Below are 72,089 nucleotides of genomic sequence, written 5' to 3'. Positions count from 1 at the left end.
AGACTTTAAGATAATTAAAACCTTGGCAGAATCTGTCCACACTTATGGCATAGATGCCGCTTTCACTCTCACTCAGGTAGAGGGACTTACTAGATTTTTCATGACTCCCTCAGATTGGGCTAGTCTAGTCCGCGCTTGTGTTTCCCCAGGGAAATATTAGGAGTCCAAAGTTGGCTGTTTAATGTTTCTGGCAGTACCCAAGACTCGGAGCGAGGTAGGAGGCTTAAAATTTCTGCAAATAATTCACAATTATCTAATGCTACATTACCCTCCGCAGCAGTCCGTCTCCAATCTCCGTTCCTGTTTCTTTTGGCTAATGTTACATTACAGGGGATGCTTAATTGCTCTAATATTACCTGTTATTTGTCTGAGTGTTGGAATGACTCCTGGCCTATGGCAGTGATTATGAAAATTCCAACCTTTGTCCCAATCCCAGTCACTGCGGACCCAGATAAATTCCCCATTGTTGAGCTACTTAGAGTCCGAAGGGATTTTGGAATTACGGCAGCTATAGTGACAGCTGTGGCAGTGTCTGCTGCTGCAGCGGTTACGGCCGGAGTGGCCATGGCCAGTCAAGTACAAACTGCTGCCACCATTAATCAAGTTGTTCAACAAACTTCCACCATACTTGAGTCCCAAAATTCAATTAATCAACATATTTTGTCAGGGATTTTAGCTGCCAACCAAAGAATAGATTTACTCCAAGCTCAGGTAGAAGAATTGGCCGACTTGGTGCTTTTGGGTTGTGTTGACCAACGTGCACATTTATGTATAACCTCTGTCAGATTTTATGATTCCAGAAATGCCTCCTGCATCATTGGGGAATATTTATCCGGAACCTGGTCCATGGAAGCAGAAAACTTGATCCAGTCTCAACTAACTCAGATTGCTGTTCTGAATAGCACCCGTGTAGAACCAGTGACTTTGGGTCAATTCACCAGTTGGCTATCCTCTGCCTTTTCCTTTTTTAAGGAATGGGTGGGAGTGGGCATTTTTGGTGCAATGTGTTGCTTCGGTATGTTCCTCTGTTTGTGGTTTCTCTGTCGCCTTAAGGCCCGCAGTGCTCACGATAAGGCTATGATCATACAAGGTCTTGCAGCTTTAGAAAATGGCAACTCACCTCAAGTCTGGCTTGCGCATCTTAAGCAGTAAACCTTTGTCATGGTCGTTACACCCCAAGTTATTATAACATTGCACTGGGATCGACATGACTTTCCTTGTTATTCTCTTAGTGTTGGAAAGCCCGTGCACTCTGCCGGTCTTGCTGCCATTGCACGCAGATGGGTTTCCACACTAGTACTTTTCTATCGCCTTGAAGTTCGTGCCTTTCTTTCAGGGTGCTGTCAACTTGTTTGTCATTATAAACAGTCACAGTTCAGCCTCAGCTATCCCCCTTCGTCCACCATCGTCACGATACAGGATGCGAGGCAAGGCACTGCACTTGAGTGATCTTTGACGTGGACCTCAAGGAGAGCATGTCCTATTGCATGCGGGTTAGACGCGTCCACGCCCCGCCCCACGAAGAAAGGCGTCGGCTGATATGGCCTCAGGTCTGGGGAAGGCGCCTCCTTAGGACTGAGTCATACTATGCAGCCACTTCTGCACAGTGGGATAGGACCTCTACTCTCGCCTGTATTGTTTTAAGAAAACAGAAAAGGGGGAACTGTGGTTAGCCGCTTCTGCCGTTTCTGCAGATTATGGTTGCCATTACAAGATGACGCTGGCTCCGCTGTGGTCTGTGACAAACAACTCCTTATCTGGGAAAGTTGGCACATGATTTTTCACCACCCTGTGAGAAAGCTCCACGCGGCAGCTTTGCATTGGGGCTTGGGATGCTTTATTAAGGCTGGGAGGGGCATCCGAGAAAAAGAAGAAGAAATATCAAGGGCCTGAATAAACTGTTGAAAGAAGATTCCCGAGTTGCGTCTTCCTTGCAGGCAAGGGGTCGCGACAACTGGGTCTGTATAATGTGTCAAGGAAATGATGAAGAGAAAATAAATAAAATTCAAAGGTAATTATTATAATAGGCTGTTCTTTAAAAATGCTTCTAAAATATATGTACTTGTAGGATTTCTATTAAAATTATGACAACTAGAAAAGTCATATCCATATGAACTAGTTTTAAAATAGGTTTTGCTGCTTCTGTCATTGTTGATATTTTTCTCCCTCTTGTCATTTAAATGGAATACTTGAATATTTTATACTTTCTGTACATCTGAATCTGATAGGATCTGAGACTCATTATTCCACTAGCTAATACTGTAGGCACAATCTAAAGTTTATATATTGCATTCAGCAACTGAAATCATAGAGAGGAATGACTTATTTTCTCCCCTATGGGAAATCACAGCTTTGTAAGTAAACTGAGAATTGCATTTACAATAAAGTATAATTAGTGCTATTAAATGCATTTGAAGAGTGTTGTGGGAGAACATCAGAGTGGCAGGTACTTCCTAGAGAATTGACACTGAATAAAGGGAGTCACAAAGTCACAGTCTGGTCATGAAAGGGTGCAGGGAGATTGCTGTGCAAGAGTATAGCCCACATTCCATATTCAGGAATGTGGGCTATACTCTGAAGATTCTCAGATTTATACTGAAGCCCCAAAGAAGTGTAAAGTACTATACTGTAGCTGCTTGGAGCTTTTGGTGCCATGTTGTCTAAGTAGGAATAGGAATAAGGATGACTGAAAGATAACTGTTGTTAGCACTGGGGGCACAGGCTAGCCCTTAATGCCCACTGTCTTTGGGGATACCTAACCTCAACCCCTTACCCCCTCTTCAGGAGAAGGGTGGGGCACCCACAGCAGCTAAGGAGATCTAATGATGTAAGTCTCTCAGTCTCAGCAGAACCACTCCCAAGAAGGGAGGAGGATGTTATTTGCAGTTAGCTACTGAGGTGAGATATTCTACTCAGAATAAAAAGCCAGTCCTCTGTGGAGACAAATTCATGGAGTACTGCATATATGGCATATGTTAAGGGCATCTGAGTGGCAAACCATTCCCCTCATGCTAGGCACATGAACAGCAAACCACTTACCCCATAGACACAGCCCTGGGCATGAGGCCAAGTGTTGCAGTCCCTGCACTTGCTCTATGGCTGGATCCTCAATGGGTTGTTACAAGGACAGTTGGCAAGAAATTGTATTGGTGGCTGCCTATAATCTGCCTAGCTACTGCCCAAGTATGTATACATGGTAATTATGCAATAAAATCAGACCTGCTTCCAACTTGGTCTCCGGAGGTCTAATTAGTGACTCCGCAGCTCTCACTCTCCTCTACTCTGTTCCATGCATCTCCTAGCTGGATGAGAGAGAGCCCATGCAGGCCTCCAGCCTGGGAAAGTGCAGACAACAAGGCTGAAGACACTCTGAAGTCACATAATATCATGCCACAAGCAGGCAGGTGGAGATTGACATAGAAGACCAAAAAAAAAAAAAAAACTTGATTGTAGTGAAGCATTTGAAGTAGAAATATGATTTATAAAGATCAAATAATAAATATATTTCTGATAGGTACATTACAGTTGCTGTGGCAACATGCAGAGACACTCAGAGATTATACTGTGGAGGCTTGAATATCTACTATACCTCTGAATATCAGGTGTAATTCTGACTGTGGAGTCACACTAAGAACTCACTCCATCTCAGAAACATCAGCAATGAATAACTTGTGACTTATTAACATTAGCCTTTCTTATTTCACTTTTATAACTTTGTGTATAAATAGGTTCCCTCACAGTGTTGGAAATTATTCTTTAATCCATTATTAATCACTTTTCGTCTGTAATGTTATAATGTGTTAATTAGAGATGGTTATGCTACTGTTCCTCATTTTATTATAATCTGTCCCTTGTTTCTCTCTCCTTCCTATTTTCTCTCCAATCTACTCTCTTTCCCCTTCTCCCTGGTTTTTGTTTTGTTTTAGTGTGTTTGTGCTATGCCTTTTTGGTTCTTTGGAGGGTTTTTTTTCTGATTTGTTGTTTAGATTTTTGTTTTAGGTTTATTCTTTCTGTTTATATTTTTAACTTATTTTTTGTTCTGCTTTGTTCTTTATTTTCTTGTTTTTTTTGTCTGTATGGGCTGTTTTGTTTTTTAATTTTAGTGGGGGCTGCTTATTTGTCATTGTTATCAGAAGTATCATATTAACTGGATCTACTCATTGCATCTTTTCTTTTACTATTTCCTATACTTCTACCCTCTTTTTTGTCTACTCATTATTTTATATTCTGTCTCCCTTTCTTTTCCTGAATATTTTATCTCATTTTCTTGTCTTTCTCTTTTTATTCTGCTTTATCTTTCTCTTTGACTTTGTGCCCTATATAGTATAATAGCAACTCCCCTTCTTTAATACCAACACTTTAGCTCATTTTAGTGTAGAAGAACATATGTTTGTTAAGAGGATGCATAACATTTTTAGTGAAATAATATCAGAAAAAAATTCTAAACCTTTGGAATGAGTTTTAAATACAAGTGCAGGAGTTTTCAAAACCTCAAATGAGAAGATGAAAAAGATCCACTCCAAGACATATTGTAATATCACATTAAAATGTCTAGTACACAGAACAAAATAAAACCTTCCACGAAAAAAAAAAAAGTTAAAAGAATTTACAAGTAGAAAGCCTGTATTAAAGAACATCCTGAGCAAAATATTCCATGAGAAGGAAACAACAATAAAAATCAGCAAAGGAAGGTGTTACACTAAAGAAAATACTAATCAGAGGACAAACCAAGTCAAGTTAAATACCAAAAATAAACAAATATGACCAGAAATACAAATCATGTCTCAATAATGGCATACGCACACCAATCAAAAGACATAGACATAGACAGGCAGATTGGATTTGAAAAACAAAACAAAACAAAAAAGACCCAACAATATACTGCCTCCAAGAGACTCATCTCATAGGAAAAGGCATCCACAGACTGAAAGTGGAAGGTTGGGTAAAAAAACATACCACTCTCATGGACTGTGGAAACAAGCAGGGGTTCCCATCTTCAAATCAAATAAAGTAGATTTCAAGCCAAAGTTAATCAAAAGGGATAAAGAAGGACATTTCCTACTGCTTAAGGGAACCATACACCAACAGGACATAACAATTATAAATATATATGCCCCAAACAATGGAGCATCTACATTCATCGGACAAACTCTTCTCAAGTTCAAGAGTCAAATAGACCACAACACAATAATTCTGGGTGACTTTCACACACCTCTTTCAGCATTGGATAGATCTTGCAAACAAAAACTAAACAAAGAAACTATAGAAATTAATAATACAATCAATAACTTAGACTTAACAAACATATATAGAATATTTCATCCTTCAAAAGTGAATACACTTTTTTCTCAGCAGCACATGGATTCTTCTCTAAAATAGACCATATATTATGCCACAAAGCAACTCTCAGCAAATACGAAAAATAGAGGTTTTACCCTGCATTCTATCAGATCATAAGGGAATGAAATTTCAAATCAATGATAAAAGATTTAAAAATTCTTACAGGTAAATAAGAACACTGATACAACATGTCTAAATCTCTGGGACACTATGAAGGCAGTACTAAGATGAAAGTTCATTGCATGGAGTTCATCTCTTAAAAGAAGAAAAAGTCAACAAATAAATTACCTAACATTTAATCTAAAATCCCTAGAGAAAGAAGAACAAATAAACACCAAAAGCAATAGAACACAAGAAATAATTAAAATCAGAACTGAAATCAATGAAATTGATACAAAAAAATTTTGAAAAAATTGACAAAATGAAAAGTTGGCTCTTTAAAAAGGTAAACAAAACTTATAAACCCTTAGCCATGCTAACAAAGAAAAGAGAGAGAAAACTCAAATTGCTAACATTTATGATGAAAAAGGAAATATCACAATGGACACTACAGAAATACAGAAGATAATTGGAAATTATTTTGAAACCTTGTATTCCAATAAAATAGAAAGTATCGAAGGCATTAGCAAATTTCTTGAGTCATATGATTTGCCAAAATTGAATCAGGATGATATACACAAATTAAACAGATTAATTTCAAGTGAGGAAATAGAAGACACCATTAGAAACCTACCAACCAAGAAAATCCCAGGACCACAAGGATACATTGCTGAGTTCTACAAGACCCTCAAAGAAGAATACCAATACTTATCAAATTATTCCATGAAATAGAAAAAGAGAGAACCCTTCCAAATTCATTCTGTGAGGCCAATATCACCTGATTCCAAAACCAGACAGGCACATCAAAGAAAGAAAACCTCAGACTAATATCTCTGATGAACATAGATGCAAAAAATTCTCAATAATATTCTGACAAATTGAATACAAAAACATATCAAAAAGATAGTGCACCACAATCAAGTAGGGGTTCATCCCAGGGATGGAAGTTTGGTTCAACATACGGAAATCAATAAATATAATTCGTCACATCAATAGACTTAAAGAATCATATGATCATCTCAATAGATGCAGTAAAATGCATTCCACAAAATACAGCACCAATCCATGTTCAAAACACTAGAAAAACTAGGGATAATAGGAACATATCTCAACATTGTAAAAGCTATCTATGCTAAGCCCAAGGGCAACATCATTCTAAATAGAGAAAAATCAAAGGCATTTCCTCTAAAAACTGGAACAAGACAGGGATGCCCTCTTTCACCACTTCTATTTAACATAGTTTTTTAAACACTAGCCAGAGCAATTAGACAGATAAAAGAAATTAAAAAGGATACTGATAGGAAAAGAAAAACTCAAGTTATCACTATTTGCCAATATGTGATTCTATACCTAGAAGACCCAAAAAATTCCACCAGAAAACTTCTAAAACTAATAAATGAATTCAGCAAAGTAGCAGGTCATAAAATCAAAGGCATTTATGTACATCAGTGACAAATCCTCTGAAAGAGAAACTAAGACAACTACCCCATTTATAATAGCCTCAAAAACATAAAATACTTGGGAATCAACTTAATGAAGAGGTGAAAGAACTCTACAAAGAAAATTACAGCATGCTAAAGAAAGAAATTAAAGAAGACCCTAGAAAATGGAAATATCTCCCTTGTTCTTGGATGGGCAAAATTAATATTGCCAAAATGACCATACTACAAAAAGCACTATACAGATTTAATGCAATCCCAATAAAAATCCCAATAACATTCCTCATAGAAATAGAAAAAACAATCATGAAAATCACCTGGACAAATAAGAGACCCAGAATAGCCAAAAATATCCTTAGCAGAATAGTGAAGCAGCTGGCATCACTATATCAGACCTTAAACTACACTAATAGTAACAAAAACAGCATGGTATTGGCACCAAAATAGATTCATTGATCAATGGTCCAGCATAGAAAACACAGAAACAAGCCCACACAAATACAGTTATTTCATATTATACAAAAGTGCCAAAAACATATACTGGAGAAAGGATAGCCTCTTCAACATAAGTACTGGGAAAAATGGAAATCCATATGGAACATAATTAAATTAAGCCTCTATCTCTCACCATACACAGAATTCAACTCAAAGTGGATCTAGGAATTAAACCAGAGACCCTGCACCTGATAGAAGAAAAAAGTAAGCCCAAACCTTCATCATGTCAGATTAGGCCCCAACTTTCTTAATAAGACCCCTGTAGCACAAGAAATAAAATCAAGAATCAATAAATGGGATGGAATCAAATTAAAAAGCTTCTTCTTTGCAAAAGAAACAATCAATGAGGTGAATAGAGAGCCTACAGCATGGGAGCAAATTTTTACCACACGCACATCAGACAGAGCACTAATCTCTAGGATATGTTAAAAAAAAAACTCAAAAACCTTAACTCCAAAAAAACAAATAACACAATAAATAAATGGACCAAGGAACTGAACAGACACTTCTCAGAGGGTGATATACAATCAATCAATAAATATATGAAAAAAGTGTTCAACATCTCTAGCAATTACAGATTTCATCTCACTCCAGTCAGAATGGCAACTATTAAGAAGACAAATGTCAGTAAGTGTTGAAGAGGATGTGAAGGAAAAGTCAAACTACACATTGCTGGTGGGACTGCAAATTGGTGCAACCAATATGGAAAGCAGTATGGAGATTCCTTGGAAAACTTGGAATGAAACCACCATTTGGCCTAGCTATCCCACTCCTCCATTTATACCCAAAGAACTTAAAAACAGCATATTATAGTAATGCAGCCACATCAATGTTTATAGCAGCACAATTCACAATAGCTAAAATATGGTACCAATCTAGATGCCTTTCAGTAGATGAATGGATAAAGAAACTGTGGTATATATACATAATGGAATATTACTCAACATTAAAAGAGAATAAAATCATTTATTTTCAGGTAATTGGATAGAGTTGGAGAATATTATACTAAGTGAAGTAAGTCAATCACACACAAAAAAAAAATGACAAGTGTTTTCTCTGATATGTGGATGCTGATCCATAATGGAAATGGTGGGGGGGTGAGCACAGGAGGAATGGAGGAGCTTTAGATGGGGCAAAGGGGAGGGAGGGGAAGGGAGGGGGCAAGGATGTAGGAAAGATGGTGGAATGAGATGGACATATTTACCCCAAGTACATGTATGAAGATATGAATGGTGTGCCTCTACTTTGTGTACAACCAGAAATGAAAAATTAATTGAAATGTACTCTGCTGTCATATATAACAAATTAGAATAAACAAAATTTTAAAAGGGTATTCCAAGCTCTAAAAGAAAAAATGTCAGCCAGATTGCTATGTCCAAAAAATGCTATCCTTCAAAATTGATGAAGAAATAAAAGTTTTCCATCACACCTTCTGAACAAGCAGCCTCAGACCTCTGGGTTGACAAATGAGAACTGGCTGGTGGGAACTCCATAGCAACTAGGGAGTGGCTCCTCTGCCACAGGACATATTTTCATTTTTAGAATGTTTTTAACATAGTTATTTTTCCTTGCCTTGGAGGCATCCAAAGCCAAAGAATATTGGACATATTCTAAAGCTCTGATGAAATTCAAACCAAGATTCAATGAGAAATTTCTTCACTTTGAGGGGAATACTTGGGAGGCTCCTGAGATACAGACTCCCATCAGAGATCATCCACTGCTAGACCCTAAGGGATGTGTTGATCTAATTTCTCCAGAGCAGACAACACCCAACAGAGCCCCTGGGGCCTGATTAGAGATCTAAGCTCCACCTTCTGGAACTCCCCCCATAGAACTCTGCAGAAGCTTTATCCTGAGAATTTATTGATTTTCTCTGTATGAACAAAACTCCAACTAACAGTTCTTCCTAATATATCCCACATTATACTGGCAAGAAGAGAAGCTGAGACTTATTTCAAACAACTTCATTTATAGGCCACTCCAACCGGCAACTCAGAGAGCAACACCAGAACAGGAAGGGGGTTAACAACCCCCAGCATTTGCTCTCTAGTAAATAGCTCGAGAAGAAACAGAAAGAAAGACTGTTGGGTGTGGTCAGTGACCATCCATTCTGGTAAACTATTTTGACCACCTCAGTGGGGGTGATTCTTCATTTTTCTTTAAGAATTCTCCCTCCCTCCCCTCCCCCTCCCCCTTCTGAATAATTGCTATGCTATTGATTCAGGGACATGATGCATATACATATTTGTTTCTATTTTTTCATTTTTAGAATGTTTTTAACATAGTTATTTTTTCCTTGCCTTGTCTTCTGGGGGGGTGAGCATATTTTGGTTTTATTTTGTAGTTTGTTGTTTCTTTTTCTGTCTTTTCTTCTGCTAAGGGCCAAATTCTATTGTTCTCTCTTCTTCTCACCCTTTATTTCCTTCTCCTATTTTATCTTCTTCTTCATTATAATCATCACCTAGAACATCCCTTCTCCATTCTCTCTGTTCACATTTTGCAATTATAAAATCTTTTCTACCTTTCTAGCATGTTTTCCTTATCTCCTAGTTAATTGTATTTTATCATCTTTTAGAACTAATTGGTTTATAGAACTCCTGCCCTCACAATTAATGCTGATGCAGTTATTACTGCAGTGGATGGCATATTTGACACCTGCTGTTTCTTTAAAGTTAGATCTAGTTCTTTTTTTTTAACTGCCTACAATTGCTGACCCCTCACAATTGCTGACCACACCATTCCTGTTTTTGTGGTAATTAATGTTGTAAATGTCATAGTAGGAAATGGATCTTTATTTTAATACTACATATTGTTTGCATTGACTGTTACTATTGTTAATTTTGCCCTTTTCTGTAAGGTGCTGGGAATGTATGGAGATACTACAAGTTTTTCAAGGTAGAGACTCTGCTGCTGAACTAAACTCAACCAAAAGACAGTGTACCTTTCTCTACAAACAAATTAATAACACTCAATCTTCAGCTACACCTTAATACAAAATATAGAAGAGAGAAAAATCAAATTAACCATTAGACTATTTTCTACCTCTTTCAAGTTCTAGTGACTATTGATATAATTGATGACATAGTAGATACCTGCTGTCAAAAGCACGAGTTTTTATTGTTGGTACTTTATTAAATACTGACCCCACAATTTCTATATAGGTGGCAATTAATGTTACAGATATCAAAATAGACACCAGACATCTATCTTATAGTTGCACATCTGTTGCTGATATTAGAACTACTTCTGGATCCCACTCCCTCTAAGAGGAGCCAGAAAAAGATTGAGAAACTTCTATTCTCTATTGAAGAATAGAGATCCTGAAGCTGAGAAATATGCACATCTCAACCAAGCAACAGAGAATCTCACTCTACACATAATCTAACCCAATATTAGCCCCAACATTACTCCAATACAAAGAATTAAAGAGCCAAAAGCCTCAAACTACCAATAATGATTGAAGGAAGACAATCAGAGAGGGACCTCAGGTCCCACCCATTGACATCTACTCATATATTAAAAACAGAGAGAATTATTTCGAATACATTCCACTGTCTTTCCTTTGCCTATCCCTCATCCATTCCCTCCATTTCCTATTATCTAATCTACTGCACTTCTATTCTTCCCCCTCACAACCCCACTATGATGGGTTAGCTTCCACATATCAGAGAAAAAAAATTCAACCTTTGTTTTTTTAGGACTGCCTTTCTTCACTTAGTATTATAGTCTCCAGATCCATCCATTTGCTGGCAAATACCATAAAGTCATTCTTCTTTAGAGTTGAGTAATACTCCATTGTGTATATATACCACATTTCAATGTTTATATCTATCAGAGGGCATCTAGGTATATTCCATAGTTTAGCTATTATAAATTGAGCTATTATTAATGTTGATGTAGCTGCATCACTACAGTATGCTGATTTTTAAATCCTTTGGGTATATAACAAGGAGTGGGATGATTGGGTCAAATGATGGTTACATTTCAAGTTTTTTGAAGAATCTCCATACTACTTTCCAGAGTGTTTGCACCAATTTACACTCCAATCAGCAAAGTATGAGTGTAGCTTTTTTCCCACATTCTCTCCAATATTTACTGTTACTTTTATTCCTGATAATTGCTCTTCTGACTGAAGTGAGATAAAATCTCAGTAAAGTTTTAATTAGCATTTCTCTAATTGCTCGAGATGTTGAACATTTTTTCATATATTTTCAGGTCATTCATATTTCTTCCCTGGAAAAAGTGTCTGTTCATTTCCTTTGCCCACTTGATTGGGTTATTTGGGTTTTGTATATTTGTTTGTCTGTTGTGTTAAGTTTTTGAGTTCTTTATATACACTGGAAATTAATGCTCTATCTGAGGTGCAAGTTACCAAGATTTTCTCTCATTCTGTGGGCTCTCTCTTCACAATCTTGTTTCTTTTGCTATGAAGAAGCTTTTTAGTTTAATGCCAGTCCATTTATTAATCATTGATTTGACTTCTTGTGCTTTTTTGTGTCTTATGAAGGAAATCAGTTCCTGAGCTGATATGCTGGAGTGTTGGACCTACATTTTTTTCTAGTTATGCAGGGTGTCTGTTACTACCTAGGTCCTTGATCCTCCTTTAACTGAGATTTCTGCAGGATAAGAGATAGGGGTTAAATTTCATTCTACTACATATGAATTTCCAGTTTTCCCAGCACCCGTTTGTTGAAAAGACTACCTTTTCTCCAATGTATGTTGTTAATGCCTTTGTCTAGTATGAGGTAAATGTATTTTTGTGGGTTTGTCTCTGTGTCTTCTATTCTGTTTCATTGATCTTCTTGTCTTTTTGGTGCCAATGCCATACTGTTTTAGTTACTGTAACCCTAGAGTATAATTTTAGGTCTAGTATTGTTATGCCTCTTGCTTCACTTTTCTCACTAAGGATTGCTTTGGTTACTCTGTGCCTCTTATTTTTTCAAATAAATGCTATGACTGCTTTTTCTATTTCCATGAAGAATGTCATTGGAATTTTGATGGGATTTTGCATTGACTCTGTATGGCACTTTTCTTAATATCACCATTTTGACAATATTAATTCTGCCTATCCATCTTCTAAGGAATTCTTCAATTTCTTTATTTACCATTCTGTAATTTTTATTGTAGAAGCCTTTCATCTCTATTGTTAGATTAATTCCAAAGTAGGGTTTTTTTTTTTTTGAGGCTATTGTGAGTGAATGGCTTTCTTAATTTCTCTTTTAGCTGATTCATCATGGGAGTGTAGAAGTGCAATTGATTTGTGAGTTTGTGTATCCTGCTAATTTACTGAATTCATTTATGAGTTCTAGAAATTTTCTGGTGGAGTTTTTGGGTCTTTTAAATATAGAATCATGTCATTGGCAAATACAGATAGTTTGAGCTCTTTTCTTTCCTATTTATAGTCTTTTTATTTCATTCTTTTGCCTAATAGCTGTGGCTAGAGATTTGAAGATTATGTTGAATAGAAGTGGTGAAAATGAACATCACTGTCCTCTTCCTGTTTTTAAAAGGAATGCTTTTAGTTTTTCTCCATTTAGAATTATGTCAGCCTTGGTTTATCATATATAGCTTTAACAATTTGAGGTATGATCTTTTTATCTCTATTTTTCCTAGTGTTTAATTATGAATTGATGCTGTATTTTGTCAAATGCTTTATCTGCATCTATGAGATAATCATGTGATTCTTTAAGTCTATTGATGTGATTTTTTTCCTTGTGTATATATGGATATATTTTCAACATTTTTATTGATTAAAACAATGACAGCAGAATGCATTACAATTCTTATTACACATATATACCACAATCATTATCCAAAGTACATGTATGAAGACAATAATTGGGTGTCAACATACTTTATATACAAACAGAGATATGAAAAATTGTGGAATATTGATGAGATTATTACATTTATTGATTTCCGCATGTTGAACCAATTTTGCATCCCTGGGATACAACCCACTTGGTCATGGTGCACTATTTTTTAAATGTATTTTTGTGTGTGATTTAGCAGCATTTTTTGAGAATTTTTGTATCTATGTTCTTGTAGGATATTGAAGTTTTCTTCCCTTGATATGTCTTTTTTCAGTTTTGGTATCAGGGTGACAGTAGAAAGAGTTTGAAAGAGTTCTCCTCCTTTTCTATTTAATGGACTAAGTTGAGGAGAATTGGTATTAGTTCTTCTTTAGAGATTTGGTAGAACTTGTCTGAAAATCCTTCTGGTCCTGGACTTTTCTTAGTTGGTAGGCTTTTAATTGGCTTCTTCAATCTCATTTATTGAAATTGATGTGTTTAAATTTTCTATATCCTCCTGGTTCAGTTAGGGTAAGTTATATGTTCCTAGGAATTTATCAATGTCTTCAAGATTTTCTAGCTTATTGAAGTGTAGATTTTCAAAATAGCTTCTGATTAGCCTCTGGATTTCAGTAGTGTCTGTAATAATATTACCATTTTTTAAATTTTTTATTTGTTTTAATTAGTTATACATGACAGTAGAATGCACTTATATACTTTGATATGTCATACATAGATGGGATATAATTTCTCATTTTTCTGATTGTATAGATTATAGAACCACATTAGTCATACAGTAGCATATACACATAAAGTAATAATGTCTCTTTCAATCTACTATCTTTTTTTTCTTCAGAGAGATATACTTGGCTTCTTTTATTATTGCTATGCTCCCCAGGGTCTGCTGACTCTGCCACTCCCTACCACTAGCCTGAGTAGTGAGCCTATTGTGAGAAATCTATCTACTATCTTTCTTATCCCCACATCCCCTACCTTACCCTCCTTTCACTTCCCTCTACCTAATCTAAGGTAATGCTATTCTTTTTTTTTTTTTTTTGCATTACAATTCTTAATACACATATATACCACAATTTTTGTATAAAGTATGTTAACACCCTTCATACATGTACTTTGTATAATGATGTCCATCACATTCCACCACCCTTGCTAATCCCCTGCCCCCTCCCTTTCCCTCCCACCCCTCTGCCCTATCTAGAATTCATCTATTTCTCCCATGCTCTCCCTCCCAATTCCACTATGAGTCAACCTCCTTATATAGGATAAATTATTAGGTATTTGGTTTTATTGGAATTGGCTGGCTTCACTTAGCATTATCTTCTCCAACACCATCCGTTTACCTGCAAATGCCATGATTTTGTTCTTTTTTAATGGTGAGTAAAATTCCATTGTGTACATATGCCATATTTTTTTATCCATTCATCCTGCTATAAACATTGATATGGCTGTGTCCCTATAGTATGCTGTTTTTAAGTCCTTTGGGTATAGTCTGAGGAGAGGGAGAGCTGGGTCAAATGGTGGTTCCATACCCAGTTTTCCAAGGAATCTCCATACTGCTTTCCAAATTGGCTGCACCAATTTGCAGTCCCACCAACAATGTATGAGTGTATTTTTTCCCCACATCCTTGCCAACACTTGTTGTTGTTTGTCTTCATAATAGCTGCCATTCTGACTGGAATGAGGATGTTTCCATTTTCATCACAGTTTTTTTCCACCATGCGACCAGCACACTGGTTTCATTAAAGAGGTTCTTGGCATAAAAGTTAGCTAGCGAGATCAAAATAAACACACCGACTCAATTACCTTTTTCTATGACCAGGTCCGAGATGGCTCTCACCTCTCTGGCTCACACCTCGAACCACCCGGTAGGGCAGCAAGGATTACTCAGGGCTAGCAGGAGAGAGAGGCAGAGCACACCAGGGAGTGGCCTTTTATTGGGGAACAAGAAATTCAGGGGAGAATTCCATCCAATTAAGGTCGAGGGGGCAGCACTCCAAGGTCAGGGTCAGTGATTGGCCTCAGGGTCAGTGGTCAGTCACACCCCCACATGGACAGGCTCTCGCACCAGGAGAGAGTGGGGAAAGCTCTGACACAGTTTAGCCAGAGTGCCTCACACCCAATCCGGGAGTTGCCCAATCACGTGTGAGAATGGCTTGCCACATATCCCTCCTTTTTTCTCTTAAAAATGAGGTGGTGGTTCACTCTTTGGAGTTTCTGTATTCTTGTTCTGAAGACTCGCCATCCCATAATTACAACACAAAAGAGAATTAACAGCAAAGAGAATAATCCAATAATGTACCAGGTTGAGTGTTTAAGAATATTTCCAGGGTTGAATCCATTCAATTCCTTCAATATTTGGTTAGCCAAAGAAGAAGGATCCGAAAAATCAGCTCTATTATTTTGAATGTCTTGGATATGGTGATGAAGTTCTAGAATATCCAAATACCTAACAAATGGTTTTTAACCTTCTCACAATCCCAGAGAGAAGCATTGTACTTGGCAGCTGTAACACACACATATTTATAATTTGCATGGCATTTAACCCTTTCTTTAAATTTTAAGGCTGAAAGTTCATTACCTATGTCTATAACAGTCACCTCTAAGGCGTTTAATTTAGTCTCAATCATTTCATCAATATTTACTTGATTACGCAGAGCCTTGGAAGTATTTTGAGCTAAATTATTAAGAAATTTTGCATGCTGAATATTTTGAGACAATGTCAGAGGCACAGAGACAGTGGAGGCAATAAAAGAGACTAAAGCCAAAATACCAACAATTATAATTCCAATAGCACATTTGGGTCTTGCTAGCTGGGCATGAATTTGCTGCAAGACTTGTAAACCAGTATCAGCATACCATGGCTCTGAAATATTAGCAGGTAATAAAACAAAAGAGGGATGATGAGGTATCAGCACTCCTTTTCCTCCGTTATACCTAGTAATACAATTGGTTAGGTTACATTTGTTACAAGTAACAATATATCTGTCATCTATCCATTTAACTTTTACATTTCCAATAATTAAAACATAAGGAGATTGGACACAGGCTCGTAAGCCATAGCAAGATCCCTCCTTACAGTTCTTGCCAGCAAATTTTGGTAAAGGCTTGTCTGTAAAATGTAAGAATTCTGAGACAGCAATTAAGCACCAAACATCCTTTTGAATACCACCCTCACTACAAGTCAAAATATTACTAACAAATCCTGCAGGTGTCATAGAAGAATTTTTTCGTAACTGTCTCTTATCAATTTTTGGAGACCAGTCTAGAATATACCCACTATCTTTAGACACCTTATGTTGCACAGGAAGACTATTTACACAATCCATCCATCTAGGAAAGGTACCAATCTCAATTGTAGAACTATTTGGACAGTGGGGTATCCGTGGAGGTCTTGCAGAAATGACTGGCTTGTTATGGGAAAGTCCCATCTTAATTACTGATCTAGTATAAGGTTTTAAGTCTCCATAAATAGAATTATTTGTCAGTCTAGGTCTACCAATCACTGTCTTTTCCTCGAATGATATTTTCAGACAGCCAGCATGTTTATCATGGGACCAACACAAAGGTAATTAGGCACTGTAGCCAGAATAATTAAATCTAGTTACATGATTGGGAGTAATATGAGTATCTGTAAATCCTCCCATCATGAATGAGTAATTAGTAAATACTGGAATAGATTCTCCAGTCCACACAGCTGGGTGTACCAGGGGTGGATCTGGGAAATATGTCCAGTAAGTGTCTATCTGATTCCCCTTTACCTGACAACCCAGCAGGGCAATTACTGTTGCTACCTTCATCACTGAGGTCCTGTTCTTTCCTAGGAGTCGAAGTATTCGGGAAGCCTGTGTTGTTAGCTTCTTTACCTCTTCCCATGAAATCAGCTTTTCAGCTGGGTCAATCTGGTTTTTCTTCATCTTTTTCTGATATCTCTTCCTTTTGGATAGGGGTTCCTCCGGGTCGATCTTCAGTCGCTTGAATCTTGGTTCTATCTCTTCCATGTCTGATCGCGCGTTCAGGCACCCAGATAGGATGAAAAGCACCTTCTGGAAAGATACAAGCATGACCTCTGCCCCACATAATCACTGGGTATGGGCCTTTCCATTGACCAGTCTGTAAATCTTTCCACAAAACTCTGCCTAAAGGGCCTGTTACTGAGGGAGACATTTGCCTCTCAGCAGCAGTGTGACCTTCTGCGTCACAGTTTAAAAATTTTAAAATGAACAAAGTATGATTGAGGCTATTTTGGGGAGTCATAACCCTATTCCCCCCCTTTAATTTTTGTAATTGAAGCTTAATAGATAAATGAGCTCATTCCACAATGGCTTGAACTTGGGGGTTATAAGGAATTTCTGTTTTGTGATTAATTTGAAACTCTTGGCAAAATTGTTGAAAAGAAGAGCTTACATAAGCTGGAGCATTATCTGTTTTAATCTGCATAGGGCACCCTAACACAGAAAAAGCTGCTAGGCAATGAGACATTACATGTTGAGTATTTTCCTTAGTACGTGCTGTGGCAAAAATAAATCTTGAATATGTGTCCACTATGACATGCACATAACATTGCTTACCAAATTGAGGAATATGAGTTACATCCACTTGCCATATTTGATTTGGTTTTAATCCACGGGGATTTACCCCTGATGGTGGAGATGGAGTGTGAATAACACACTTAGGGCATTGGCTTACAATTTGATGAGCTTGTTCTCTGGTAATATTAAATTTTTTTACATAAGCTAGAAGCATTTTGATGATGTAAGGAAGCTTCTGCACAGTTATATGAAGACATTTGTTGACAAAAAGTTACTAATTTATCAATTTTGTCATTACCTGAAACTAAAGGTTTTGGAAGATTAGTATGAGCTCATATGTGTTCTATGAAACATGGGTATTTTTGCATTAGCACTGCCTTTTGTAAATTATGAAATAATTCAAATAACTCTTATGATGAAGTATACCCAATAACTGAAGTTTCAATATTTTTTGTAACTCCTACTGCATATAAGCTGTCAGAATAAATATTAATAGGCTCATTTGAAAAGTAATTTAAGGCACAAATCAGAGCTTGAAGCTCTGCTCTTTGGGCAGAAGTATATAAAGTTTGCATTACCTCTGTGTGAACACGACTATAAAAACCTGCTTTACCTGAGCTTGAACCATCAGTGAACACCAATAAAGCTTCATCTATAGGACGTGCACGTACAATCTTTGGAAAAATAAATGACGTTAATGATGCAAATTGGATAATCTTATCACGAGGGTAATGGCTATCTATCTGGCCAGGAAAATCAGCAAAAGCTATCTGCCATAAGCTAGAAGTTTGAAAAAGCCAATTAGTCTGTTGAACAGAAAATGGAATAATTATGATATCAGGCTCAGATCCAATTAATTGTAAAATCCTAGTTCTGTCTTTAATTACTAATTGAGCTACAGAGTCATGAAAAGGAATTAATGTTTTTTGAGGGGAGTGGGATAAATAAATCCACTCAATAACTCCTAATCTTTGCCATATGGCTCCTGTTGGGGTATGCTCAGTTGGAAATATTAATAAATACACTATTTCTTTAGGATCAACTCTAGTAAGCTGTGCATTTTTAATTGCATTTTCAACTCCTCTTAAAGCTGTTTTAGCCTCTAAGGTTAGCTGACGTGGAGAGGTTGGAGAAGGATTTCCTTGTAATATCTGAAATAAAGGACTTAACTCAGAAGTAGTTAGTTTTAAGGATGGTCTCAGCCAATTAATATCTCCTAATAGCTTTTGAAAATCATTAAGGGTATGTAACTCCTTAACTCTTATCTGAAGATTTTGAGGACGGATTGTACATCCTTGAATTATCTGACCTAAATATTGAAAAGGAGGCACCTTTTGAATTTTTTGAGGAGCAATGCATAAACCCATTGCTGTAAGCGAAGCCTCTAACTGAGTAAAAATTTCTGAAAGTACCTCTGGATTAGCATGAGCCAATAATATATCATCCATAAAATGAATAATATACGCATCAGGAAAGCTATTTCTTATGGGATCTATCGCCTGGTCGACATATTTTTGGCACAAGGTAGGACAATTCGCATTCCCTGGGGGAGTACTTTCCAGCAATATCTTTTAACAGGTTCCTTAAAATTAATTGCTGGGACAGTGAAGGCAAATCTCTCACAATCTCCAGGATGTAACCTTATAGAGAAAAAACAATCTTTTAAATCTATTACCATCAAGTTATAGTCTAAAGGGATGGCTGTGGGGGAGGGAAGTCCTGGCTGTAATGATCCCATAGGCCGAATTGCATGATTTATCGCCCTTAAATCCTGTAGCAATCTCCAATTTCCTGACTTTTTCTTAATAACAAAAATAGGTATGTTCCAAGGACTAAGTGTTGGTTCTATATGACCAGCCTGAAGTTGTTCCTCAACGAACCTATGAATTATTTTAAGTTTTTCCCCTGAGATGGGCCATTGAGAAATCCATATAGGCTCCACTGTGAGCCAGGTGATTTTTTCAGCTGTCTTAGGGATCAGGGAAGTACTCAGGGCCCCTAGTAAAAATTTTGGCTTGGAGCATTTACTAATCTTTGTCATGGAGACTGGTTTGTAAACAGATACTCTCCCTGAAGGGTCTCCTTATCATCTCCAGGAAAATACCTCTGATTAACTTCCTCAACTGACCTTATAGAATTTGGAGTAACTAATAACAATCCCATTTTGGCTAAAATATCCCTTCCCCATAGATTTGCTGGTAAAGACTCTAACACATAAGGTTTAAAGACTTCACTGTTCCAATCAGAATCTTCCCAACGGAGATAATTGGCACTTTGAGCAGGCTGTGAAATTTGTCCAATTCCCTCTAGGTTAGCTGGTGCTACATGTAAGAGCCAATTCCTAGGCCAGAATCTACTAGAAAAAACCGAAATGTCGGCCCCTGTGTCTAGGATTCCTAAGAACCTTTTATGATTAATTTTAAGTTCTAATAAAGGGCGTTCTTGTCACACTAACTGAGACCAGTACACTCTTTCCGGCGGTTTAGAAACTGAATTTACTGGTGGGTGTTTATCCGAATCACAGGGCAATAAAATTAATTGGGCAAATGTATCCTTTGGAGTGAGCCTTAGGGCATAATTGGACCTTACAGTAACATTTAATTGTCCTTTAAAATTTGAATCTATCACACCAGGTATTACCTCAATGGCTCCCTTTAAATTATTACGTCCCAAAATTAAAACTATAGTATTATCAGGAAGCGGCCCGAAAATCCAGGTAGGGATTTGTTTTGGCCCTGATTCAGGATTCAATTCAACTGTCGTTGAGGGTCCTAAGAAAACTGTCTGCGATCTACGTTCCAGTAAAAATAACGGGCTGTCCTGGTCGGCGCCAGTGACATCACACTGTGCGACCTCTCCTCGAATTCCCCGTATTGTTGCTTGGCCCAGGGAGGGGCCAACCAGAAGTTTTTTGTTCTCCTGCTAGGAGGAAATGACGGCGAGAAGGCGGGCTGATCCGCGCCATCTTGATCCACCACATGGGGTTGAGTCCTGCTATATCTATTATCACCAGTAGATGGAGCCCTGAACTTAAAATCATGCATGCAACATTCACGCGCAAAATGGTTATTTCTCCCGCAAACATAGCACCTCCCACAGGGCTTTCGTACTAATTCCTGCAGCTTTAGTGTTTCTTTTAGTGCCACAGCTAGGGCTACTGTCTGAAAATGGGTAGAGTCTATCTCAGAACACAAGCAGATAAACTCAGAAACAGTCCCTTTTTTACGGTGCGGCCTAACATCTTTACAATATTTATTCGCATTTTCAAATGCCAATTGCTTAACAATAAACTCGCATGCCCCCGGGTCCCCGATAGACCAGTTTGCAGTCTGATACAATCAGGCTATGAAATCTGAGTATGGCTCACTCGCACCCTGCCTGATTCTGGTAAGAACTAAATTGGACTGGTCTTTAGAGACTATTTGCTTCCAGGCACGTTTAGCACAATCAGTTATTTGATCATATACTACAAATTCATAATTTAACTGTCTTTCCAAATCAGCAAAGTCACCTGTTCCTAAAAACATTTCTACTGGAGTCTGTAAATTCTGTCTTCTATTTTTTTCTGCCTGTTGAGTACAAAAATCAGTCCAATAAGAACGCCAAAGTAAGAAATCCCCTCCACTCAAACAAGATCTGGCTAAGGAAATCCAATCACTAGGTGGGAGAAGCTGCGAGCAGATATTATCGATTAGGTTCTCTACAAAAGGCGTATTCGGACCATATGTCTCGCATGCACTTTTCAATTCCTTAATGGTTTTAAATGGGATTACAGCATGAACTCTAACTCTCTAATCTTGTTCATTAATCTGTTCAAAAACTGGGAAAAGTTGAAAACCGCTAATATCTTCCCCGCTTCCTGTGCCTTCTTAATACCTCGCTGGAACGGGGTAAGAAAAGTCATTGTTAATTCAGAGTACCTGTTAAATTTTGTCCTTTTAGCAGGTAATGGTTGAATTCTAATAGCCTGGGCAGGCGGTGTTAAATGCAGCCTGTTAAAATTTCTCTGTAAGTCCTGAATTTCAACGTCTGATTCTTCTCCCTCAGAGTGCAACTCGTGGGTAGAATCTGCACTGTCGCCATTTTGAAATTGGGCTTCTAAGCCACGTGGTGGAGAAGAACTCTGTGCCTCTCTAAGAATCTATTCCAGATTTTCCTCCCTGGAAGGATTGTCTATCTCTTCCAGAGGACTTTCTAGGACTGCAGAGGTTTCTTCTCTATAATCTCCCTGCACGCTTGCCTGATCATGCAAGTTCAAAGTCACATTCCTAACTTTCGGTTTAGCCCCTAGAGCCTTTGTTTTTAAATGGCTCAAGGGAAAGGGAATTAACTTAGCCTCAGGTGGATTTTCCATTTGAATAGACCTAATAGCTCTCTGAATGCCTTTTAATAGATCTTCAGGGGGCCACGAACTCTGGCCCATATATTCAAAAAGACAAATTTCCAGAGCCGACCAAGTTTTCTGAATATTTTCTATGCCTCCAGATAATTCATTAGAAAGACAAACCTTTTGTAATTTCCTCCCTAGTTTCTCCCAAGTAAGTAAATTTGGGGACTCTTGTTCACAAAACCAAGGGCAATATTCACCTACAATCTTTAAGAATTGTAATAACTGAGTTTTCTTTATCTGTTTTCCTTTCTGATTAATTATAGTGTCTAAAATAGTCAGATACATCTCCTTATCCGTAGAAGTTGAATTTCCCATTTTAATTAATTTAATGTCTCGTTCCTTCAATATCTCCAGGTACTTTTGTGACCCAAAATTGTTACCACTTCCTTTATCTTTATAGTGCGCTCCCACTCAATCTAGCTAATCTAGAATGCCCCCCTTGTGGGTGCCAAATTCCACCATGCGACCAGCGCACTGGTTTTATTAAAGAGGTTCTTGGCATAAAAGTTAGCTAGTGAGATCAAAATAAACACACCGACTCAATTACCTTTTTCTATGACCAGGTCCAAGACGGCTCTCACCTCTCTGGCTCACACCTCGAACCACCCGGTAGGGCAGCAAGGATTACTCAGGGCTAGCAGGAGAGAGAGGCAGAGCACACCAGGGAGTGGCCTTTTATTGGGGAACAAGAAATTCAGGGGAGAATTCCATCCAGTGAAGGTCAAGGGGGGCAGCACTCCAAGGTCAGGGTCAGTGATTGGCCTCAGGGTCAGTGGTCAGTCACACCCCCACATGGACAGGCTCTCGCACCAGGAGAGGGTGGGGAAAGCTCTGACACAGTTTAGCCAGAGTGCCTCACACCCAATCCGGGAGTTGCCCAATCACGTGTGAGAATGGCTTCCCACAGATTTTAATAATTCACCTTTTTCTCTTCCTCTCAGCTTGGCTTAAGGTTTATCAATCTTGATGATGTTTTTTTAAGAATCAGCTTTTTGACTCATTGGTTTTTTACATTTTTTAAATCTCAATTCATTGATTTTGGCTCTGATTTTAATTATTTCCTGTCATCTACTGATTTGGTGTTGATTTGTTCTTCTTTTCCTAGGGCCTTGAGATTTAATATTAGATTATTTATTTGGTATCTTTCTGTTTTGTTAATCTATGATCTCAATTCTATGAATGTTCCTCTTAGAACCATCTTCATAGTGCCACAGAGATTTTCATGTTTTATCATTATTCTCATTTACCTGTAAGTATTTTTTATTTCATCCCTGACTTCTTCTGCTATTCATTAATCATTCAGTAGTAAATTATTTAGTCTCTATGTGTTTGAGTAATTTCTATTTTTTATCTTATCATTGATTTCTAATTTTATTCCACTAAGATTTGATATAATGAAGGGTATTATCTCTATTTTTTTATTTGCTAAGAGTTGCTTTGTGTCCTAAAATATGGTCTATTTTGAAAATGTTCCATGTGCAGCTGAGAAGAAAATGCATTTGATCACTGGTGAATTAAATATTATATATGTTCATTAAGTCAAAATTATTAATTGTATTTTTTTAGTTCTGTAGCTTCTTTATTTAGTTTTTGTTTGCATGATCTGTCTAGTGATGTGAGAGGCATGTTAACATCACCTAATATTATTGTGTTGTGGTCTATTTGATTCTTGATATTGAAAAGGGTTTGTTTGATGTACATAGATGTTACTTTGTTTGGGGTATAGATATTTTCATCTGTTATTTCTTGTTTTTTTATGGCTCCTTTAAGCAGTATGAAATGTCCTCTTTATCTCTTCTGATTAACTTTGCCTCAAAGTCCACTTTATCAGATATGAAAATTAAAACCTCTGCTTGTTTATAAATGATACATTTTCTCCCATCCTGTCACCTATGGTCTGTGTATGTCTTTGTCTATGAGGTGAGAATCTTGGAGACAGCATATTGTTAGGTCTTATTTTTAATCCAATTTGCCAACCTATGCCTTTTGATTGAAGAGTTGAGTCCATGAACATTCAGTGTTATTATTGAGAGATGATTTTATTTCCTGCCATTTTGGTTTATTTCTAGTTTTTAAGTTGAATTACATTCTCCTTTAATATACTATTCTTCTAGTGTATTTTCACCATCTGCTGGTTTTCATTTGTATTCTCCATTTCTTCTTCATGAAATATTTTATTGATCATGTTTTGTAATGCTGGCCTTCTTGTTAGGAATTCTTTTAACTTGTTTTTTGTGGAAGGTTTATGCCTCATCTTCAAATCTGAAGCTTAATTTTACTGAATATGCTATTCTTTGTTGGTATAAATTTTATTTCAGAGTTTGGTATATATTAATCCAAGACCTCCTAGATTTGGGGGTCTGGGTTGAAAAATAAACTGAGATCTGGAATGTTTTATCAAATATTTTCACTGATATATGGAAGTTAACCCACAATAAGGGGCAAGAGGAGAAGAACAGATATTTATTAGAATAGACAAAGTGGGATAAAAGGAAGGGAGGATGATAGGAAAAGAAAAGACAGTGAAATGAATCTGAAAGAATTTTCCTATGAACTTGTATGAATACACCATCGTGAATCACACCATCATGTACATCCGTAAGAATGGGGTCCTAACAAGAATAAGATATATTCCATGCTTGTATAATTATATCATAATGAATTCTACTGTCACATATAACTAAAAATAGTTAATTTTTTTTTAAAAAAAAAAAGATGCCCTAGGTGTTGTAAGGAAATGGAATTGGTTTTGTAAAATAGACACATGCCCTTAAAAATGCTGAAACAATGGTTGTCCTGGAGTTCCCAGGTGAACAGAGCCCCTCACCTGGGTGAATTTTTCTTTGCATCAAAATGAGCTCTTTTCACCTGCAATCCCCATGACTTGGGAGGCTGTCAGTAAGATCATAAGTTCAAAGTCAGCCTCAGAACTTAGCAAGGCCCTGATCAACTTATCAAGACCCTGGGTACTATGATGAGAATTTTTGAAACTCAAATCATGATAAAAACCTCATACAATTAAATTGAACTCACAATTTTTTTTGCTATTAAGAGCATACACTGTATATTATTCTAGGAATTCAATGAAAAACACTGACTAAAAGAATTCTTTTTTAAAAATGGCTTTAAAGAATTATAGAACGCCTCAGTTTATACCCAAAGAACTTAAAATCAGTGTACTACAGTAATGCAGCCATGTTAATGTTTACAGCAGCTCAATTCACAATAGCTAAACTATAAAACCAACCTAGGTGTCCTTCAATAGATGAATGGATAAAGAAAATGTGGTATATATACTCAATGGACTATTACTCAGCTTTAAAGAAGAGTGAAATTATGGCATTTGCCAGTTAATGGATGGAGTTGAAGAATATCATCCTAAGCAAAATAAGCCAAAAAACCAAAGGCCAAATGTTTTCTTTAATATGCTAATTCATAATAAGGTGGGGAGCACTAGAGAAGAATAGCATTACCTTAGATTAGGCAGAGGGAAGTGGAGGGAGGGGAGGGAAGAGGATGTGGGAAAGACAGTAGAATGAAACAGACATTATTACTTTATGTATATATGTGACTACATGACCAATATGATTCTGGAACATGTACACTCAGAAAAATGATAAATTATATCCCATCTACGTATGATATGTCAAAGTGCATAAATGCATTCGACTGTCATGTATAACTAATTAAAACAAATTTTAAAATTAATAAAACAAATAAAGGAAAATGATTTTAAGCATAAGGGAACAAAATAACCTATTAAAACATACAGAAAAAAAGTATTATAGAAAAAACCCTACCTTTTTTCTAGAAAGACTGTGACTTTTGACTAAATGCTGAAAGCTACAATTTGACATAAACTATACTCTATGAAATTCCCAATTCAAGACAAATTTGCCAAAACAACTCACCACAGTAAATATTGCTCTTGTGGTGGGACTTTTATCCTGCAGAATGGCATTTTATGTAACAGACAGCATGAAGTTTATACCTATTATCAGTCCTTGAAAACCAAGCAACTTTAAAAGTTAGCAGCAGTTTCTACAAGTATGAAAATACACATTTATTACATAGCATTCATTACAATCTATATCATACAAACTCAAAGAATTTTAATGCATCAGATTAATATATTATTGACTGCTGAAATAAAATAAAATTACCTGTAGTCTGTTTTTAAATCATACCATATAGTACTTTACAGCAATATCATCAAACTATTCACATAAAGCTTCATAAGTGTATCTAAGAGAAGACAGAGTATGGGAATACTTCTTAAAGAAGATTAGCAATAATTTCATATGGTTCAAATTTGGTAGATTATTTTTCTACATGGCAAGATGAAAGAAAAAAAGATTAGAATTCTTATTTTCAGAAAGTAGAGAATAATTTCTTTCAGAAAGACACTCCAAGTCATAACAGCTTCATTCACAGCATGCAGTTCTGACAGTAGTATGCCCTAAAGGTAAAGGGCGTCCCCATTGACTTTATATATTATATCACAAAAGATGCATATGGACAATTCTGTGAAATAATATGGAAGTGGCTGGCTCTAAGATGAATCTACTTCACAACTGAGATGGCCAGTGTCATGAAGACACTTTAGGCAAAAAGTCTAAAAGTTAATTATAATGATTAAAGCAAACTGTTGAGGGCCACAGCCTAGTCGGGATGACGCATGGCATTTTTGCCTGAAGTAGTGGTTGAGAGGTGACACCAGCAAGTTCTCGCGGAGTTCCCGTTGAGTTCCAGTTGAGATCTCATGGGGATTCCCAGAGAGTTCCCATTGGTTGGGAAAGTGCTGGAGAAGGGATATTTCCAGCTGCTGGTTCCTGGACGAGCCACGTGGCATTCGGGAGAATTCCCGGGGAGCGTGTGGAGTGTGCTGGTGGAGTTCAGAAATAAAGTTTGTTCCTGCTTCAGTGGCTCGTGATTTGTGCGCAGCCAGACTGCAGCATTTGGCGGCCCGTGCGGGGAACACCTGAAGCTCAGGGGTAAGTGAAATTGCTCGCCCCTAAAGGAAGGCAAGAGAATGGGTGACCATTTCAAAAAAACAATGAGTTCTTGTTTTGATTTGTTTTGTTTTTGTTTCAAACTGTCTATCCCTAGAACTTTCTCAGGCAAACTGGGAAAAATGGTTGGCTCAAGGTTTGAAGTTGTTCGGCCCTGAGGAAGAGAAAATTGATACAATGATTTTTTGTTCCATTTTTGTTTCATTCTGTTTCGGTTTTGTTTTGTGTTATCTTATTGGGTTGCATTATCTTTATAGTAGATTAAAATTAGTAAAAAACAAACTAAAAGAGTGTTAAGTAAATTGTTAGATGTCCAGACTATGGTATAATACATGTTAGATCAAGTAAAAGAGAAGGTCTCTCGAGCTAGTCAAAACAGAGGAAGAAAATTTAAAGGAGGAAGAACTATCAGGGAAACAGTTACAACAGGAGGCTGCTACTAACACTGTTCTATCACCAGAGGGCGGAAGTGTCCAACCAACTACTCCACCTATAGAGACAACATATGCTATGGTGACCCCAACCTCCATAGTTGATAGATGGGATCCTGAGACAGGACCTCAAAGATTAGCATGCCCTGTACTTGAGCAGGCAGGAGGGCAGCAAATTCACCATGCTCTAGATTTCAAAACAGTGAAGCAGTTAAAGGAGGCTGTAATGACCTATGGCCCTCAAGCACCCTTCACTGTAAGCATGGTCGAATCCATTACCAACTTGGACATGAGCAAAGCAGATTGGGCTAGCATGTGTAAATCTGCGCTAAATGGAGGGCAATATTTGTTATGGAAGGTTGCCAATGAGGAATTTTGCATGGAGACAGCTAGGCAAAATGCAGCAGCCAGTTACCCTCAAAGAAATCTAGATACGCTGTTAGAAAAAGGACCTTATGAGGGTCAATGGCAACAAATTGAATATGATCCTGCTATATATGCACAAATTGCTGCAGATGCAGTTAGGGCATGGAAGACTTTACAAGGACATGGAGATTTACAAGGTCAATTATCTAAGGTAATACAGGGAGTTAATGAAACTTACACTGAATTTGTAGATAGGCTTATTCAAACAGCTACCAGAGTTTTGGGGGATACAGAACAAGCAATGCCATTAATTAAACAACTGGCTTATGACCAAGCAAATCGATGGTGCAGAGAGGTCATTAGACCATGGAAACATGGAGATTTAAACACATATATTAAATTATGTAGAGACATTAATGAACAAGGGCAAGACGTGGCAGCTGCAGTAAAACAGGCTTTAGATGCCAGGCCAAAAACATGCTATAATTGTGAACAAACAGGACATTTTAAAAGGAATTGCCCCATAGGAGGAGGGTTTAACAAAACTAGGTATCAAAGGAATAGAATACTGGGTATTTGCCCACGATGCCATAGAGGGAGACATTGGGCTAATGAATGCCATTCTCAAACCACCATAGAGGGTACTCCATTATCAAAAAACGGACAAGGACCAGGTGTTTACCCATGATATCGTGGAGAAAGGCATCAGGTTCCACTGCCAAAAAACGGACAGGGGGGCCCAATGCTCCAGGGCCCAGGACCAAAAATATATGGGGCACTGGAGGAACCCAGAAACACCATCAGGGTAGTCACATTATCCATCAGATCTCTCATCAGACAAACCAGAGGGAGCGCAGGGTTGGACATCTGCATCTCCGCCATAGCAGTACTAACTCCACAGATGGGAGTTCAAATCATTCCCACAGGAGTAAAAGGACCTCTTCCCCAAGGAACAGTAGGCTTATTGTTGCCGCAGTTCTTCTACAATAAAAGGACTTATAAGTCCTGGGGTAATTGATCCTGATTATGAAGGTGAAATAAAAATTATAGCTGGTTCTCCAAAGGGTATATCAGTAATTTCACCAGGAGATAGAATAGCACAGTTATTAATAATACCCAGCCTACATGATAAATTTTCCAGTAGTAGTATAGAAAGAGGTTCCAGGGGATTAGGCTCCACAGGTGTAGATTGGGCTATGCTGTCTTTAAATTTAGATTCTCGCCCAATTCTATAACTAAATATTCAAGGACATGAATTTAATGGGCTACTTGATACAGGTGCAGACCTTAGCATCATATCTCGTCAAGAATGGCCAAAACATTGGCCGTTACAACAAGCCACTCAAACGCTTCGAGGCCTAGGAGTGGCAACTAATCCCCATAGAAGTGCAATGGTATTAGATTGGAAGGATCCTGAAGGATGTGAAGGAACTATACACCCATATGTATTGGATCATCTTCCTATAAATTTATGGGGACAAGATGTCCTAGATCAATTAGGTTTGACATTAACAAATAACAGCAATCCAAATGTGCCCACTATTAGGGCTAGACAAGGTTTCAGGAAAGAAAAAAATTAGGAGAACAAGAACAAGGTATAGCAGCACCAATTCAAATAGATCAAGGAGTAAATAGACATGGATTGGGTTTTCAGAAGGGGTCACTGAGGCAATAAAAATTACTTGGAAATCAGAAAGACCAGTATGGGTTCCTCAGTGGCCCCTGACTAAAGAAAAGATACAAGCAGCCCATGACCTGGTCAAACAACAATTAGCGGAGGGACATATACAACCTTCCGTATCTCCCTATAATACTCCCATTTTTGTCATTAAATAGAAATCTGGTAAATGGAGATTATTGCAAGATTTCAGAGCCATTAATAATGAGATGGTTATTATGGGACCTGCTCAATTGGGGATTCCTCAATTGTCTGCTTTGCCAAAAACCTGGTACGATTTAGCTATAGATGTTAAAGATTATTTTTTTCAGTTCCAATTCATCCTGAGGATAGTCCACGTTTAGCTTTTACTATCCCTGCACTGAGTCATGAAGGTCCTGATCACAGATATGAATGGAAAGTACTCCCTCAAGGGATGGCTAACAGCCCAACTATATGTCAAATTTATGTTAACAAAGCAATCCAGCCACTAAGAAATCAAAATCCTGAACTACAAATATTTCACTATATGGATGATGTATTGTTAGCACACAAAGATAAAAACACATTGCTAGAATGTTATGCCACACTTACAAATTTATTAAAAAATTATAATCTAGAGATAGCAATAGATAAAGTACAATTAAATTTTCCAATTAATTATTTAGGAGTTCTATTATCCTCAACCATGGTCTGTCCACCAAAAATTCAAATACGAGTAGATCAACTCAAATCACTTAACGACTTTCAAAAGTTATTAGGAGACATAAATTGGATAAGGCCTTATCTAGGATTACCAACAGGAGAGTTGGGACCTTTATTTGATATCCTAAAAGGTCGCATGTTAACACCTGAGGCAAGAAAGGCATTAAAAATCATTAAAACATATATGGAAAATATGCATTTGGATAGAATTGATATAAGTTTGCCTTTATTATTTATTGTACTACCAACAAAAAATATTCCTATAGGAGTATTTTTGCAAGAAAGTCCATTATTGTGGATACATTTATCTTATTCTCCTAATACTATTCTTACTAGGTATCCTGAGGCTGTAGGACAATTGATACTCAAAGCAATAAAAGCAGCAAAGGGAGTGTTTGGAATTTCTCCCAATAAAATTATTACTCCATATACTATGGATCAAATTGATGAGTTAACCCCCAAGTACTCCTGTCTATTCTCTTGTTAATATCCGCCTCCATCTGAGCAACCCCCCAAAGAAGCTAACATATACTAACCTCCATACCATCAAAGCGCCCATCCTCAACATAAAATCCTAAGTTCAAACCTCAATTCTATATATGCCATCAAATTCTGTAGACCTCTAATAAAACTAATGAATTTACCTTAAATCACAATTAAATCCAACGTCTCTAAACATTGTCTCCCAACACAAAGGAGAGATATTGGAACTATAAAAACCAAAACAAATTTAAAGAAGAAAACAGAAACACAACAGTCAAACAGAGTTGGAAAGCAACGTGATCGCCATGAAAAAACAAGGTAAAAAAGGATTACAAACAATGCAGGACAACTTAAATTCACAGGAGAACCTAGAGGCTTCAGAAAAATGGTCAGAGAAAGAACTCAAGGCATACCTAACTCAGATGGATTGGAATCTTAGAGAAGACTTTAGACAGCAAGTCCAAACAATGAAAGTATATTTTGAAAACGAATTAAATAGGCAAATTCAAATGGCAAAGAACGAGCTATACCAGGAGATAGAGATTTTTTTAAAAAAATCAAACAAATTGATGAGTTAGCTAATGAGTTAAATACTTGGGCAATAATCATGTGTAAATCTAATGTTTCATTTGATAATCATTTACCATCTAATCCTTTGTTGTCTTTTTGGTCCTCGCATCCTGTAGTTTTTCCAAAAATGACAAGAAAAACACCTATCATGAATGCTCCAAATATATTCACTTATGGGTCAAATAATGGTACAGCAGCAGTAGTTACCCCTGATCAAACTTTCACATTTTTAGTACCCAAACAATCAGCTCAAAAGGTAGAGCTTAATGTAGTTTTACAAGCTTTTGTGATGTTTAAAGATTCTGTATTTAATTTATTTTCTGATAGTCAGTATATAGTTACTGCTATAGTATCCCTTGAAGATGCTGGTAGGATTTCTCCTTCCTCTACTGTTTTCTCTTTGTTTTCCACTCTACAAAGTCTAATCTGGGACAGAAAATATCCATTCTTTATAGGACATATCAGGGCACATACAGGATTGCCTGGAGCCCTTGGTTTGGGCAACAATTTAGCAAATAAAACTACACATGACATACATATTTTCTCTACACTAGAAGAAGCTACAAATTTTCATAAAAGGTTCCATGTCAATGCTAATACTTTACAAAAGCATTTTAAAATAACTAAGGAACAAGCTAAACAAATAATAAAACAATGTCAAAATTGTGTGACCTTTTTACCACAAGTTAATCTTGGAGTCAATCCTAGAGGATTGATACCTAATCATATTTGGCAGATGGATGTCACACACTTGCCAGAATTTGGAAAATTAAAATATTTGCATGTTACAGTTGATACTTCTTCTGGATTTTTGATGGGCTCCCTTCATGCTGGAGAAAAAACTAAAGATGTTATAGCTCATTGCTTACAAAATTTTGCCACTGTGGGCATTCCAAAACAGTTAAAAACGGATAATGGTCCTGGTTATACCTCTACCTCTTTTAAACAATTTTGCTCATCATTTGGCATTACTCATATATCAGGAATCCCATACAATCCACAGGGACAAGGCATAGTTGAAAGAGCTCATCAAACTATCAAAATGTACTTATTAAAGCAAAAAGAGATAATTCTAAAGGGGTATATATCCCCCAAAGATAAACTTAAAATAACCCTTTTTACTCTAAACTTTTTAAATTTGGATTCATCAGGGCTTAGGGATGTGGAAAGGCGTATGTATCCAAAAAATGTACATAAGCCTAAAGTACTTTGGAAGGATGTTCTAACAGGACAATGGAAAGGTCCTGACCCAATGATTGTCTGGAGTCGGGGTTCTGTTTGTGTGTTTCCACAGGGAGAACAGCAGCCGATTTGGATTCCAGAGAGACTAACCAAAGCGATTTCTACAGACCAAAAAGACTCAAATCCATAACAGCTGATATCCAGAGCTCCAGCTTGGCTATTCTTACATCTGCAACAGTGATTAACCAGAATGCTTTTTTCAATATCTATTTTATTATTGCCTTTTCCCATATCATAAAGTTCTATTTTATTTTTAGAGCTCATACAGACCTAGGTTAATGTTTTTCTGATCAGTTTTATTTTTTGACTGTGGAGTTTTTAAACATTGCAATGGAGATTTCACCTGTGTAAAGCTACAAGGCCTTTACTATTGTCTTATGTGTTGTATGTTTGTGTGCACACTTGTGTTTTGTGTTGTATGTCTGTATATGCGTATGTCCATATATCATATATGAGGAGCACTCAAAAAAAATGGGTCCGAATTTTTTTTTCAAGTGATTTAAATGGTTGTTTTAATATGTGAAAAAAAAGGAGGTTAACAGATCTGTTTGTTTACTTTCACCTTTCCTTTTCATTGTATTTAATAATTCTGTTCAGAATAATGTAAATTGTTCAGAAAATTGTTTTCTTAGTACCTGTTGGAATGTTACATAATTTTTTTTAGCATCATTGCCAGAATTCCTATCTTCATCCCAGTGCAGGTGAAGACAAAGATAAAACCAAACTACAGCTTCTTCGATAGTTATCACAACAAACTGTATAAACTGATGCATCAATAAATAATAACTCAACAAGTAATGCTCAATCAAGAAGTCGATTTACTTTGAGAGGAAATGGACATATTGATGGATTCCTCTGCTTTGAACTGCTTGAAGAACTTGCCTGGACTATGTATCACTTGTATGCATTGTGAACTATCTGTTGGTGTAGCGAATTGTGGTAGTGCTGGCGTATCTTTGCTGATGGTGTCACCGGTGATACAATTTTTCCAAAGGAGCTGTCAATTGGCTTGGTGTCATGGCATTTCTGTATCCTCCTCCCTTCTGCTAGTGATGGTCTAAAATTTGGGGGCCAACAGAGGTGAGGCAAAGAACCTCACCCCCCACTGGCACCAAGGCCAAATTTGGGGGCCAACAAAGGTGAGGCAAAGAACCTCACCCCCCCACTGGTGCAAAGGCCTATCCACAAGTATGGCTGTATGCTGGACTGGTAGTCAGTGACTGATATGATCTAATTGCAGTGGTACCAACCTAAGACAGGAGGCTGATGCCTAGAGGTCAGCTCATCTGATGACAGGTAAGGACCATGTGTAGTATTGGACAGCATAACAGGCACGGTCCCTAAGCCACATTGCTTGTTGTTTAATTAAACAGAAGGGGGGAGATATTGAGGGCCACAGCTGAGTCGGGATGACACATGGCATTTTTGCCAGAAGTAGTGGTTGAGAGGTGACGCCAGCAAGTTCTCGTGGAGTTCCCGTTGAGTTTCAGTTGAGCTCTCACGGGGATTCCCAAAGAGTTCCCATTGGTTGGGGAAGTGCTGGAGGAGGGATATTTCCGGCTGCTGGTTCCTGGACGAGCCACGTGGCATTTGGGAGAATTCCCGGGGAGCATGTGTGGAGTGTGCTGGTGGAGTTCAGAAATAAATTTGTTCCTGTTTCAGTGGCTCGTGATTTGTGCCCAGCCAGACTGCAGCAGCAAACAGGGTCATGTCTCCCAGAGACAGGTAGCACCCATAGCCAATAAGAAAATAACTTCTGTCTTGGGCTGGGGATGTGGCTCAAGAAATAGCGTGCTCGCCTAGCATGGGTGAGGCACTGGGTTCGATTCTCAGCACCACATAAAAATGAAATAAAGATATTGTGTCCACCTAAAAAACTAAAAAAATAAATACTTTAAAATAAATAAATAAATAAGATAACTTCTGTCTTAAGAGAATACTGTTTTGTAACTTATAAATTTATCTTGCAACTTTAGGATGAAGGAAGAACATCTGATATGACAGTCTCCTGGAAATTGATTTTTTTAAAAAATTAGAATAAGCTAGTTTGTAGAAGAAAGGTCTATTTGATAGTGGGCTAAAAGTGATCACATGGGCCCTGTTTTATTTCTTATAAATTAGTAGTTAAAATGAAGGACGATGCACATTAATTTTTGGTGCTATTCATCCACACCAGTTAGAAAACCCTAATAATTTATTCTGAGGTGAAGAGATATACTGGCATAAGCTTTAAGAACAGACAGAGGAAAAAGGTCCATGCATATACAAAAAACTAATGGGATCTAAATCATCTACAGTTCAGAAGTCCTTTGGGACAAAACTATAGAAAAAAAATCAGGAAGTAAGAAAGTCCAAAGCCAAAGACCATCTGATAAAACAGGCAGCCATTTAGTTGAGTATTCTATTCTGTGACTTCTCATAACCTGCCAATCTAAAAATATTATAGAAAGTATTATTTATAAGTAATATTTTCCCTTGCTGAGTTGAACATGAGGGGCATGACTGAAGAGAAGCATTTCAGCCAATAGATGTCATACTTTGCTCATGGATAGGTAACAGTATTTGTGTAACTGAGAAAAGACTGGGTTGTAGTCTTTCTCCCAGTGGGAAGCTAGTGAATGCTATCAGGAGGTCACTTTCTTAGTAGGAAAAGTTACATATCTGGGATGTGTTCCTAGTACACAAGTGTCTTTGGAAAAGGCACTAAAATGACCAAACACATCTGTTATGGTTTAGATATGGGGTGTCCCTTAAAAGCTCATGTATGAGACAATGCAAGAGGGTTTAGAGGTGCAGTGACTGGGTTATGAAAGGTTTGATCTAGTCGGTCCATTAATGCACTGATAGAAATTAACCGGGTGGTAACTGTAGACAGGAAGGGTGTGGCTGACATAAGTGAGTCACTGGGGTGTCTCATTGGGGTATATATTTTGTCCCTGAAGAGCCGACCTTATCAGTCTGTGTCTGTCTCTCCCTCACCCTCTCCCTTTCCACCTCTCCCCTTCCTTATTATCATGTTCTGAGCTTCTTTCCTCTTCCCCATCCTTCTGCTATGATACCCTTCCTCATCTTGGGCCCATCTCTCCCCTTCCTTATTATCATGTTCTGAGCTTCTTTCCTCCTCCCCATCCTTCCGCTATGATACCCTTCCTCATCTTGGGCCCACAGCAAGGGAGTTAGTCATCTTTGGACTAAGACATCTGAAACCATGAGCCCCCAAATAAATTTTTCCTCCTTTATAATTGTTTTTGTCACCACAGGGGGAAAAAAAAGCTGACTAAAACAATTTTCATCTTTCTCCTCCAGGTCTGTTTTTTGGAGGCTTTGAAAAGCAATTCAACACTACTTGGAAAAACAAATCAACAACCAAAAAAAATAACCAATATACATGGTCTTCACGGCTCTTTTCTCCACTCTAGCAACATCAGTGGACTGGTTCCTACAGTAATCCTGTGAAGATATAAGATGCTACAGAAAATATTGTATTTTGGGTTATAGGATAAAAATATAATGTTTTCTCTAAGACATTATAGTATTAACTATAGGTTGTTACCTATCTGTTGGGGACATGGCCCTGTTTGCTCTAATCATTATAATTTACTTTTTTCTATATTCTTGCCCCCAAAAAAACTAATGGTTTTTAGATGCCTAAGACCCCATTAGTTTATTTTATACATTGCATTTCTCCTAGGAATAAATTATCAGGCCTTGACAGTCAGTTGGAAAGGATAGTACTAAAAACTGATGTACATCTCCCTTCATTTTAGCTATTCACCTACAAGAAATTGCTTAGAGCACACTAGCTCAAATTCAAGGAAAGGTTTTATATGCTTTACTTCACTTCCACACATGCTTTTCTTCTTAATTCTTTGATTATTGGACTTTTTCTGGTCTGCTTATTAAACACTCCATGCACTGTGAAGAGTTTTTTGGTACTATTCCCTTTGCTCTCAGGCTCTGATTCTTTATGTATGATATCCTGGTTTTCCCAGAACACTGACCTCACAGACTTGTTGACAGGTGTCTGTACATGTTTCCCTAGCCCTCTTCATGTATCCCTAAAATTCCAGGACAGGACAAACCTCAGGATTTAATAAGGAAAGGCTTATCAGATATTAGGTGATAAAATCTTTAGTATTTATGTTTTGCCAAGTAGTCTCAAAACAATTGTTTAATTGCCCCAGTATTTGCAACAATTATTCTTATGCTACCTGTCTCAGATACCTTCCACAAAGGGGTCATAATACTGTCTGTATATTGTTGTTAGCCCAGTTTCTGTTCTTGTAGACATCCAATTCTTATTATAGCAGAATAACTTTGGTTAATGTCTGTACCCATCATTACACACTACTTCAGGCACTGCATCTGGACTGTGCACATTTTTCATAATTACAGAGCTGGATGATAAGGCTCATCATCCACAAGGCACAGGACCAGCGGAACCCTTCTTTCCCCATTCTCTCCAGTGGGATTTCTTATAAAGTTTGAATCTGCTTCCAAATAGCCTGAATGGAGAGCTGCAGTGTTTCTCTGAGTCCTGACAAGGCTAATAGCTTCACCATGGAGCTGTACAGTTCTAAGTCCTTCAGCCGCCTTTAGGAGTATGTCTTTCTGTCTCTCTTGCTGTGAGTTGGCTTTAGGAACACCAAAAGTATGTGGAATTGACTGAGTAAACTATTACAAAACTATTTTTTCCCTTTGTCTGGCTGCCTTTGTGTTCTTTTTGAGAGCCCAGTTTTGCAAACTGGTCACACCATTTCTCAATCATGTGCTGGGGTAAAAAAGTTACAGAATGCATTTGTGAATGCCACTCTATAGTATACTTTTTTATATAATCTGGTGGCTGCTGACCTGCCCTGTTAAGGAACTGGGTATTCCAGAAATGAGGTTAGAATTGCTAAAGTCAGAAAAAAAATCTTCCCTTTTACTTTGACCTTGAAAAATACAATCCACTGTAGAGGATATGTCAGTGGATATGAACACACAGTGTTCAGAAATCTGAGATGAAGCATTGTCCTTGGAGTTCACTAATGAGCCTGACAAAGATAAGTTAGAATAGCCAGGTCTTGGGCAAATATTTTGTTTCAGGGTAAAACCTCAGTGCTTTGATTCATGTCACTACTTTTGCCCATCTCAATCCCCATGCCCAAACTCTATTTTATTCTGATGGGATAAAATAAATTTTATTCCCTCGATTTGCTAAGACTTAGGCCATTGGAGACAATCTTCCTCTTTACATAAGAGACCAGCTTCACAGCTGGTTTTATATTGTTTCTTTGAATGAGTGCTCCTGAGATAGCTCAGTGTGCAGTCTTGGTCACCTGAAGTGGGCTCTGAGCAGAAGCAATGTGTCTTTGAACTCTTGAGAGTATCTGCTGTGTTTGGCGAGGAATATCCAGATAAATCTGCATTGAAGGGTTAGTTCTAGGAATGATACTGGTAAAGCATATGACTATAAGATACCACAGAAATGGTCACTGGCTTGGATTTACTGAAAGGTGTCAATTTCCTTCATTACCAGACAAGCTTTTATTTTTTTTTAGTTGTCAATGGATCTTTATTTTATTTATTTATATGTGGTGCTGAGAATCGAAGCCAGTGCCTCACACAAGCTAGGCAAGTGCTCTACCACTGAGCCACAACCCCAGCCACAAGCTTTTATTCTTAATGATCTGATTTAAATGGTATTTTCCTTGTTGACATAGTGCCTGTAACTAAACTTGTCTTACTCATTTCCTTCAGGGTTTAATTCTTGTTCAGATAACCTACATCATTTTGAGATACAATAGCATTACAACTACATTTACATAACTTTTTCTGATAAAATTCCTTAATATAGGAAAGTTTTGAGTTTAAGGAGTCAGTGTTGGTTTCTGAGCATCAGTGGTACTGGCCACAAAGTTTCTGGAGCATCTGCCACAGTTGTGGACAGGTAGCTGGGTCTACAAATGCCAGATGGAGCCTTGGCATATCTCTCCCCTGTGTGATCTTTCTGTACTTTATTGAAATATTCACCAGCTTAAATTCAAGAGGTTCTTTCATTTGAATGTCTGCCACAGTCCAGCTGCAGCAAAATAACCGGGGGGTGACGAGCAACTTGTGTACATTGATACAGCAGGAGTGGAAGCCGTTTATTATAGGACCACAGAGGTATTTATACATTCCACACAGCTTATCTAATTAACATAAACTAGATACATCAGTCAACCAATAAGGAGTCTCCACACTTAATGGCTCGCAGTCAACCAATAAGGAATCTCCACATTTAATGGCTCCATGGCATTACTTCACAAACCACTCCCTCTGGCATTTAGCCAGGCACCATCCAGACTTGTTTACAGACTCTAACATTTCTCTGGCAAAATGCCAGGCGCCATCCTGACTTGTTTACAGACTCTAACAAATGTCTTCATGTTTAGAGTGATCTAAGTCAAAACCATTCAGGGTTAAAAGAGTTTCCAGCTGAAGCTGGCCAAGGTCATAGTCATTGAAGGTTAAGATAAAATCCTTGTTTCTGCTACACTGACCATTCTACATCATCCTATTTTCCAAGCTATCATAGGAGGAGTTATTCAGTTGGAAGCTAGAGATATCTGTCAAAAAATCGAACTATGATAAGCATTTTTACTTACCACAAGTATATTCTGTGTTGTCTTCAAACTACAGTTAGTTCAATGCTCTGTTTATATACAGTATTCAAGTTCCCACTCTCAAGAATGAAATAATCACAATGTTTCTAACTATTAATACAGCAGAAAAAAAAACCTGTTGAGGTATAAATGATTCATTTCAGTTCACAAGGAAATGGGCTATCTTGGGGGTAAGATTTTCTTAAATCAATAAACACAAGTAAATATTTATTCTCAGGGACATTCTCTTTTATGTCATATCTTACTAAAACTTCTCCCAAGAGGGAAATAATTTCGTCCCCAAATATCCTATAAGCAATTTCTAATCATAAATTGCATAAGCAGGTAAGCCTATGAAAAAGAAAAAGATGAAAGTGTTACCTTTCATTTAACCTGTTTACAAAGCACATTTCATATATGAATCCTGATTTTAACAAAATTCACAAAAACTTAGAGAAATAATTCTATCTTAAAAGTATATAAAAGTATGATTTTTGTGTATTTAAAAAAAATACAAAAGTTTCCCCTAAAAAAAAAAAAAATATGCTGCTTTCAAGAGCAGTTTGGGTGTAGAAGTAAATTTTAATCAGTGGAGTAAAGTTCTAATTTGAGCCTTGGACTTTGTCTTCAAAATTAGGATAATTTCAAGTATTCTCCATAGAGTGTTTGGGGTGAAGAAATATACTTTGCTAGTAAACTGTATAAAGTGTCAATAAATCAAGACATATGAAAAGTACTGCTCATGTAAAGGGCAGCTTGTCATAAGCTTGAGAAGAGGGCTCTTCTTTGGGTATATGATAAAGACAGGAGGTAGCCAAAAAGAAGTTGTTTTTCCTGACTAGTTGATATCCATTCATTGCTTTCTACTATTCTCCCAAACGGGAGGTACATGAGGAAGAGAAAAGAGTTTGCTAGAGCTTTGTGCCTGCATTGAGATATACTGCAAACTTGTTGTGTTTCTTGCCCTGATAACTGAGAATAAAAGGGAGGAGAAATGTTGGGACCAAAGGGAAGTGATATCTCCAAACCCCTTCATAACAATCAGATGTTGTAGCAGTGCAATTTCAAGCAACAACTGCATCATCATCACCCCCATTTTTAGATGAGGAAATTGTATATCTGGCAGGAGATGGGACTGAGAATTTAACTTTGGCTCATCTAATTCCAAAGTTCTTAGGATGTGTGTTTAAACAACTATTTTCTTATCAGTCTATGATGTGAGTCAGTCCTGCTTATTAGCCTCCTTAAAGGGAAAAGTTGTTTTATAAAAAAATCTGCTATGGCTTGGCATTATTTCCTGAGCTTCAGGAGTCCTATTGAGAAAGTCATTGCCTGACCCTAAAAGCTGGAGTGTTGGTTCTACATTTTCTTCTAGGAGTTTCATAGTTTCTGGTCTAATGTCAATGTCTTTGATCCATCAGCAAAATATTTTTAAACTCTTCTAACATGGATATAACTTTAACAGTTTTCATCATTTTAATAGACGTGTTTATAAAATGTAAATATTCTAGAAGTATTTTTGAGACTTGCCAATTAGAATAATTACCTTTGAATTGTATTTATCTTCTCTTTATCATTTCCTTGAGTCATTACTCAGACCCATGATCATGGAGATCTGATGAAAAAAATATTTCCTGACTATTTCATGGGAAATCCTTCAACAGATAAAAATGAAAATTTTTAAATCATTATTGTCATTTGAAATATGTAGTAGAGAAATTAGAAAACATTCTTTGAAACGTTATATCTTCTGTTTTTTGAAGTATGTGTAGATTTAGGCCAACTCCCCACTAATTTCTGCATGTAGAACATTTGCTCTGGTTCCTGTCTCACAATAAAACAGGAGATATTGGAGGTCTGTATTATGGTGGTGAAAGTAAAAGACAATCTTTTAGGGCTGAAAACTGCTTTTCATATAGTTTAGCAAAGTAGTACAACATATTAAGATCTGGCAGTAAACCACACTAAACCTTCCCCCCTCTTCCTTAAACAACTAGTTCAAGGAAAGGCCCCAAGATATCTCTGAGGCTCATAATCTGGCAATATTCATTCTATCATTCTTAATGTGTTTGTCATACATATGAAGCAATGTTTGATGTGCTTGAGATTAAAAAAAAAGTCTATAAAACAAAATCCCTATAATTTGAGAACATTATGTTCCAGTGGTACTGAGGCAGAAATGCATCAAGTTGTTTAGTGTTTCCCCTATTCCCCATAGAATGCCTCTCATATATTTCAGGAGATAAAGCATCTAAGTGATGACTGAGTTCTGGGAATCTGAAGCTGCACCCCATGTCTGATGTACATTGAGTAACATGTTCACGGTATATTATCTTTTCCTGAAGATCCCATTCTGCTCAGAATCATGGGCAGGGTCATGTCATTAAACCAGGATATAACCCAGTATTTGGTGTTTGGATTTGTTAACTAAAAGCTTACAGTAAACTAAATTTGGTCCTGGTCTTTTACAGTTGATTATGTCCAGCTCACTCTATTGCTTTTGAGTTGATATTAAGAAGGCCAGGCTTGTGTTCTTGTTTTCCCCTCAGTAAACTGCAGGCAGAGAGAAGTTAGTGTCTCAGCACTGTATCAAAGGTTGGTTAGCCCCTTGAACATTTCCTGCTTACAGAATAGAGGCTGGTGAAAATCTGCAACTGGGCAATTTTAACTTGCTACAACCAAATCAGGAATATTATCTATGTGTCTTATAAAGGCAACAGGCAATTTGTTACTTATATCTCATGTTTATATTATTCATATGGAAGGTGAGGTAGCTTATAGTTATCATTTCCTAATTATGTGGCCATTTACCCCCTGCTTTGAGCATTTCTGGAACAGGGATGGACCAAGCACTTCTCTGTGCACACACACATATATTAAACATGTCCCAGTCATCTGAAGAGGCCATTACTGAATTCTCACTATGTGTCATATGGTCAAATATTAATGGGGGACAACAGAAGGCCATTCACCTCTAATTAAGATGCCCAAATCATTTTAAGAGATTCTTTGTTGTCATGTCATTCTATTACCATAATTTTTTTAAATATTTATTTTTTAGTTTCAGGTGGATATCATATCTTTATTTTATTTTCATGTGGTGCTGAGAATTTAACCCAGTGCCTCACACATGCTAGGTAAGCACTCTACCACTTGAGCCACAATCCCAGCCCATCTATTACCATAATTTTTAACAGTGGCTTATAAATATGAATGTGGAGTGATTCAAATCTTCCCCCCTTTTATTATATGTTCCAGTAAAAATGGATCTTGATATTTATGATTCAGAATTATCATCAAAAATTTACATTTGGGGCGGGTGGTACAGTTATTTAGTTTTCTTTATAATTCCATACCACTTTTAGTAACCACACCCATTTTTGAAGTCAGGCTTAAAAGAGGCAAATCTGTTATTTTAAAATGGTGTAATGACAATAGCTCTCTTATTAAATCTTAGTAGAAAACCCACTTATGATCTGAGAAAAACATCATTAAATATTAAACCTACACTTTAAAGATAATAACTTGTAACATCTGATTGTGCTGTTCAAAGAAGAAACCATCCAAGTTGGATTTATTTGAGATTCATTATCATATTTTCTTCTAACTTTGAGAGAAACATCAAAATCCATATTTTCTGGGGTCCCTGGAGTACTATGGGCTGAGCGTGGGGACTGATGCTTCATGGGGAAGCAGCTCCAAGCCCTGTAATGTTACCGTTTGTATTTTCGGTCCTTGCTTCTGGGACAAGTTAACACACACTTAGTGGCTTAAAACAGCAGAAGCTCATTGCACACTTTCAGAAGTCAAAAGGCCCACATGGCCCACAGAAGCCAAAAAGCCCAGGACAGGGACAGAAGCTCCAGGGGAGGTTCTGTGGTCTTGATTTTCCGGCCTGAATAATCCAGGGTCACCTCCCTATCTGGAGATCATCTGAGGAGCAGCCTTCTCCCATCTGCTTCCTACACCCTCTCTGCCATGTAAAGCAACACACTTATGGGGTTTGAGGAGCAGGACATGGATATGTTAAGTTTAGGGTCTTCCCAACTCACCACTGGAGTTTCAGCAATGTCCACTCCACAGACAGTGGCCAAATCTTTACTGTATGCCAGATGCTTTGTCTTGGGGACATCAGAGAGCAAAGCCTAGGGACACCCCTGCCCTTAAGGTCCTACTTCAGGATAATTCCCAAATACAGATGCAGGTACATGAGGAAGAAGGGTCATGAGGGAGCAGGCTGAGTGTAGGAGAGCAAGCCCAGGAGTGAGGTGGGGTCTGGAATGAAGGGCAGGGGCTTTCTGCAAGGTGAGATCAGAGCTGCCTTCTGAAGGGACAGTGGCCTGCTGATGACCTTCTGTTGATAATCAGAGGTTGTGATGACCCATGGTAACCAGGTTTTTCATGAAGTTTTTCCAGTCAGTAGTAAAATTAGAAAAACTAGAGAAACAGGGAAAAAAGAGTAAGCCTAATGATCAGCTCATACTAGCTCATAACCAGCATCAGCTCTCCCCTAACCTTGATAATGACTAACCACATGCGACAGACACATGGATTGCATCAAGGTGGAATAACATAGCCAACAAAAGATCAGGGTTGTCAACCTGTGTTCCTGTGCAGAAGTGTCCCCCAGAGACATGCAAACTGGCCTGCCCCACCCATGACCATGTGACAACTGCACACAAACAAGGTTACTTTTTGTCCCTACCTAGGAACCCAGCAAAGCACATGTTTACCAGGTGGCCTCTCTTGGCCACATGGAGTCTTCTAGTTATTGCTTAGGGCTATTGAGATGAAAATATGGGACACAACATAGGACCCCACCCAGGAGAAGCAAAGCAGTCTCTCCAGGGGGGAGTCTCCCTCCCCCCATGAACAGAAGTTTCTGTGGGGCAATTTGGCATGAGGCCTTGACCCCTGCAGGCATCCACCCTTCTGAGGACCTGAACTAGGGCTGCTCTCCTTTGGACTAATCTTGGACCTCCAGCCAGTTCCCAGATTTTTGGCATACAACTTTTCACAAACTAGATCAGGGAAGGAGGGAGGAACAATTCCAGGGCTACCTCCAGAGACAGATCACGGAATAGTCTTGTGGATGGGCTCTCCTCTCACCCCATTTCTCAGGTAGAGCCAAGGACTCGGCAGCGGAGGTCCCAGGACCTTGTTCCTTGGGTACATCCCTATGTATAATGGCCTTAATCTCCTCTCCTAGCTAGCGCAGGAGGCTGACTGGCATTCCTTCCAAAGCCCACACTCATGAATCCCTCAGCACTAAGGCTGGGCTAGCCACACTGGAGGCAGAATTAGCATCAGGAGAAAAATCAGCAGTGCATGGACTGTGGGGGAGGCTGCTTCCAGGAGGGCCTGATCCTTGGTACAGCCTGCGTGTCCTGACTCTGCTGCGCCAACACAGCACGTGCAAGGGCTTACAGGATCACTGGCAGTCAGTTAAGGACCTGAAAGTTTCTTTTAGCAGGTCATTAATGTGCAAAGTGGCTAAGAAGGCTCTAAAATCATACAGAACTTGATTCTTCATTTTTGCATTTACTGTTCAACAAAGCTATGGTCTAGCACCCATCCCTTATCTCACCCCATACCCACAACAGCAACTCAAGTGAACATCCCCCTCTCCAAGGACAATTGATGACACATAGTCAATCACAAGCCTTCCTGGGAATTTCTAGACCAAAACAAGAGCCAAGACTCTTCCCTTCAGGGAACAACACCTGTGGCAGCCCAGGTGCCACACCCCTCCCTTCTGGGGAGTGACACCTGACATAGTCCAGTTCCAAGGTTCTGCTGATTTCTCTTATAACCAAACCACCTCTAGCTGCATGGGCTGCTGGAGTCCCCCTCTCCACCCCCGATTAGTTTTACAGCATCCTTCTGGCTCTGAGAGCCATCTCTCCTCTGCAAAATCCTCTCCGGCATGTTTAGTGGGAACCCCCACTCCCTCCTGTAGCCCTGGATAGTGGCAGCAATCATTATGGCCCCCAGGATGCAGGGTCACATTCAGTTTGCTATTTTCACAGACAGGCAAAGTTCTAGTGGCTTTCCTTGCCCTTTTGTAAGTAGTGGCCCTTCCTCTGTGGACCAGAGAATCAATGTTCTGCCAGTTGCCAGAGAGTCAATTTCTATTAATTTAGGAACTGTTGAAAAAAAATCACGAGGTGGGTCTGAGCAATGACTTGGGCCACTGTGAGATGACCTGAGTAAAACCCTGTACCTCTGCTGACCTCCAAGGGCCCCTAACCTTACTGGACGACCACCCAAGCATTTGGAGTCAGAGGGATTAATGTCAGTTCAGAACCAGATTGAGTAACTCCTGAGAAGTCTGAGTAGGTCCTTTCAGGGAGGGGACAATAGCTACAGTTGCTGTGAGGAAGACCAGGGTCTGTGTGCTCAGCTAGGGCCATGCAGTGAGTCTCCCTCCCCACCCCTGGGCCCAGAGCTTCGTCTAGTTTTGGAGGCTTTGTCTGACTCTGTCTTGGTGACTCATGTCACACTTCTGTTCAGCAGACCTGAGCTTAGATCTGTTGCCCAAATATTTGCCAAACTGGCTCTGCTAAAACTTGCAAAGGAATACTAACATCTGTCTGCAGCCCACACAAGGCATCTGTACTCTGCCAAGGGGCTGGCAGGGCTCTGCCTGGCCTGTCTGTTCCTCTCCAGCTCCTCTGTCCACAGCTTGTCTCCTGTGGCTACTCTGCCTCCCCGACTACTGGTCAGTGGCCTCCTCACTGGCCCTAGCTCTGTTTTGCTCAGCTCTTCAGCAAGGCCTTCCTGCATACACTGGGACTTTCTTCCTGTCCTCCATATTCCCATCCCTCTGTTATGTTTTACTTTTTAATAAAAACCTTATTATGACCACATCTACCACCTACTGTCACGATTTAGCTGCTCATAGCCTGTCTCCCTCATGAAGTTCATTCTGCATGCACTCATAACTGTTTCCTGAATTAATTAGCAAGATTGTCAGTGCTCTGTCCCTTGCCTGATCTCTAAGAGCCCCTACCCTTCCTAGAGCACCACCCTGGCAGTTGAGATCCTCACTGTGCTCTGACCTAGTGACAATCACGGAAGTTAGTCAGCCCTGCAATTCTGATTTGAAGAAACAGAAGAGGTGATTGGAAAAACAGGGTATTTTGTATTGTCATGGCCAAGTGCCAGCATGATCACCTTCCTGCAGGGGTTACCAGATGTGTGGTGTTTGCCGTGACTTACTTCCTCAGACACTGGGGCAGCCTTCTCCCATACCTGCTCCTGAACCCTGCAGCACTGTACTCTGGGCATAGGATGTGTCTTGAACATCACAGATCAGCAATGCTATGGGTGGCACTCAGCCGCAATGCTCACTAGGGAAGACAAGGCACAGGGGCTTCAGGTGTAACCAGAAACTGAGCATGGGGCTGTGCCCTCCCAGGTTCAGTAGCCAGACCCACTTCCCTCTCAAAGGCCCCTCTTCTCCACAGGCACTTCTCTGCCATGCTGCCAGGTTCTGACACAAGCCTGTTGTCAAACTTCTTAAACTGTGTGATACAGTGTCTGTTATTGTACTTCCTGGATATGACATCATTGGGAAGAGCTAGCAGATTCAGGTTTCGACCAGAGCTCACCAGCTGATGGAGAGTCTGGGGCGAACCTCCCAGGAGGATGGGGGATCAAGGGCTTATGGGTATGTGACACTCCTGTGGGATGTGGGCTCTAGGCTCTCCAAGGTGCTCCTTCACCAAGGCTACCTTGAAGCTATGATGTGATGCAGAGAGGGCCCTCGACTCTGACTTTGCTCTCCAGTGCTATAACTTCCTTCCCAGAGAAACACCCTGCTGCACCTTTCTGCCCCATACATTCCTCTCTGTGACAGAGCTCTATACTATCCTGTGGTTTGCAGTGTCTTTCCTCTTTAAGGAAAGTCCGAGTTTTTCAATGTGGATTTTCATGATTCCCTAAAGAAACTTGAAATCACATTCCAGATGACCTCATTTCCTTGACACTCAGCCTATTTCTTCCCTATTTGGAGCTAATATGGCCCCATGGCCATGTGGGTGGAGCTGAGAATCATCATCCACAATTCTGCAGTTTTCCTTTGAATTTACCTTAGGACTCAGGTCAATCTGCAGTGAGGAAAGGTCTCTCCAGTGGGCACTTGCTGCCAACACCCTATACCATTTGTTATCTTTGAAATCTTTGAACCTTTGCTGATGTCCGTCTGCTGGGCAGGACAGCAGACTCGAGGCCTGGAAGCCACTGCCTGCCTTACCCTTGTATCCCCAGGCCCTAGCACACTGCCAGGAGTGACAGATATATATGTCAGCTTAACTGGGCTAAGGGACATCAAGGTAGCTGACAGAACATCATCTCTGAGTGTGACCTGATCATGTTTCCGAAGAGATCAGTATTAAACCAGTGTGCTAAGTAAAAAATGATCCATTCATCCTCCCTGATGTCGGTGGGCACCATGCAATCTGCTGAGGGCTGGGTAGGATAAAAAGGCAAAAGGGTAACTCTCTCCCTTATAGAGGGGCCAGCCACCCTGTCCTGCCCTCAGCCTCTAGCACTCATGCCAATGGACGTTTTCCCCAGGCCTTTGAACTCCAGTGAGTCAGACCACCAGCTTTCCTGGCTCTCCAGCATATAGACAGCATACCACAGGACAGTCCATCTTCCGTAATCCCATGAGCCAATTCCCATCAGATATCCCCTGTGGTCTCCCTCTATACACTCCACTGGTTCTATTTCTCTGGGGAAGCCTAAACAGCCCACTCAGCAAGTGACTTTGGGTGACTGAAAAGCCTGAGTGGCTTCCTAGGCCCACATGTAGCAAGGCTGGAGCTGTGCTCCATGAAGCTATAGTTTTGGAGGCTAACGTCCAGGAAGGTTGGGATGTGTTATCGATTTGAGTTACAGAACAACAGGTTGAATTTGTATACTGTGATAGGGACTCGTTGCAAGAAGTCATGATCACTGGCTTCTAAAAGCTGAAAGGATTCTGGTGGGGAAGGGTCAGGATATAGGGGCCTGGGACCCCCACCTACAAGAGGGAAAGCACCATCAGAAACAAGGGTGGCAATGGAAAGTGTCTCCAGCCTGATAAGGTCCAGGGCTTGTGGCACTACCTAGTTTCACCTGGTGGCAATCCAGGAGGTGGTGGTATCATACACTTCATTCTAGCCGTAAGAAGCCAGAGCTCAGAAAGTTACAAGGGCAGAGCTGTTGACAGCCTTGCTGCCCTTGGAGCCCAAGTGAGAATAAGCTTGGGAAACTTCACTGACATAGGATCCTCCTGCACAGCCAAGAGATAACCAGACAGAACAGTTGTGAGGAGCAGTCTAGCCTGCAAGGGGAAGCAGCCATGGGAACCAAGCCATCAGGGTGAAGACATGCAGCCCATGAGGATGCGAGACACTGAGGATCCTTGAGTAGTGGGAACCCAGAGCCTGTGTAAGTGGAAGGTGCCTGAGAGCATTTACCCTGAGCCTGGACAAATCTCAAGCACTGCACTGACACACCCATAGTGGACACTTGGCCAGGAGAGAAGGAAAACCCGGCCCCTGGTATGTCCCCTTGACTTGGAAGGAGACAAGGAAGATGTAGGACTCATTCAGGAAAAAAAAAAACCTAAAGAGAAAAATCCCCCAACAAAACCTCTTACAAGAAACCCAGGAAAAAGATATCCCCCACCCATGGGGAGGAGGTACGTGTCAGGCCACATGGGAAAGGAAGTGGTAGAAAGGAAGGCCAAGTGTGCAGATTTTGGTCAGAGGGGCTAAAGAAAGCCATGGCAGGTGAAAGGTCAGGGTCTGCAGGGGTGGAGGGACATCTGGGGCTGGGACACTATGTGGTCAGCAGAAGGATCAAGTCAGAGCCAGAAACAGACTCACGTCCTGTCCTGAAGCCCCTCCAGGGGCCCCTGACTCCTGAGTCTCTACAACTGTTCAGTGATCATGGCTTCCCCACTTCATGGTCAGAGCAAGTCGGGTCTGTATTCACCCCTCCATGGGGCCACTGAGAGCTGGGTGAAGGTGCTTCTATGCCTCGGGGTTCTGCCTGTTTCTCTGTCAGCTGGTTCTCTCGTGTCTTTCCTTCTCCATCCATGTAGAGACTGTGCCACATTTGTGGAGTGCTCCCCAGTTACCTTAGTTCTCATCATCCCACCTTAAATTTATTTAAACAAGGAAACGACCCTGTGAGGGTCACTTCTTATGACAATACATTAGACCTACACTGAGGACAGTGGGGCATCCTGATTCTTAGGATGAGTTCCTCAGCCCTGCTCCTAAGGCCAGTGATCACACTCCCTCTCCTAGCCCATGCCGACCCCTCCTTTCCCTGGGCCTCTGGTGTCCAGAGACCCTCCTAACCTCTGTAGCTGCTGTGGGGGGACAGCCACAGGGCATCCTACTCTCTCGACACCCAGGACAAGTCAGCTTCCCAACCCCAGTGCAGCTAAGCTGAGCACTGAGCACACAAATCCTACCCAGCACCAGTAGCCACTGTCATTTGTGTTTACCATTTTACCCATGTCCTGAGAGGACAAGTCACATGTACCTAGAACATCTACCTGTCAGAAGGGACTTCCAGCTACCCTGCAGGGGGAGCTAGAAGTCCTCACTTCCTGTGGATAGGCACCCCACGTAACACTCTCCTTCCTCCTCAGGTGGTACACACTCCAGAAAAATGTCCTGTCTGAGCTCACCTGAAGGTCAGTACACACCCCAACCCTCCACAGACATTGCTGTCACCAAGTTTTCAAGGCTACCCACCCCTGCCCTACCCTACCAGGCTCCAAGATTGGTTCTGCATCTCAGAAATCATATGGCCCTTGCAGAAGTCATCAGCAACACTGTTTCCAGAAGCCCCTGTCCTCCAGCTAGGAGAAGGTCAGTATCCAGGAAACCGTCCTGCAGAATTTCAGACAGAGGCAGCTCTATTAGCATTCCTGTAATCTCTAATCCAGAGATGCTCTGCAAAACCAGTAATGAGCAGAAAGGATTTGCCTGTGCTGACCTCTCAGCAAAACTGCACAAGGAGCTCCACATGTGATCAACAGTGCTGCCTAAAACCCTCCCATGAGATGAGTGCTCTTCTCCCCACAGAGCACTGTGCGTGGTGAGCAAGGCCTGGAGGCATCTGGAAGTCAATTTTTCCCACATATGCAAAGCACCAGTGTCCACACAAGCACCCTGTTTATGCTTATTTCCTGGTCAGGCTTGACAGTCAAGCCTCAGTCAATCATTTATTCATCTGAGACTTCAGCTTGGGTCACTCAAGTGGCACAAAGGGAGAGAGAAAAGATCTTCCAAGAAGACAGCTTCCAGCTTCCGTGGGATAAAAGCAGCCCCATCCGTGGTTTCTCCTGCCTTTCTGCATACATGTTTATGCTCCTGGACTGTGACTTGGACATGACACAGCCCATCTGTGCCTTTTGCTCTTCTGCATCTTCAAAGTTTACAGTTTCCAAATGCTTTCATTTTTTTTTTTTTTTTTGAGTCTGGAGGAGAACCACCAAATGTAAGAAGACCCCTAACTTGGCTTGAGATGAAATGGATTTGAGGTTTCTGGAATCCCTCAAAGGCTGTGCCCAAGCCAGCCACAAGCTGAAAATTTTGTTTTCTTCTATGATCAGGAAGATCTCACAAACAGAGCTCCAAGCTGTTATCCAAGGGAACAGAAGGCTCCACCCTATATGTCTCCTCAGGCCAGTGCATGATGGGAGTTGTGGGATTGAGGGATTGAGGGATTGAAGGATTGGAAGGTAGAGAGAGGGAAGGATGCAGAAGGCATGTGGGCCTCACCCACATCATTCAGAATGGGTGTCCAGCCAGGCCAGGCTTGGGCTCCCCATGCAGCCATGTGGATCTGTATGTGAACCAAGAACCTTGTTCCATCCACCATATCAAAGGTTAGCTCAGCCAGCTTTCCTGCCAAGTGCAGACTGCAAGTCAGGAGGCTGAGTGTGAGATGAGCAATCATTCACCTCCCCACACAGCCCAGTCTTCTGGACCATCATTGCCCTATGGAAATGCTTCACTGTTATGGTCTTACTAAGGAAAGGCATCACCTAGTCTCAGTGGATCATAAAGTGGAAAAGTGACAGAGGGAGGCAATTGATAGGCTCTCTGGACACCCTGGTAGAGCTGATAGCACACACTGGCTTGGACTCTGGGTCCAGGATGCTGCTTTCTCCTCTCACAGCACATGGTATCACTGATGCATTCATGGGCTCATTGTTCTTGCCACCCTGGAGTCACTCAACTGGTTCTGTGGCTTCAGATGAGGACCAGTGTGTGCTTCATGCTGCTGAGTGGTGAGCAGTACAGAGCGGGCTTCTCTCCTACAGCTCACATTAAAACAAATGGTGAAAGACTGAATTCTCCTAAGTGGGGAGAGAGGGAAAGATTAGTTTCCAATTTCACCTCTTCAACATTGGTTCCAGCCAGTGCAAAGAGACACAGAAAAGGAAGAAGATACAAATATAGGAAGGAAGGAATGACATTATCTTTATTTTCAGGTAATATGACATAGAAATCCTAAAGGATCTATAAGAAAACAACTTGAACTAATAAGTGAGTTTTGCAACATTCAGGAAAGCAAGTCAATATATAAGTTCTGCTTCTACATATTATTGATTTAAAATGAAATTAAGGTGTGTAGCTCTGTGTTAGAGTACTTGCCTAGCATGCATGACACCCTGAGTTCCATCCTCAGCACCACAAAAAAAAGTATATACCTGTATATATGTATAGGTGTATATACACACATTTATATGAGTATACACACATACACACACACACACACACACACACACACACACACACACACACATATATATATATATATATATATATATATATATTTCATATACATATATATATAAAGTGAACTTGAAAATACAATTTACAATAATATCAAAAATTGGGGGATGAATTTAAAAAATCTACAAAAAAAGTCTATATCAAAAGCTATAAAACATTGCTGAGAAAAATCATGATAAAGAGAAATATCTTAGATGGAGGATTCAAATTGATGTAGTCAGTCAATGAAATCCCAGCAGACTTCTTTCCATAAATTGACAAAATAACTTAGAGATTTAATGAAGACCTAACAACAGATACAGCCTCCAGGTGAAAATCTGAGGCATTTGCCAAAACTGGTTGTGAAGTAAAGCTGCTGAGTTCAAGGCAGGTCTGACCAGAAACCCCAGATAGATGCACTGGAGAAGCGTCAAGTCCAGAAAGGACAAACAGACCCACAAGTGACTTTCAGCAAGGGACCAAAACAATTCTGCAGGAAATCCCAGCAGAACATCCCCGCCCTGGCCCAATGGCCATCACATGAAAGTGAGCTCTGTGGTGCCTCTGAATGTTCACATATGCTGGGAAGAGACACTGTGAGGTAACCACTTAGGAGACAGTTCGGAAGTTTCTTAAATTCATTGCATTTCTCCATCTTAGTGTTCCTCATCAGGGAGTGAGCACATCTGGACAGAGAGTGTGCCAGATCCTTGGGTACCTCCTCATTTCACAGGCCAGGAGACCAAGTTCTAAGGCAGAGGACAGGCCAAGCCAGCCCTGGGTCCAGCATCTCACCTGGCCTGCCACCACTCACCCACCTCCCTTACCCCATCCTCCTTCTATCGTTCCCCTCCCCATCCTCCTTCTGACCTCCTCCCCTCCTCCCTTCCTCCTCCCCTACACCATCCTCTTCTCTCTCCTACTGTCTCCCCTCTCCTCCCATTCTCCTCCCCTTCTTCACTTCCTCTCCCTCCTCCACATCCCTCTCCTCTTCTCCCTCCTCCCTTCCTCTCCCTCTTCTCACTCCTCCCCTCCCCACTTCCTCTTCTCCCCCTCCTGGTTCCCAGTGCTTTCAAAGTCAGCCTCTGCAGAACCCGCTAATGAACAGAATTAAAAGGCAGAACACACACTCACCCAAGCCCTGGAGACTCCTTCTTGATATGGGTGGTTTAAAACTACTTTCCCATTAAATTTTTCTATGACAACTCTCTTAATGAAGAATCAAAAGACTCTCTTTAAGTCTTGCTGTTCAGAAGGTTGACTGTGGCGGCTGACATAAGACTAGGCAAGGTAAATGCCAGGAGCCATCTGCAAGGGCTCTATCTTATTTTGCCTTTGTGCAAAGTGATGCTCTTCCCCTTTATCTCCCTGACCCTACCCCAGTGTTGATGGCCTGTCTCACCAATGACAAGTTGCATCAACCCAGGGAAAGAGCTCTACCAGGCTCTGTTTCATTTAGCAAGGGAAGATGTAAAAGTCCCATGTCTAGTCGAGGAATGCTGTCATGTTTCACATGGCACCCGAGCCTCCATGAAAGACCCTTCAGGAAGGGGCAGTGAGCAGAGTCCTGGGGAATTTCTATGCAGACCCTTCCACTATGGGTCCCTCAGGAGGCAGAAGTGCAGACTCTGTGACTAGCCATTGGCCAGATACACTTAAGAGGTCCCTTTCATGAGTTGAAGCCAAGCCCAAGCTGAGCAAGTGGCCCTTTGACTCAGTATCAGGCTCCCATCCCTCCCTAACTGCTCTAACCAGACTGGACACATCTGGCTACCATGCAAATCACTGCTAATTGGTCTCAGGAACCACAGATCCCTCTCCCGGAGAATAAGCAGAGAAGAGTCAGAAAGTGGGGAGGCATGACAGAACTCTCCAGCCTTAAAAGCAATAAGCACATGTTCTGGCCCTTCTGCAAGTTTCCATATACAGATTGGCCTGGCTAGATCAATGATGCAAACTTTCAGGTCACTTGACAAAAATTAGGAAGTATCTGCCATGCCCAGGTGAGCTGGACCTTCTGGAGAATCACAGGGCCTTCCGGGGTCATTGGAGAGTGAGTCAGTTGTGCTTCTCTCCAGGAACTCCCTCTCTGCCCTGTTCCTTTTCCCTGGCCTCTCTGGCCATTCTGTCCTCTTCATATGTCCTGCCAAGCCCACTTCTGAGGAGCCAGTGTCTTGGTGCTCCCTTGCCACTGACACTCGGCTTGTGGGTGTGGATTGCAGGAGGGTGCATAAGAAGGGCTCCAATCCAGGAGCAGGAGTTGGCATCCCCAGGAATCTTGGAGCACAGAACCCCATGTGGAGAGCAAAGGACTCTGGCTGAAGCCAGGGCTATGGGAGGCTGGGATCCCAAGTGTGTGGTCCAGAGAGAAGTCCCTGCTTATGTGCAGCTCTCTTGGAAGTAGGGGGACACCCTCTGGGTGCCTGTAGGATGGAAGCAGCCTATGGCGACATCCCCTGGGAAGTCCCTCATGGCTGCAGTCTCCCAGGACCCAGTGCAGGGCTGCAGCCCTGCTGGGAAGTGCCCACCAAGAGTACACCTGGAAAACCTCAAAGCCAGCTACCTGGACAGCTGCTGCTCCAGCCCATTCTCACCAAGAGAGGAGATGGGTGGGAAAGGAATTAGGTATAGGAAAGGGCAAGGCAAAGCCTCTACCCTATCCTGGACCCACTGCATCAGAGAACAGCTTGGGTCAGCTGCCCAAGGCACTGTGCCTCTGCTGGCTTGGGCAGGCCTCCCAGCCCTGCCTCACTTCCTTTCCCTAGCAGGATGGCCAACAGTTCTGCTCTGAGCCCAGCTAAGCCTCCATTTCAGCCCAAGAGCCTCATCCAGCCACACTGACCAGCTTTCCCATTTTCTGAGCACACAGGCACTGTTTGGGGGAAGAGGGGTCCTGCTCCAGGCAGTGACATTTGGCTCAGGCTCCACCCTGTGTCCAAGGAAGAGGAATTACACCAAGGTGCATTCCCACCAGATATGGGCATGGTCAGATAAATTTGGGCCTCCAAAAGTGTCCACCATAGAAGAACCTGGGTATGTATCACTTTGCATGCAAGAAGCCCTTTATGGATGTGGTTAAGATAAGTACCCTGAGGCTTGGGATCACTGTGCTTATCCAAGTGGGTGTTTTTACAAAGGAGGCAAGATGCCCAAAGAAGAGTTGAGGGGACAACAGGAGCAGAGAAGCAGCTTTGAAGACAACAACCTGCAGCATTCAGAAGCCCAAAGAGGCCAGGACTGAGCCCAGCAGGTCCAAAAGGGCCAGCCCTGCTGATACCTTCCTTCTGACTCTGTGGAGTGCATCCTGGACCTTGACTTCCAGCACCAAAAGGGAGTGAGCATGTGTTGTTTTAAGTCTCTAAGTCCAACGTGGTTTGATAAAGCAGCACCAGAGGTACAGGAAGATGCCCTGTAACTTGGTCAGCCCCAGCCTGGCTCCAAGGAAGCAGGCGTTAGCCTTTAGTTTGTCACCAGAGGGGATGATTAGCAGGTGAAACTAATGCACATAAAACCAAACAGTACGTGGAGGCAGCATGACCATGCTGGACACACCTGCTTTTGTTTGGGTTTTTGTCTCTTGGGGACACCACCTGACCCAAAGCTCTGCGGGAGGCCCAAGATAGGTATGGGAAACTTTGTGGCAGTCACACCTGGAAGAAAACAGAAGCCAAGACTCTCAAAAACCTAAATATCATCTCCATTCAAGTCAGAGGTCCAGGTATTGATTGGTCCACTACAGACTGTTTGGTAGCAGGAATTACAAAACTAAATTTGCTCTGTCTATTCATCTGCATCGCTAAGGCACTGTGGGTCGGTCCTGAACTCCAAAACAGCTGGTTAAGCTCCCCACACAGAGTTTTCACTCTAAACCAACTCATAGAAGCAGGTGAGACCATTCCCTCCAGGCTCTGCACACACAGGGTCCCTCTGTCCTCCACCCCCAGTCCTTTACTGCACATCCATACAGTCTGGCGGTAGGATGCTGAGGACTGTTTTCACCCAGGACAAGACACAGGATGAAGGGCTTCGGGTGACATGGATTAACTGTGCCAGGAACCACAGTTACGAGGGCAACTGTGCAGAGGTTTCCAGCCCCTCCATGAGGTCTGCCCCATGGAAATGAGTTCCTGAGCTGAGTTCCATAATTTATGGAAATAAACGCCCAGAAAAAAAATATTAAAGAGTGCTTTTTACAATTCACTATAGCTAGACTATGGAGCCAACCTAGATGTCCTTCAATAGATGAATGGATTAAAAAAAATGTGGCATAGATACACAATGGAATATTACTCACCAATAAAAGAGAATAAAATCATGGCCTTTGCAGGTAAACAGATGGAGTTAGAGAAGATAATGCTAAGTGAAGTTAAGCCAATCCCAAAAAAACAAATGCAGAATGGTTTCTTTGATATAAAGAAGCTGATTCATAGTGGGATAGGGAGAGGGAGCATGGGAGGAATAGATGAACTCTAGATAGGGCAGAGGGGTTGGAGGGGAAGGGAGGGGACATAGGGTTAGAAATGATGGTGGATTGTGATGATTATTATTATCCAAAGTACATGTATAAAGACATGAATTGGTGTGAATATAATTCGTATACAACCAGAGATATGAAAACTTGTGCTCTATATGTGCAATAAGAATTGTAATGCATTCCACTGTCATATAAATAAAATTTTTTTAAAAGAGTGCTTTTTAAAGAGTGATTTCATTAGTTTGCTTAAAATTGGAGTCCAACTAAAAGCTAATAAAATTCTAATACCCCCAGAATTCTTAGGAAGGGAGTATGTTTTCCTCTTCTCTGAAGAGCCTCTGCCTGGGTTTGTGCCATGAGTCCCACAAGACTGCACCTCACTTTAGGACAGCTGTGGTTCAGGAGAAATGTCTGGAAATGGTGCCCATACACAGGTGACACCAGAGTCCCCAGCATGGCTCTGAGGCAGCAACCCCAACTCCTGCCCCAGGTGAGAAGAAGTGGAACTCCTCTCCAATGGGGCAGAGGTCTTCCCAGACAAGACCGTGGCCAAGACCAAGCAGTCTGTTCACCAGCTTATCTGCCACACGTCTATGATCTCCCAGGAAACAGATGTAACCCTAGCCCAGGCAGCCAGCAATGCTCTCCCATAGTGCATGTTCTAGGGGGAAAGACACATGGCAAATAAATCCTCCGACTTATGAGGAATGTGGTGAAGACACAGATCAACTAAGGGGAGTGAGGGTTCCCATGAGCTGCACACAGAAGGTGCAGAGGACTGAGAGCACAGGTCTTAACAAAGTATGACTTGAGCACAAGTATGATTATGGGGCAGCCACTCTCAGGCTGACAGGAGTTTCTTGGGAGCTGCAGGGCGCTGAACACTTGGAAGGATCTTCTCACCCCCCTATGTTGCTGTGAGGTAGGACCAGGCAATTCTATTTTCAAAGGATCAGAGCAAGTATGACATTGGCCTGTGATGTTTCTAGGGACAGGACTCCTCACCTCACCTCTCTATCCTAGCTGGAAACAGAGCATCTGCTTTATGGGAGAACCCTCCCTGAAGCTGCCAGGGTGCAGTCTCAGACATGGGGAGATGGGCCTGGTGACCTAGGTATGTGTAGCCAGAGGAAGGCTGAAGATGCCCTTCATGTCTGGCAGCTCCCTGGTGAGCTGGGAAGTCTGCTTTGTACCATTTTGGGAACCCAGTTCACAGAAAATACTGGGCAGTGGTGCCCCACACATGGGAGCAGGAAGGAAAATCCTGAAGCTACCCCGAAGAAATGTTATTGGTCTCAGCAGACTTCACCTGTGCCCACTTTCCCATCAGGCATCCTCAAGCCTCTCAGTTTGGCCAGAATCAGCAGTTTGCAATGGGCAGCATGGGACACTTATAATCCCCCCCAACCAGGTGCACTCAGCCCTGATGGACCGCCCAAGATGAGCACTCAGCTCCCCTGCCCCAGGAACTGAGAAAGGAGGCAACATCTGTAACAACTATTATCCATGTAAGAAAGAACAGGGGAGTCCCCACTCCTACATGCCCCCTTCTCTGCTAACGTGGGAGGCAAGGAGGCCAAGCCTGGCAGAGCTGGGCAGCTGGCCCAGCCTGTCCTCCATCTGCCAAGTCTATGCTGATCAGACATACAGTTACTCGCACCTAGAAAGCACCCAAACCACTAAGAGATCATTTTTAAGGCACATCAGAGATGGGACAGCTGGGAGTTTGAAGAAAGTGGAGAAGAGAGTTCTCTACTAGGGTCTTGGCATGTGAACCACCACTCACACATGTGAGGTCCTGGATGAGAGTTGACAGCTCTGTCCTAGGCTCAGGACACCGCCATGGCCAATGTAGCAACCCTGGACTCCTCAAGGATAAAACAAACCCACATACCTGTGATTTCTATGCCCACTCAGCACCCTGCAAACACCCATCACAGACCCACAGGAGGGCAACTCAAGGTCCCAAGCCCAGGAGAACATCTGCCAGAGCCTGAAGGTCATTCTACAGGAGCTGAAGGGGAAGCTGGGAGGCTCGCAAGGTCTCTGGGCCTTTATCCCAGATGCGCACCCATGGAAGGCCTGGCTCCACCTTGTGTCCCATGTGTGTGACTGGGGCCCCACCCTCCGGGAGAGCCTGAGAGGCTCACAGGCTCTTCATGTTCTGGGCCAGTCCTTGGAGCTCCCTGGCCTGTGTGGAACTGCTCTGGGGAGGGCTTTGGTCAGCAGGCACCTGACTGGTTGTGCCCAGACTTTGCCCCCTCCATGATGCAGGCCTCTCCCCTGTAGGAGCTCATGTGCTTGCTTTTCTACCAGTATTCTGTGTCCCCAGCCATGCAGGCCTGGGCCTGGACAATGTCCAAGAGAAACTTGCCATGTTGATAAGGCAGAGAGGGAAGTGGTGGGCAGCATGTCCACCAGGAATGGCCCCTCTGCAGCTGTGTGTGTGGTACATTGTTCCTGCAGTCACCCCAAGAGTTCCAGAGCAGCTGCTCTGGGGAAGCTATGCTACTCAGAACCTGAGGGTATCCAGCCTGTCCTGAGGCCAGGCAAAGTGGCTTTGCTTCTGTGCCCTTAGGGAGAGCAGGAGGCCCAGGCTGGAGGCCATGGTCTGGAAACCCTGGCAGCTCCTGCCTCTAGCAGCTCCGTCTTTCCAGATGACCCTGCTGCTGTCTTAGGAACAAGTTCTTTATTTTTGCTGAGCTAGTTATATTTATATTTACAAAAAAAAAAAAAAATCTCTACAATATGAGCAAGTAAGAGCTGCAGCTTCTGGTGTAGAGATGACCAATCCCCAACAGGTACCATACCTGGTGCTGGAGTCAGGGTGAGGTGGGTTTCTGGAGGCCTCGCAAGAGTTAGTGTGGACCACAAGCTCCTGCAGATGGGAGCATCTGCTGCTCTTCTCCCTGGGACAGAGGTAGAAGAAAAGCAAGTCCCTCCCCTCATTTCTTCTGGGTTGTTTTTAAGGGAGACAAGGGATAGTAGAGGGTGTGGAAGGTGTCTCCATTTCTTCACTCCTTCCTAGGTATTTATAGTCACAATGTTCAGAATGATTTGCCAAGCCTCCCCCATCTGCAGAAGTTACTCCAGACACCTGGGCTCTGGGTACACATGAAGACCCCATGATCAGAATGATCATGAATCGCTTGCAGGAAATGATCTAGCTTTATGATGGAGAATTGTGGGGACATAATTTATGCCATGGCAAGGGGCCAGGCAGTCCTCTGAGGAAACGAAGAGAACAGGCCTCAGTCAAGCCATCACCTTGTATGGAGAAGTTTTTATTTAGTGAAGCTAGTCTGCCTACTTCTGAGATGCAAGGGGCAGCTGCCTTCAGAACACTCAAGCACTAGAAGTAGCTCTCAAACCCACCAGCTTGCATTGCACCAGGCAGGCAAAAGGTCAGAGGGTTCTACCTTCCTTGACCAAGCGGTCACTCCTTGCCTTCCAATGGCACAGCTGCCAGCAGATGGCTCCCTTCCAACAGAGCTGGACTCTGAGTCAGTCAGCATCCCAGGGACCATGAAACTGAGTCAAGTGGTAAAGCCCAGAAGCTGGGAGCCAGGCTCACCCCACTGGGTATCCTAGCCCTGCAGTTCACCCATGGCAAGGTCCCTGAATGGCACCAGCCCCCCATTGGCAACACTGAATCTGAAAACCAGAGGGATGGCAGCTATTCAGAGTTTATACGTAAGAGGTCAATAAATGTCCACTTCATTCTTAAAATTCTGACATCACTGCTCACAGAACAAGAGCAGAGGAGATAGCATGTCCCTGCTATTTGAGCTCCAGGTAGGTGGGGGAGAGAGCTGGCAGCCTTGCCTTAAGGCTGGTCCTTGCTGTCACCACAGCTCTGGAGACCATGGTGTGACTCTCTTTCGCCACAGTATAGCCAGGCCAAGGATGTTGTCTGCAGAGCTGGGGAGCAATGGATATTTGGATATTGTTTCCTGGGCATGTGATGAGAAGGAGTCTGTCTAGACCCATCAGTGACTGGAGTAACAAGTGGGGACCCTTTCCCATCCTTGCCACTCAAAGTCAGGGTCCAGACCCAAAGGGTCTGGAAAAGGAATGGTGTCTGCAGGCACTGGTGGTCCAAGGGAATCTCTCTGGGCCCAGAAAAACAAGGAAACAAGTTCCTGCTCCAAGTGCAAGACCCAGCAGGGGTGAGGGGCAGAGTGGGCCCTTGGTCTCCTGCAGAGATGGCCACTTGAGATTCCCAATTGCCACTCTTGCACTCAACAAGATACCTCCATGAAATGAACTTTGAACTTATGCAGACTCTCAAGCAACCCAAGTCTAGAAGACCTGGAGCTCCTTGGTAATGCTCAGAGGCCCTTTGACTGAGCCTAAGGAGCCTGTGGGCACTGTCCTGAGGGCCACAGCCACCACCTTCCTGGTGTCCTTTTAGCAATCATGAAACACCAAATGGCATCATTCAACACCCATGGCATGTGTAGGGAACATACATGGGGAATCACATGCCGGTGAACGGTCCCTAGACCCCCACTCTGGACTTCAGGCCATGCCTTGACTGTGCCAGGCCATGCCTGGACTGTGGTATCCTCCCACAAGGCCCATGAATAACTACCACAAGGAAATGACCCCATGCCCTCATGAAGCCTTGGGTGGGCCTGCCAGTCCAAGGGCTGGAGCCCCATCTGCCCTAGTCAGCCCAATACAAAAGGGTAAGCCCTGTTCTGAATACACCTGCCTTAGTGACCTTCGCCCTGTGACAGTCAGCCCAATCACGTCCTGAGCAAACTCACAAAGCCCGAGGGACATTTCTTCCCTTCACAGCCTGGCTGCACTGGGCACCATCTGAATCCATAGGCCAGAAGTGTTTGCCACCCTCCTGTCCCAGCTAGAAATCCAGGCACCCATCTGTGTGCGTCTGCATGTGTGAACATGTCTGTCAGCACATGGCAGTATAAACACATGCCTATGTATCCTGTGTGTGCCTATACACGAATTCAGGTCTATGTGACAGAAGCATGTGGGGGGGGGCATGTGGCGGGGGGCGGGGGGGGGGCATTGGTGTCTAAGGACACACACAGCACCATGTCCTGTGGTACCCACTGGCCTGCAGGAAGGAAGCCCGTGGCAGACATGCAGGGTCTGAAGCAGCCCTTGCCACCACTCACACGCTGCCCAATCTGTGCCCAACTTTACCTGCCAGGCCTCAGTTTTTAGAAACCAGGAGCAAAGATCCCTTCATCCCTGATTTCCACTGATGTGTTGTTTCCCAAAGAAGAAGGGAGGGAAAGGCTGGGAGGAAATGTGAGCTAATCCCAAAATAGTGCCCACCACCTTCCACTGGAGCTTAGCCCTGAATCTGACACAGTCCACTGAGTTGCTGCTGATTACTTTTATTATGTTTTTTTGCTCCTTCCTTATCTCCGTCCAATCTGGAATTGAAGGCTCTGGGACTGTGCTCCACTGGGAGAGGTATAGGCCTTGGATCCAGATATCACGTGTAAGATCTGAGCCCAGCCCCACCCTCCTGATACTGCACGTGCCCAGCAGGATGAGAGACTATACTTAGCTGAGATGTCAGACCTGGGGCTGGCCCAGGGCTGGTCAAATGTCCCCAGTCTCCTGATGTATCCCCAAATAAAAAAAGTGTTCTGGGCTCTCCAATAGGCTTCATGCTAAACACCTGGCTCCTGGCTTCTCCTGCGACCTGAACCTACCAGTATGACCTGAAAACTTAGAGATTGGCCACCAGGAAAGCATCAAGGCCCCAGGCCTGGTTCTGCTAAGAATAGGCCCCTGGCCCGTCCTTTAGATCCCTGGATCCCCAAGGTGGGGACCATCTACCTCCTTTCTGAGCCCAGACTCAAATCCCTGTAAAGAAGTATGGCCTCCACTGCTTCCTTCAGGCAGCAGATCAGGTCTCATGGAGATCAGCTGTGTCCATTTTAAGGTCCCCATCACTCCTTCCCACGGGACCCTCCAAGCCACAGGCAGGAGAGAGAGATTTCCCCAGGGGTCTGCCAATGTCCCACTGAGTTCTTTTCTTTAGCCTGGACCAGCAAGCAGACTCCTTAAAACCTGGAAATTTGACAGGCTGAAGAATAAAAAGAGGCAAGTGCATGTTTATTTCCCCCAAATGCACACAGTGAAATACAGAGTACCCACAAACAGTGTCCCATGTTGGGGATGGCTGAGTGCCGGTTCAGCCCTCCAACCCCACATGGCCTGTCAGAGAGAGGGCTGCAGGATTTTGCCCTCGCCTTTTCTTTCTGAGCCTTCTGACCAATTGAGAGTTTTCTGACAAATTCACATGGTCTCCATATCCCAGAGATCCAGGCCTCGGGGTAGGGCTGACAAGGGTCCCTGTGTCCAGGTTTGTAAAGTGCTTGCTGTCCTGGCCATGCCTAGCCCTTTCTTTTAGCTGAAAACATGGGTCCCCCCATAGGTTGGTAGGAGTCTGTCCATGCTTTAGCATGTTCCCATCAGGGGCCTTGCATGAGGCTTGCCTGGGACAGAGTTTTAGTGGGCCTGGGAGAGGATAGAGTCCCCAGAAAAGGTCAGAGGATGCCCATTGTGGTGCTGCCTCTGGAGAGGCACCAGCAGGGGCCACTGCAGCCCACACACATTTTCAAAGTCCCTCTGGCTGCTTTGCAGAGACAGTCATGATTCAGGTACCTTCCCGTCCCCCAGGACTCAGAGTCATGTGCTACCTGGGCGTTCTCCTCATTAATTGCCACCAACTTTCCTCCAATGATTGGAAGGTAGCTCTCAGTATGGGTCTCTGCACCCCCTGGGAGGCCCCTGCCAGCCATGTCTCAGCCATCCAGGAGGAGACACCCCAGCCTGGGGGCATAAGATCACCAGGATGGGGAGAAGAATTGGTGGTAGCCAAAGCACTGGGGTCTGTGAGGCAGAACAAGAAAGGCCTGATTCCCAGCCATGTTCTCCATCTTTGACGATAGGTTATCAAAGCCCTGCTTCCTTTAAAGCATGTAAGGGACCTTCCCACACCCTCACAACACAGAATTTTCCATGAGCACCTCTGCCAGCCAAGTTCAACGAGGCCCAGCATATGAACAAGCCAGTGTGCATTGTCCTGGTGCCAAGAGCAAAAGGTACGCTTGCAGAGGTCCTGAGTGTGCTCAGCTGCAGCCAGTGCATCTGTGCAAGCTGCCATCAGAAGAAGCTCTACTGTTCGCTTCCCCCAAGAGTGGGTCAGGCCCTCACCCGTGCATGGTCCCATTGTGCTCTGGCAGAAGCCCCATAAACCCCTGTTCCGATGGTGACTTCTATATTGAATTGAGCAAAAGGACCCAAGGCTGTGCTGGAGACACTAAGAGCTGATAACGGCTGTGTGACAGGGGACAGGGAGCTTCAGGCACACACTTCTGGCTGCACAGCAGCCTCAGTTCCAAGTTTCTCTCACCCTAGGCACAGTCTCAGCTGAAGGTGCCACTGACACCAGGAAGAAGAGAAGATGTGGCCCCTGAGTCCATGTGCAGGGACATGCTGGGGTCGGGTTTCAAATGGGGGATGAAACCTCCCTCTGGAAGTCACCACCTCATTCGTGCCCATCCTCCTGTGTCCCATGCTGCAAAAAGACCTGTTTAAAAGCACACAGTTATTCCCTCGCAGCTCAGCAGGTGGGGAGTCTGAAGTGAGTGTCCCTGGGCTGAAATCAGGGTGTCATGGGGCTGGTTCCTCTGAAGACTCTCAGGGAGGTCTGCTCCCCTGTCTGTCTAAATCCAGAGCTGTCGACATTCAGGGCTAAATAATTCCCATCACTTCCTCTTTGGTCAGGTAGACTCTGGCCCACCTCAGTAATCCAGGGTCAACTCCCTATCCTCACCCTCAATTCACATTCACAAAGTGCCTCTTTCCATGTCAGGCACCATATTTACAGATTTCATACATGTCATTGGAGGCAGAGTCCTTGGGACCTTGATTCTACCTGGCCTCCAGGCTGTAGGCAAGAGAGCAGCTCAGTGAGGGACACTGATGCGCTATAATCAGTCCTCCATCTGTGCTAACAGAATGTCCATCTTACAAAATCCCTCCAGGCCTCCTGTTGCCTTAAAGCGACCCCCATCAGACAGCTCCCACTTCTGCAGCACCAGCTGTGCCTTTCCCAGGCTGCTCCCCCATCCTGTCTCGGGCACCCACCTCCCTACCTCTCCTGTCCTGGCTTCTCTCATCCCCAGACTCTGCAAATACTCCTTGGCATACATCCCATCCACTTCTGATTCTTAAGTGGAGTTTTTGGAGGGTCCTCACATGGCATTTTAGGATTTGAAGCCATGCTTCATGGTTAGCAAGCCATGGAGGAACTTCCAGGGGACCCTCCTTCCCACATCTAAGAGGTCACAGACCCAGAAAGGTAGTCAGCTGCAGGTTCAGCATGGCTGGTGGCAGAACAGTTGTGCAGCAGCTGTTCTGCTGACCCACCCAGAGGTGTGGTCCATAAGCAGAGGGCCTGTGTCTATACCTGTATGCCTAAGTGAGTTTGAGCAGGTGTGTTTGTGTGTCTCTATGTATCTCTGCATCCACTCTCTCGCAGGACCAGAAACCATAGTCCCATTTTCCCTTCCCTGTTCAGGCTTCTTTGGTGACACAGGGAGGTCAGTGTCCCACAGGGGCCTCTGACTCACAGGCCACTTCCTCTTGCCCTGCCACCCCCAGGCAGGAGCACAGGCACCCACAACACAGACCAGAGCATGACTCACCCACCTGCCAATCTCCAACTGGATGGCTTCCTGGGAAGGGCAATAGAGACATGAGAAAGGCATGAAGAAGGGGACCAGGCCTCCTTGGGCCTTGATCCAGATTTTTCCCACCTTCTGTTCCATGGTTAGCATTTTTGTAGTGTGGGTAGGAAGCCTGCCTACCCTAAGGCCACAGGTCGTCCTGCATCTCCCAGGCAGAGCGTTTAGAGAAGACTCTCCTGAGAGTCCTCCACCCATCAGTGGATGACCTGATGTGTTACAGGGGACAAGGGCTCATTCTCTTCCACATGGAAACCATCTGCCATGCCCAGGACTGTCCTGTTCCCACAGGAGAAAAGGGCATCCAGAAGGCAGTGGCTGCAGCCCAGAGGCCCACCCTTGGAGGCCATATGTCTGGAATCTGTGGAATTCCCAGAATTGATTCAGCATGGCATGGACTCTAGTCTGCTCTACTTTGAGGAACAAGCGTTGAGCTGTGAGTATGCACATTACACAATCAGCTGTGTCAGTGACACTGGACTCAGGGTTTTTCTGTTGTCCTTACATTGAGAAGGCTGAGCAGACAGCTGGAGCACCCAGCCAAAGGGGAAGCACGGACCTGCACAAGTGCTTTTGTGCCTCTGCGTGTGCCTGTGTGTCTGTGTCTGTGTTCATGCGTGTGTGTAAGCTTGTGTCTTATGACTAAATTCTTATGTGTCTGTGTGCATCATGGTTGTCTGTGTGTACATCTATGTGTCTACATGTGCCTGTGTACACACATCTGAGTTTTTGAATCTGGGTGGGCATGAGTGTGTGTCTGTGCATGTGTGTATCTGAGTATATACACCTGTATGCATGTGTCTCTATGTGCACATGTATATGGATGTGTGTGTGCATGGGTGAGCATGTGTGTGTGTGTGTGTGTGTGCATATGGGTGTTGAATGTATATGTGGTTTATATTATGTGTTTGTGTCTGTGCATGCACATGTATGTGGAGTGTGTGAATATGTATGTGTGTCTGAGCTTTGTGCCTGGGAGTATATGAATGTGTGCATGTACACATGGGTATGTGCATGTACATGTTTCTGTGTGCATGTGTCTGCGTGCCTGTGTGTGCACATCTATGTGGATGTGGTGAGGCATGGGTGTGTGTGAGATGGGCTGAGTCAGCATTGTCAAAGTGAGCAGGCCCCACAAGACTCCTTCCCATGAGTACATGGAAACCTACCCATATTCCAAACAGAGATCAGATGAAGATGGCAAGGCAACTTTGGCCAGTAGTGTCCTCTCAGAGGGGACATAGAACCTCTGCTCACAGAGTACTTGTTCCCTTTGGCAGCAGAATCCATCTCCCAAGCCCAAGTTCAGTTCTGAGGAAGTGCACCCTTGGATTTGGGTCCAGAACCTTCTCTGTCTTAAGAGCAGAAGAGGGAGTTCCAGGCTGGAACACCTATCTCATACAGGTGTGGTCTCCCTCACCTGCTCCAGGCTCCAGCGGGGTCAGACATCCAACAGTGAGTGCAACTGATTGACTTCTCTGCTTTCACCCTTGAGGGGCCCCTGCTGCTGTCCCAGGACAGTCTCATGATCCAGGCCCCACTCAGCCTACCCTGACTACCATGTTAGGTGGAAGATCCCATTCACGGGCACTAACTAGTCCATTCAATCATTAACTCCCAAGGCCTACCTGTCCCAGGACTCAGATCCCAGCGGTCAATCAGCCTCAGGTTGAAGTCCATGTCCACCACTTCTAGCCAGGATATCCTGATCTCCCTGGTCTCCTAACTTTCTCTCCTCTCCTGGGTGGAACAAAAGAATCTCCTGCCACACATGGTGGCCACGCAGATAGTCAGACACAAACCCCAGGGTTGGGTACTATGATTTCTCACCACTCTGAATCCCCAAAATGAACCACATGGAGAGGAGGAAGGTCCAAGGCCAGTCTTGGCCCACAGAATAATCCCAGGTATTCACTCAGTTCTTAGTAGAACCACCCCCAACCCCCAGCCCCAGAGAGCTCCACTCCACACTCAGAGGAGGTGCAAGGCTGGATGTACCTCTTAATGAACTGTTTGCTGCAAATGCTTTCCACCTCCAAGCCACACTCTTGGAGTTAAACCTGGCATTTGAGTATAATAATAAAGCCAGGGAAGCTCTGTTAGCCAGCAGGACACTATGAAAATCCAATTAAGTTGTGCATTTTAATTCCTTTGCCTGCCCAGCTCACTGCTGGATGAAGAGAGGGAGAACGTTGTTTATCTGCACAGCCCAGAGGCAGGTGCTTCCCCACCGTGATAAACCCAACTGAGCTGCAACCAAGAGGGTGCATAATGGAAGTCATTTAAAAAAACAGCATTTCCAACGCTGATCTTTCATTAATGCAGACATAAAGTGCTGGAATAAGGAGATTAGTTTGTACAAAAGGGTAATTAATTGTATTTAGGATCTTCTCACTGGCAGACCCCAGGGCAGGGAAGGTCTCTGGCCATCCAGCAGGACCCTCCAATGGTCAGAGCTGGGATTAAACAGCTCCAAGAGAAGGGCCCTGGCTAGACACCCCACCAGGTCAGCAAGGAAGCCTGCTTGGGTAGTCGGAATTTGCACCTGACAAGGCCTTGAGTCTTGAGATTGGATTGTTTGCCCTGAAATCAGAGCATGCAGTCTGTGTGGCCCTTAGAACCTGTGTGAATGGGTTTTTTTATAATCTATAAAATCTGGAAGAGAGCAATGTAATGGCTTTGCACTCCTTTGGACTAAGTGATCCTGAGAATAGGCTGGGCACTCACCCCTGAGAGTAGGTATCTATGTTCAAACAGGCACACCAGGTCTCACAAGGCCCTGCTCATATCTGGAGGGGCAGATGCACCCAAAACCCCACCTGGTATCTCTTCTCAAAGAGAGACGACTCCCTGAATGTTCTGCATGGGGCCTCTACACTCTGTCTTCTGCAATGAGCATGTCCATTTCTAAAATCTCTAGTCCACTGGTGACTGCTGCCTCTCTGGAACCCCATTCCCTTTACCTGGGGTTTATTTCTTCACGTACATCAACAATTGCATTTTAGTTGAGTGTAGAAATGCTGGCAGCAGATAGGCCCACTCAGTCTGCTCTCTTAATCTACAGATGCTAATGTTCAGTCAATCATCATGATGCCCACTTGCTTCATGGCCCAGTGCATGCCAAGGTTTGGGACTGGTTTCCTTAGAGCCAGGACAAATGCCAGGATATTGTCAGCCACCTCTGGGTAGTAATTCTTTGGGTAATTTGATGTTGACATTTGTGGATGGAAAGAGGAAGAAAAGGCAAAGCCTTCACTCAGATCCTTGTCCTTTGAGGGGAGGCAAGGCCCTCTCCTAATCCTCTAGGAGGAGCAGAAAATCCACATCAGTTTAGTTTAACTTGACAAGCCATGTAGGCACCATTTTCATTTGAGGTATTTTTCAAATTAAAAATGTAATAGTAAAATGGAACAGGTTACCAAAAGCACATATGGATTTCTATTACCCAATAACCTGGGACTTTTAGAGCAGAACATGTCTCAAGTAACCAGCACACTGTGGGCATGGTTCCAGAGAGAGTCTTCTCAGGCCTGCCCTGGGCACAGCTGGAAGCAGCCAATACTGTGATCTCCTGTGGCCTCACTCCTGCTTATTGTCTAGGCCAAGCACTGGCCTGATACCTCATGAGTGCAATGCTGTGGGCCCTGCACCCCTCAGACTCGGCTGGGAGCCTGGATAGTAGAGTGGAGACTTCCCGCATTATCACAGCTCTCTGAGCATCTTGGCATGAACATATGCTTTCAGGGTTCTCACAACTAGATTGGGCAGATTAACAAGATGCCTTCAAAGACAGAATTCATTTATTACTGGTGGAAAAACAGGCACAGACACTTACACACAGGAGTGAGGTCAGGTGGCCGAAGCAGCACAATCTTATCCAGCCTTTTGAGAGAAAGCAGTACTTCTGAACTTGCGGCAATTCTCACCTGGTCCAGAGGAGGAACCACAGTGGCTGGGCTCTGGGTTCCTGAGAACCCAGGGACTTGAAAGTGGGAAGAATGGCTGCCTTGGACCCCATCTTGGGGTGTCATTCATTTGCTGTGTGACTTGGAGTTGGTCCCTCTGCCTTGCAACGTCTAGATGGTCTTGTTATGTGAGCATTACTCTCTCACACCCCAAAGTGTGGCAAAAAATAAGAAACTGACACCATCAGTGTGGGTTCATCCATAGAATAAGTGCATAAATCATGATACTTCCTAATTAACTGGAATATTACAATGAATGGGCTCTAATTTATAAATCAACCTAGTCCAAAAATGAAATGGGTAGAACAACATAAGCAAAATGGAGGACTAGGGAGCCCCAAATCCTTATTCCATATAGATACCATAAAGGCTAAATAGGCTATGTTACAGTTTCAGGATCCAATTAAGAGGGTGCAGCATCCCATGTAAGAGAAAAGTCAAAGGAAAGTAGGAAAAGTTATTGTATTTTGTATACTTGTGTCCCTGCCCCTCTTCCCTGGCACAGCAAACCACAATAAAGAAAAAAAAAACACAATTTTCCTCTTCTTTCTCAAGAGGGATGAGAAAAGTAGAATATGCATCTGATGCTCTGCCTCTGTGGCTGTCTGTCCACTGGCCTGGTGTCTGTTGCATCTGACCCAGAGCACTGATGAGAACTAGTATAGTTTGGATATGGGGTTGGGGGATGCTGAGAACAAAGGCAAATACCATGGCTTGTTATGGCATCACACAGACTGCAGTGTTACAGACAGACACCAGAGAAAACCAGGATTGCAGCTCCTTAAGAAACAGGAATGGGCACACGCCTGTAATCTTAGTGGCTTTGGAGGCTGAGGCAGGAGAATCACGAGTTCAAAGCCAGCCTCAGCAACAGCAAGGCACTAAGCAACTCGGTGATACCCTGTCTCTACATAAAATACAAAATAGGGCTGGGGATGTGGCTTGATGGCCAAGTGCCCCTGAGTCCAATCCCAGGTACCTTTTTTTTAAAGAATAAGGAAAAAGAAACAGGGATGAACATTTAATGGGGACATGACATATACAAGCCCAGAGAAAAATGTATCCCCAGGAAAGATTTGAGAGGTCCTCAGAATCTCTTAATAGGGCTTATTGATATGAAATCATTCCCTAAAGACTGTCAAAGGTGACTATTTATTTGAAATGTCCAGATCTCAATAAATGTCACACACAAGACAAACAAAAGTAACAGGAAACATGAAACCATCAAGGAAACAAACCAAATATCCATAAAGGACCTTAAAGAAACAGATCTATGATTTAACTGACAAAATAGCCATTTTAAAGATGGTAAAGGAGCTAAAAGAAAGCCAACAGCTAGTTAATTCAGGAAAATAATTCACAAGCAAAATAAGAAATATATAAAATAGGGAAAACTATTTTTAAAACAGACGTTCTATTCTTTCTAGATTATTTTTCTTTTGATCTTTTTCTATTTTTAATAGAACACAGTAATTAAAAAAAAACATTGCTTAAGGAGTTCAACAGCAGACAATGATAAAAGAAAGAACGATCATTTTAAATTATCAAGAAGAGCAAAAAGGGAAAAGGAATGAAAATGAAGAAAGCCTAAGAGATTTGTGAGAAACCTTCAGGCACCAGTATACACACCGTGGGAATTTCAGAATGAGAGAGAAAGGGTAGGGGGAAGAAATAATAACTGAAAACTTCCCAAATTTGAGCAAAGAACTGAACATACAATTTCTAAATCAAAAAAAAAAAAATTCTACAATGAGATATAATTTAGTTGCAGGTGTCAAAGACAAAGAAAATCTTGAAAGCAGGACAAGTTATGCAACTCCTCATGGACAAGGGAGCTACATGAGATGGTCAGAGGATTTTTCAGCAGAACCCTTGTAGAGAGATGTGGCAGGATATATTCAAAATGCTGAAGGAATACAACTGTCAACCAAAAATACTATATCCAGCAAAACTGTCTTAAAAATGAAGCAGAAATTAAAACTTACTGAGATAAATAAAAGCTCTGGGATTTCCTCACCACTAGGTCTGTCCTATTAGAAGTGCTAAAGAAGTACTTAAGGTTTAAGTGAATAGAGACTAAGGAAAACCAAAACCATATGAAAAAGTAAATCTCTCTGCTAAAGGTAAATATGTAGATGAATACAGAATCCTGTAATGTTGCAATGATAACACATAAATCATTTTTAATTGCGAATAAAATTTAAGAGCTAAAATTAACATAAATAATTATAAATCTTTGTTCCATGATCCAATCACATGCTGTCTATAAGAGACTCACTTTAGATCTAAGAATATCCTAGGTTAAAAGTAAAATGATCAGAGAAAACATTCTGCATTTGTATTTTGGAGATTGGCTAACTTCACATAGCATTATCTTCTCCAATGCCATCCATTTACCTGCAAATGCCATGATTTTGTTCTTTCTTAATGCTGAGTAAAATTCCATTGTGTAGATATGCCACATTTTTTTTATCCATTCATCCACTGAAGGACATCTAGGTTGGCTTCACAGTTTAGCTATTGTGAATTTTGCCGCTATAAACATTGATGTGGCTGTGTCCCTGTAGTATGCTGTTTTTAAGCTCTTTGGGTATAGTCCAAGGAGAGGAATATCTGGGTCAAATGGTGGTTCCATTCCCAGATTTCCAAGAAATCTCCATACTGCTTTCCAATTTGGCTGCACTAATTTGCAGTCCCACCAGCAATGTATGAGTGTACCTTTTTCCCCACATCCTCGCCATCACTTATTGTTGTTTGTCTTCATAGTAGCTGCCATTATGACTGGGGTGAGATGATATCTTAGAGTGGTTTTGATTTGCATTTCTCTGATTGCTAGAGATGATGAGCATTTTTTTATATATTTGTTGATTGATTGTGTATCCTCTTCTGAGAAGTATCTGTTCAGGAGGTTGACTCATAGT

At 42.0% G+C, this 72,089-nt stretch overlaps 1 pseudogene; it reads right to left on the bottom strand.

Moving 5' to 3' along the window:
- Positions 1 to 36,889: 36,889 nt before the first annotated feature.
- LOC124076939 (rho GTPase-activating protein 20-like) lies at positions 36,890 to 66,883 on the bottom strand (annotated as a pseudogene).
- Between the last annotated feature and the right edge of the window lie 5,206 nt (positions 66,884 to 72,089).

This window comes from Marmota monax, unplaced genomic scaffold, assembly GCF_021218885.2.
Source record: "Marmota monax isolate L192 unplaced genomic scaffold, Marmota_monax_Labrador192_F-V1.1 WCK01_AAM20220418_F8-fsc00266, whole genome shotgun sequence".
Lineage (NCBI taxonomy): Eukaryota > Metazoa > Chordata > Mammalia > Rodentia > Sciuridae > Marmota > Marmota monax.
The sequence above is the reverse complement of the archived record's forward strand: the minus strand, read 5'-3'. Positions and strand labels throughout refer to the sequence as shown.